General features: G+C 36.7%; 3 protein-coding genes and 2 long non-coding RNA genes across 9 annotated transcripts; 3 read left to right on the forward strand and 2 right to left on the reverse strand.

The window, feature by feature from the left end:
- Positions 1-1,001: 1,001 nt before the first annotated feature.
- On the forward strand, positions 1,002-1,927 carry LOC140038151 (uncharacterized). The gene is made up of 3 exons (XR_011841971.1): positions 1,002-1,077; positions 1,423-1,453; positions 1,777-1,927. It is a non-coding gene; the product is annotated as an uncharacterized lncRNA (long non-coding RNA).
- A 12,389-nt stretch (positions 1,928-14,316) lies between these two features.
- LOC140037742 (uncharacterized) lies at positions 14,317-15,547 on the forward strand. The gene is made up of 3 exons (XR_011841744.1): positions 14,317-14,978; positions 15,111-15,291; positions 15,410-15,547. It is a non-coding gene; the product is annotated as an uncharacterized lncRNA (long non-coding RNA).
- An 11,598-nt stretch (positions 15,548-27,145) lies between these two features.
- LOC113735100 (disease resistance RPP13-like protein 4) lies at positions 27,146-33,692 on the reverse strand. 5 transcript variants are annotated; one of them, XM_027262046.2, is made up of 4 exons: positions 33,466-33,692; positions 31,489-33,199; positions 31,268-31,401; positions 27,146-27,602 (listed from the first exon to the last, which is right to left on the reverse strand). In XM_027262046.2, exons 2-3 carry the CDS (start codon positions 33,191-33,193, stop codon positions 31,268-31,270), a joined length of 1,839 nt encoding a protein of 612 aa, XP_027117847.1. In that variant the 5' UTR covers positions 33,194-33,199; positions 33,466-33,692; the 3' UTR covers positions 27,146-27,602. The 5 variants fall into 5 exon arrangements, with proteins under 5 accessions (XP_027117847.1, XP_027117845.1, XP_071938866.1 ...); XM_027262044.2 differs by having other exon boundaries at positions 31,268-33,194; XM_072082765.1 differs by having other exon boundaries at positions 27,146-27,424; positions 31,268-33,199.
- A 24,090-nt stretch (positions 33,693-57,782) lies between these two features.
- LOC113735957 (uncharacterized) lies at positions 57,783-58,187 on the reverse strand. Its single transcript, XM_027262916.1, has 2 exons — positions 57,977-58,187; positions 57,783-57,913 (listed from the first exon to the last, which is right to left on the reverse strand). The coding sequence occupies exons 1-2, from the start codon at positions 58,185-58,187 to the stop codon at positions 57,783-57,785; spliced, it is 342 nt and encodes a 113-aa protein (XP_027118717.1).
- Positions 58,188-70,057: 11,870 nt separating this feature from the next.
- On the forward strand, positions 70,058-70,624 carry LOC113735959 (uncharacterized). The gene is made up of 2 exons (XM_027262917.1): positions 70,058-70,430; positions 70,494-70,624. The coding sequence occupies exons 1-2, from the start codon at positions 70,058-70,060 to the stop codon at positions 70,622-70,624; spliced, it is 504 nt and encodes a 167-aa protein (XP_027118718.1).
- The last annotated feature ends 1,465 nt before the right edge of the window (positions 70,625-72,089 follow it).

Consider the following 72,089-nt stretch of genomic DNA (forward strand, 5'->3'; position numbering starts at 1 on the left):
TTAATTTATTGATAACCAAGGTACGACCATTGATTACCCCTAACTAGAAAATACTCCTAGGTACGACCGTAGGAATTAATTCCCCAATTGCATTAAGAAATAGAAAAACATAACCTTAATCAATAACACGCTACGAGGGTTATTTAAATCAGATCGCACGTTCCCCTAGGGTATAAAAATGCTAGTTGCCACTAATATTAATCAATTTAAACAATTACGGGTTTAATTGACTAACTTGGCAGGAGATTAATAACTCGCATTGAATATCGGGCCCTTGACATTCAATTAACAAAATAATCCCGTAGAAATTCAAATAGACAACGTGCAAATATTAACAAATTAAGGAACACATGAAAATTAATTCGATCTCACAGATATTCGGGACTGCGTCATCGCGTTAATCCTTGACTAGATGGAAAGTTTAACCACGCCGCATAAATAAATCTCCACGCAAATTAATTGATTGCAAAGGCATCACGTTTTTCACTAGAAAGTAAGAAGTCAAAGCTGTTTTCCAAAAGGGAATATCGTCGAGCAGTTCGTACGCATGAAAAGGGAACAGGAAAGAAAACTAAAACTATCGCTAAAACCAAGACCCAAGCCCCTGTACGTTTGCTTCTAAAACAAATTGACTAATTCTCCAGTGGTCCTCGCCAAAATTGAAAGTAAAAGGAAGTACAAGAGGTGCGGCTCTGTCGAAGTCCTTGTTTTTAGTTTCCTCTTCATAGGAAAACTCCTAGTAGCAACTTTTCTAATCAGCAAAGGAAATGCAATCCGTCTGTAGCACCATGTGGGCCAGGGTCCATGAAGCTTTTAGGAGTCTCCCACGTGTGGAGCAATTTTCTCCAACAGGTCCCCCTTTTTAGCACTTTTCAGTCATCTTCCTGTAGATCGGTCCAAATATCAAATATAAATATATATATTAACACTTCAAAACAATATTTGGTAAGGATAAATGGGAGAAATTAACAATAAAATTGTTAACAATTAACACCCTATCAGGTCCAAAGTTTCTCACATTCAATACCTAGACATAACCGATTAATAATCACTCATCTTCAGATCAAATTCAATCATGTAAGATTGCCTCTTACCAACTTTCTTAATTTGCTTTACAATCAATCTCCCCTTCTCTTCACCTCCCCCTCTAATTAACCTTCTCGTGAGAAAACCTAAAAAGTCCCAATGTTTATTCTTCACAATTTTCTCTTCTCCCTTTTTATCGTCCCATTTATTATCTTTCAAAGTTACAGCATTAGCATTTCTTATCAGGTCCAAAACATTGTTGCTCCTCATTTACTCCTTACAACAAAACACTCTTGTAACTATCAATTAGAATGACTTCAAGCACCTATCCCATTTCGTGCTTTCATGTTTTACTGTATCTCTGTTCATATTCTGTTCTACGCTTTGTTTTTGTAGGATTGATAGAAGAATAGCTTCACGAACAGAGGTTAGAATTTTGAAGCTTCTTCACACCATAACTTTTGGCCTGTATTTCCTACAAATGACCTATCAACGTTTAGAACAGCTAGCAGTAATTGCTCATTCAATTGCAAACCCAGTATCTTGGACAGAAATGTTTATGATGGCCCTTTTTTCTTTCATATTGCTGCCTCAAATGGCCAAATATCCTTATTGTCGAAGCTTGCACACTATCAATCCGCCATTTCAGTCACGAGGTCTAGCAATAAGAATTTACCTGCTATGTTACTACAAATTTTCTCTTTTTTTCCTGACTTCTTGTCCTTGAAACTAGTTGTTACCTAATTGCAGAAAGTTTTCAGTCTATGTTTTTGATTGCTCAAGACTGTCAGCTGGCCTGTACGAGCTGCTCGGAAAAAATTCATTGCCCTAGCTTATTGGATGTTTTTGAATAATTATCATCACCAGGACTTTTTGATGAAGATTTGCCTTCATGAAGATTCTTGAGGTAGTAATTGGTTGCTACTCTCTAGGAATTCGCTTCATGAAGATTCTTGAGCTGTCTCTGCTTGTCATGTTTTTTGGTTGTAACAATTTTTTTTAAATTACTCAACCGGTCATTTTTTGGACTTTTTGGGCACAAATTGGAACAATTTGCATGACAATACTTGGTTCTTGTAGACTGACCAGAAAGATTTTGTATCTGCTTACTAATTTAGGTTTGATATCAATGACAAAATCTCTCGCTCTCTTTCTCTCTCTCTCTAACTTTCTGTAAGATTTGTTGAACAGAAATGTCCTGCAATTACCCGGATTTTCTAGTTAGCTTTATGATTTTCTATACACTGTCTTGAGTTTTGAGTATTCTATTTTGCAATGGTGTTATGCTCAGAGCTCACGGGAGACCTCAATGGCTTAATTACTGCCATACGTATCAATATCCCATTATTCCTTCTTCAACCACATCATTTTCAAATTGGAGACAAACATATAGAATGACACTCTCTTTCACTTCTAAGTGACTGAGATGGCCAAAGCCTGAGATCTACGGTGATGCCTTCAACCTGTTGGCCATGACATGAGGTAGTAATTCATCAATTATGGACCTCATTTGCTATTCTGTCTCATACTGCTTGCCTCTCAAATTAGCTGCAATTTAGTTGCAGAAAATTGTTAGTCTGTCTTTATGACTGCTTATTGTCTGTTAGTTGACCTCTGCAAGCTACTCACCACCCTTCTTGAAGTTGTATCTTAGCTCCTTTAGATACAACATGATTTTATGAGCTTGCCTGTTCTCTTTTTGCAGTTAAAAATCGTATGTCTAGAATGATGCTCTTACTTTAAGATTCATAGTTATTCCAAAATTACTGGGTCTATATGATGTTGATTAAATCTTATGTTGGTAGTCGCTTGACCAAAAAGAAGAATTGCATGAAGTTGTTCTTTTCAATTTTGTCTGGCGTCTTTCTTAGGTTTCTGTATCTTGATTGAAAGTTATAGGTACTTCATAAACATTACCATAAATAGGTGATGCTTACATGTCTTCAATGGAAGCTTGACTTAATATCTTGTTTGTGCCTGAATAACCAAAGGCACAAGATTTTCTTGGGTGACCAAAGCAAGTTCTGCATAAAAGAGTGATAGGTTGCAATTTTATTATTTATTTTATTATTAATTTCCCCTATTACCTGATCTGATGTGGATTAATTGTTACATTCTACTCACTTTTGAAAATTTACATTTATTACAGGGAGTAGAACGAAAATACCATAACAAGTGCCAATTTGGCAGTCCTCAGGGAAGAGTTCAAGTAACAGGCGTCCAGGGGCATTTTTGGAATATGAAGACGCGACCCTTTTTGGTAATTTGCAGAAGATAGCATTGAAAAAAGAATGAAAGGCTGAAGTTTTTCTCTCCACGGGAGCCGCCGCACAGTAGTAGTTGACTACTTAGATAGGAAATAGAAATAGTAGAGGAGAAGCACTACCCTGGAGTTTTTTAAGCTTTGACTTTTCTTTTTGATTCTTGGTAGCTCTTTGCTCAGCACGAATGTCAGGGGCACTGGAAGAATTGAATGATTCCCTATAGTTTTCCTCTTTTGACTTTTGCCTTTCATCCTTAGTAGTTTTCTTCTCGTATGTCTAGACAACTAGAAAGAATTGGATCAATTGCTGTAGCTTGCCTTTCCCATTGATTGAAATGAATTGAATTCTCCCAATTTCGGAGACAATGGCCGCTACTCTCTCTTCAATTTTGTGTGGGTGTTCCTCACTAGGGATGAACTAAATCCCTTTTTCTAGTCAAGGAACAACGGAGGTTTTGGTGCGCCTAAAAATTGTAAGATCGATTTAATTTTATCATTTTCTTTTATTTATTGGTATTCTCATATTCCCTAATCGCAGTGCTTATAGTTATTTAATTGATTGATTGTCTTAGATCCGGATAATTAGTTAATTTGGTAATCTATTGTCAATTAGGGCATTAAATCTGTAATTGTTTAATTGCCCTGAAATAGTGACAACTGGCACGATTAGATTTGTGTTACAGGGATACGCGAGCTAATCTGAAATAACCCTGGTAGTGTGTTATTTGATTAGAATAGGGCTTCTCTAATACGTAAGGCAATTGGGGAATTAAATCTTAACGGGCGTACCTAGGATTATTTCTCAATTAGAGCAGTGATTAACGGGCGTACCTTAATCACCGACACCGTAAGGAGGAGTTGACTGTCATCGCTTGTTTGGCAGTTATAATCTTTTTATTAATAAACAATTGGAATTGCCTTTGCATCGATGATCAATTGGGTAAACCATTACTGAAGTTATTTTTTGGCTAGACCTTTAATTATCATTACTCTAATTTTAGTGAATTGTCATTTAATTTTTTGTTGGCTATTTTATTTTTAGTTAAATTGTTTTAATTGTCATTCTTTATGCAAAAACACCCCGTGTGTTACTTTGGATTTCTAAAGAGACAAATATCCCCAATCCTTGAGGATACGACCCTACTTGTCCTATTTACAAATTAATAATTATTTGTGAAAAAATCATCCCATTCGGGTATATCAGATCAAGCAAACTATTCGGGAATAGGGTGAATCAAGTAACTCATTGCACACCTAGAGTCCCTGCTTCAGTACTTGGAATCAGATTTTGGTTACTTTAATTGGCAATTAGATTTAATTTTATTATTGCACAGGTTTCGACAACCAGTCAATTTTTGATTCCCCCCACACCTAAACCATACTTGTTCTCAAGTATAAGAACAACAGACAAACACCAATATTTGACAATGGCTATTGCTCTTTCTACCATATTGCCAAGATATCAAGAAAAATATATATCAAGCATCAGTGATCAAAATTCGAGAAATATTACCCCGGTTAGCTTCTAGACCACAAACTCCTTCAATTCCAGGTTAACTAATCTAAGAAAAAGGAATGGCGCACAACATTTATCAGCAAATGGTCCACTATTAACCAAAATCTCAACATGAAATCCATAAATCGGCAAACTGACTTATATCACACACTAACTCAACCTTCACTTTTTTTTCACGCTGTTTATATATATATATATTTTTTCAATAGCACAAAAGACTTAGTCTCTAGCCATTGGAGCCTTTTGACCGAGTTCTAACATTTGTCAGATGAAAGAACCCGGTTACTCAGCTCCTATTGCCACGCGACCACGTACTCATAGTAATTACTACTTTTTGACGCGAGAATCGACATTTTTGGTGAAGATCCCCGGTTACTCAGTAGTAACAGCTAGAGGAGTACAGTCAACTCTTATTTATATCCCAACAACACAATAACTCGAAATAACACAGCATAAACAAACAAAAACAGCAGCCGCTAGCCTCATTTCTTCAAAAATGGAGAACTAAAGTTAATATTGGACCAATTCACATGAAAATGCCAATAATCATTCCCTATGCCAACAATCATTCTTCAATATGGTAGAAGTGAAACCAATTAACTAATCAAGTAACAATGTAAAAGATTATTTCTAAGATTAGCTCTGTTTATTTTTACTATTTTATTTTTAGTTGAATTGCTTTAATTGTCACCCCCTGATACGAAAACACATCCCGTGTTACTTTGGATTTCAAAAGAGACAAATATCCCCAGTCCCTGAGAATATGACTCTACTTGCCCTATTTATAAATTAAGAATTATTTGTGAAAAAGCCATCCCATTCGAGTATATCGGATCAAGCAAACTCTTTGGGAACAGAGTGAATCAAGTAACCCATTGCACACCAAGTGTCTCTGCTCCAGTACTTGGGATCGGATTTTGGTTATTTAAATTGGCAATTAGATTTGTTTTTATTATTGTACAGGCATTGACAACCTGTCAATTTTTGGCACCTCTACCCCTACCTAGATACACTTTACTGGGTCTATATGATGTTGAGTAAATCTCATGTTGGTAGTCGCTTGACCAAAAATGAAGAATTGCATGAAGTTGTTCTTTTCAATTTTGTCTGGCGTCTTTCTTAGGTTTCTGTATCTTGATTGAAAGTTATAGGTACTCCATAAACATTACCATAAATAGGTGATGGTTACATGTCTTCAATGGAAGCTTGACTTAATATCTTGTTTGTGCATGAATAACCAAAGGCACAAGATTTTCTTGGGTGACCAAAGCAAGTTCTGCATAAAAGAGAAGTGAAACCAATTAACTAATCAAGTAACAATGTAAAAGATTATTTCTAAGATTAGCTCTCGCTTTAAACTCACGATTTGCATCAGGATGAAATGAGTTCTCTGCACTTTTGTCCGTGGAAAATGCATTTGCATTTTATATTCATAGCATACGCAGAAAATTTGTGAAACATTTTCTATATGTCTTTAGATCAGCAATGCTGATGACACTCCTATCTTTAAAACTTTCCAAGCTGATTTTTGTGGTCTCTTGCTTAGACAAACAGAGGTTAGAATTTTGAAGCTTCTTCAGTAACATCTATATGGATGGAACTCAATAACTTTTGGCCCGCATTTCCTACAAATATCCTATTAATGTTTAAAACAACTAGCAGTCTAGTTTTGTTTTTTTTAAATGTCTGTTTCTATGGATTTTAATTTATTATTGCTAAAGTCAGCTCACTCTATTTAAAATTGTGATTCTAAGGGGATGAAATGGTTTCTCTGAACTTTGACCTCTTGATAATGAACTTGCAAACTTATCTGAACTAATTGATTAGTAATTGCTCTATCAGAGTCATATATGACGGTTGTCTGACTCGCTTTTCCTTCATTTGGACTTTTGAGCCATGAAGACAATGGTCAATTGAGGAGTTTTCGTAGCTGTTAGTCATCACTTTCATGTTTTGGTTCAAAAATTCTGGTAATTTTAGATATGCTTCTCTTCTTTCACTACTCCATTTTGACTTTTAACCACTTTAATATGTAATATATCACATATAAAACAAAAGAAATCTTGCACAAAACTTGGTGGAGTATCTTCCAAGATTCTTGTCTAAGTGGAATATTTTGAAGCATTTTGGTACTTTCAGCTCTTAATGAATCCACCTTGATAAAGGCTCTTAAGCTCTCTCTGCTTTTATGATTGTTGGTTGCTTCTTTTTTTTTATGGTAAGTTTCTCCTTTTGGGGCTTCAGTTACAATGATAGAAAACCTGCAATTATCTGAAAATTTCCATTAGCTTTATTCTGTCCTGAAAGTCGTCTTGAGTTTGAGTTTTTGTGCTTTGCTGTGATTTTAGCACAAAGCTTAACAGGGAACCTAATCGATGGCTCTTACTGTCTTTACTTTTTGAAAGTCCTGCAATTCCTTGCTGAACAAGATCCTGCTTCAGTTGAATAGTGACATCTAGGATGGCATTCGCTTTCGCTCTGTGCCTCAGATGGCCTAAGTCTAAGATATCCATTGGGGTAGGTTCTTTTAAACTGTCCAAACGATTCAGTGATATTTAGTCATGATAATGAGGGGCTGATGTACATGTTTTAGGATTCAAATTGTCATCTGTGGCATACTGCTCACATTTAGAAGTTAGAACTAACTGGTGTTTTGGTAGCAGTTAAATATGGATCCCCATAGCTCTACTGTTCCTCAGCGGCCCATAGCTCTACTGTTCCTCAATGCCTCAATGTAAAGTGCAAATTGCCTATCATTATTTTCAAGCTTATGATTGTGCTTACTTGCTTTGTGGTTGGAACCAAACCACTATAATTGTAAATACGACTCAGTACTTGCTTATCCATTTAGTTTCATAACAAACAAGACATATTTTAGCCTTCTGTAAGAATGACAGAACAAAACTATTGTCAAATTTTCTGAACTTTCTGATTAGCTTTCTTGTTCACATATTGTCTGAACATGTTGTCTGATTAGCTTTCTTGTTCACATATTCTCTGCAATGATCTCAGGCTTAAATGTCAACAGAAATCTACAATTGCACTTACTTACTGATTGAATTACACAGCTTGTAACTTTTGAAAACTTTGTTGAATCAAATCCTGTTTCAATTGGACAGAAATGATTAGGATGGCACGCTACAGGCACACTTTTCTTTCTTCCTAGTGCCTAAAACCTGATAAAATGCTCTATCTTTGTCAGCTGGCCTCTACAAATTGCTTCTTTCCCCAACTTATGTAATGTCTTTCAAGATCAGGAGCCATCATTACTGTTAATGTGGCATTGTCCCACATCGGCTTTTGTATGAGGGAACTCTTCCCTTAGTTGCCTATAAATATAGTAGGCCTGTGATGGGGTTAAGGGCACCAAAACCAAGAGAGCATTAGTGGGCTATTTGAGCCTTTGGGTCATTAAGCCTTTTATTTAGTTAAATACTTTTGGGCTCTCTTGTGTTTTAGTATTAGGTGTTTTAGGCCTAGAAACACTTTCCTAAGGCATCTTTTGTACTCTTTTCTTCATAGTAAAATATTGCTCCTCCTCCGCCCGTGGACGTAGGTCAATTTGACCTAACCACGTAAATTCTTGTGTTCCTATTTTACTTATTTCTGCTTTGTTATTTGTCTTTTGGGATTACCAAAAATCCTTTCGTCAATTTTCTGGGGTCAGACCTAACAAATTGGTATCAGAGCTTCTTCGGAGGCTTTGAATTTTGTGGCAACAATGACAATAACAAAGACTGTCGTCGAGAAATTCGACAGGAATGTCAACTTCGGGATGTGGCAACTCAAGATGGAGGCCATTTTGGTTCAAGATGGAGTTAATCTAGCGATACACGGAATTGAGAAAAAATCAGAGAGTATGACAGAAGCAAATTTTGCTGAAATGGATAAGAAGACAAGGTCCAGTATTATCTTAAATCTCTCTGATGAGGTTTTGCGGGAGGTAGCCACTGAGACTTTGGCAAAGGCCATGTGGGACAAACTTAAGGTCTTGTACATGAAGAAGACAATTGAGAATCGGATTTATTTAAAGCAAAGTTTGTATATGTTTCGCATGACTGAAGGTACATCTATATTCTCACATCTTGATAAATTTGATTCCATTATTATGAATTTAGGGAACATAGATTCAAAAATTGATGATGAGGATCAGGCCTTGTTACTTTTGTGTTCCCTTCCCCAATCTTTTAAACATTTTCGCGATACTATGATTTATGGAAAAGAAATAATTTCGTATCGGGAAATTAAATCTGCATTAAAATCTAAGGAGCAGATATACAGGGATATTACTGAGAAATTTAGTGGAGGCCATGCAGAAGGTCTGGTTATTAGGGGCAGAACTGAGAGAAGAGAATTTGATAAAAGTAGATCTAAATCTAGATCTAAATCCAGACATAGGAATGTGGAGTGCAATTATTGTCATAAAATGGGGCACATTAAGGTAGATTGTTTCAAATTGAAAAATAGATTGAAACAAAAGGGAAAACCTGGTGAGAAAAATATTGAAACTGCCGAAACTGGTGTTGCAGCTGATGAGAATGAAGGAAGTATTTTCTTTGTGACTGATGACAGGACAAGGTCTAAAAATGAATGGATTTTAGATTCGAGGTGCTCTTATCACATGTGTCCCAATAAGAATTTATTTTTCACTTATGAATCTTATAATGGTGGAATTGTTTTGATGGGCAATAATGCCACTTGCAATGTTGTTGGTAAGGGTACAATTCGAATTAAATGCATGATGGTATTGTAAGGATGCTCACTAATGTTAGACATGTTCCTGATTTAAAAAAGAATCTTATCTCTTTGGGCACCCTAGAGGTTCTTGGGTGCAAATACACAGCTGAAAATGGCGTTCTGAAGGTTTCTAAAGGTGCTCTCGTTGTAATGAAAGCTTGCAGGGTTGGTAGTTTATATGTTTTGCAGGAATCTACTGTCACAGGTTCGGTTGCAGTTTCGTCATCATCATCTTTATCTGATTCTGACATCACTAAATTGTGGCATATACGTTTGAGACATATGAGCGAGAAAGACTTGGGCATACTAAGCAAAAGGGGATTTCTTTGCGGTCAGAGTACTGGGTCACTGGAATTCTGTGAATATTGTATCTTTGGGAAGCAAAAAAGAGTTAGCTTCAGTTCTTCAGCAATTCATAAGATGAAATGTACTCTTGATTATATTCATTCAGATTTATGGGATCCATCTCGTGTTCCGTCTAAGGGTGGTGCCAGGTATATGTTGACTTTCATTGATGATTATTCAAGAAAAGTTTGGGTGTATTTTCTTAAACATAAGAATGATGTTTACCTCACTTTCAAGCAATAGAAAGTTTTGATTGAGAAATAGACAGGTAAACAGATCAAGCGGCTTAGAACAGATAATGGCATGAAATTTTGTGAAAAAGAATTTCATGAATTTTGCAAGAATGAAGAAATTGTTCGGCATCACACTATCAGGATGACACCTCAACAAAACAGTGTGGCTGAACGTATGAACAGAACATTTTTGGAGAGAGCGAGATACATGATCTCTAATGCAGGGTTGGTAAAGGATTTTTGGGATGAGACAATTTCTATGGCCTGTTATATTGTCAACCGTGCTCCTTCTGCTACTCTTAATTTCAAAACTCCTGAAGAAGTTTGGTCAGATACTCCTGCTGATTATTCTGATTTTAAAATTTTTGAGTGTCTAGCATACATACATGTAAATGATGGAAAATTGGAATCTCGAATTAAAAAGTGTATTTTCCTTGAGTATGCTTCTGGGGTGAAAGATACAGATTATGGTGTCTTGATCCTAAATTTCCAAAATTTATAATCAGTAGAGACGTTACTTTTGATGAATTCTCTATGTTATCTTCCAAGAAAGAGTCTTCTAGTTCTTGTCACACAGATGATAGTATGCAGAATCAGGTGGAGCTTGAGATTGGTAGTTCTGGTCCTTCTATTCAACAAGTGCCAGTAGATGCATCTGAATCTACTAATAAAAATAATTCAGAAAAGGAAGAATATTCCATTGCCAGAGATAGACCAAGGAGGAATATTCGACCACCACAAAGATATGCAAATTTGGTTGCATATACTTTGTCTATCGCAGAAGAAACTGATGTAGTTGATGAGCCTACTACTTATTCAGATGCGATTTTTTGTGATGATTTTGCTAAGTGGTTGTTTGCGATGAATGAAGAAATTGAGTCTCTCCATCGAAATGAAACTTGGGTTCTTGTGAAATCGCCTCCAGATAAGAAAATTATTGGATGCAAATGGGTTTTCAAGAAAAAAGAAGGTATTCTAGAGGTTGATGATGCAAGGTACAAAGCACGTTTGGTTGCAAAGGGCTCTAGTCAGGTACAAGGTGTTGATTTCAATGAAGTATTTTCACCTGTTGTTAAGCATAACTCTATTCGTGTTTTGCTTGCTTTAGTTGCCATGTATGTTTGGAGTTGGAGCAGTTTGATGTTAAGACAGCTTTCTTACATGGTGAACTCGAAGAAAAAATTTATATGAAACAATCTCAGGGATTTGAAATTGAAGGAAAGGAAGACCATGTTTGTTTATTAAAGAAATTCTTATATGAATTGAAACAGTCTCCAAGACAGTGGTATAAGAGGTTTGACACTTTTATGTTGAGTCGTGGTTATTCAAGGAGCATGTATGATAGTTGCATTTACTTCCGAAAGTTAGATTATGGTTCTTTTATTTATTTGCTGCTTTATGTTGATGACATGCTCATTGCTGTCAAAAATTTGTTAGAAATTCATACTTTGAAGTTGCAGTTAAGTAGTGAATTTGACATGAAACATTTGGGAGCAGTTAAGAAAATTCTTGGCATGGAGATCAAAAGAGACCGAGGAGCTAAAAAATTATTCTTGACTCAAGAAAATTATCTTGAGAAGGTCTTGGAGAAGTTTGGCATGAAAGATGCTAAACCTGTGACTACTCCCCTTACTAGTCATGTTCGACTATCTGCTGTTCAGTCACCACAGTCAGTTGAAGAGAAAGAGTATATGGCACGGGTTCCTTATTCCAACGCAGTTGACAGCATTATGTATGCAATGGTTTGTACTCGTCCAGATATTGCACAAGCAGTCAGTGTGGTTAGCAGGTATATGTCATGTCCTGGAAAAGCACATTGGCAGGCTGTGAAGTGGATTCTCAGATACTTTCGAGGGACTTCAAATTGTAGTTTGGAGTTTGGAAGAAATAATGACACTTTGATTGGTTTTGTAGACTCTGACTATGCTGGAGATCTTGACAAGAGAAGATCATTTTCAGGTTACGTATTTTGCATTGGTGGTTGTGCAGTTAATTGGAAAGCTACTTTACAACCCGTTGTAGTTTTATCTACTACGGAGGCAGAATATATGGCCATGACGGAGGCAGAATATATGGCCATGATTGAGGCAATCAAAGAAGCCTTGCGGTTGAAGAATATGTTTGGCGAACTTAGTCTGCATAAAGGTGTTACTACTATTTATTATGATAGTCAAAGTGCCATTCATTTGACTAAAGATCAGATGTATCATGAGAGAACGAAACACATTGATGTGAAATTTCATTTCATTCGAGATACTATTGCTGAGGGAAAAGTTCTTGTTCAGAAAATCAGTACCAAGGAGAATCCTGCTGACATGTTTACAAAACCTCTTCCAGTTTACAAGTTCAAGCAATGCTTGAATTGGGTTGGTATTCGTTGTTGGTGATTTAGACCCATTGGGGCTTATGTGGAGAACGTGGAGCAGTTTTGCTATTGTTGATGTTGGGGACACGCCAAGGTGAAGATTTGTTAATGTGGCATTGTCCCACATCGGCTTTTGTATGAGGGAACTCTTCCCTTAGTTGCCTATAAATATAGTGGGCCTGTGATGGGGTAAAGTACACCAAAACCAAGAGAGCATTAGTAGGCTATTTGGGCATTTGGGTCATTAAACCTTTTGTTTAGTTAAATACTTTTGGGCTATCTTGTGTTTTAGTATTAGGTGTTTTAGGTCTAGGAACACTTTCCTAAGGCATCTTTTGTACTCTCTTCTTCATAGTAAAATATTGCTCCTCCTCCGTCCGTGGATATAGGTCAATTTGACTGAACCACGTAAATTCCTGTGTTCCTATTTTACTTATTTCTGCTTTGTTATTTGTCTTTTGGGATTGCCAAAAATCCTTTCGTCAATTTCCTGGGGCCAGACCTAACAATTACCGTGAATTTCTGCTGATGATCATGGGGGTTTGGTTGGCGGTAGAGCTTGTATTAGAGAAACAGATTGACAATGAGAAGCTTGCAAATTTTCAAGAAGTATTGTAACGTTAGGGAATTTGTTTTAAATGGATTAGTAGATGTACTTAGTATCAAGCCTTATTTCCTGCTCATCAGTTTTAGATCAAAGGCAACAAAAAGAAACCCTTTCTCTCTGTAAGATTCCTAGCTCAAAAATGACATGAAATTTGCTCTTCTATCTTTATTGTAATGCAGGCAAACATGCCTTCCTGAGATTTTTAATCTAAAAGCTCCTCAGCCAACTAAGTACTCTAAAAGTTCATTTGGTTATCAATTCGCTAGAAAAGAATGATAATGCATTTACATTCATGAAATAGATTGTCAAAATCAAAGTTTGATGGAACACAGAAAATTATAGAGAGGCAATGATGGACAAAGATTTTAGGAGTCAATTTCTAATTTTTTGTTTCTTCAGGACAACATACTCCAGTAAAATCATTACTAAATTCTTTTAAATCTATCCAATATCAGGTGATAAATATTGTATGGTAAGATGATTTTGTTGCAAAATATCTGAAGTTTTAAAACGTCTGTTTCCAAGATGTTGTCTAGTAATGTAACAGTAAGGACTGAAGAATTATTATTTTGCAAGTTGATTGCAGGTTGCAATTAGAGATCTCAATCATTAATTGTACTACCTTATAAGCTGTGAATTTTGGAAGTAAATTGGCAATTTTAGAACTTTAGTTTGTCAAAGCTGAAAACTCAATAGATGTTCAAGAGCAAGTTATTTGATGTGGAGTGTGGACAGTTTAACACGATGACAGTTTAACACTGTACAAAATTCTTTTTTTTTTTAAATAAAAACTAACAGTTTACTTTTGCTCATCTCATATGTCTGCTACTTCCAGTTTACTTTTGTATTTCCATCATGTCTGCTATTTCTCTTTAAACTTGAGATTCTACCGGGATGGAAATGCTTGCTCTGATCTCTTTTAAATATATATATCATCTTGCTCCAAATTATGTGATAATTGGTATTCTTATTATGTCTCTTAAATGATGGGATTCGACATAATTGCTCCAATATATTTATCATCTTTCTTTAGCTTTGATCTCTTGACCTAAATCCGATGGTCAATCGAGTTACTCTCACTGCCTTTGGTTGTGAATTGGTGGTCTGATAATTTATAATATCAACAATCTTCTTCCATTACTTAATGTTGGGTTAAGCAGTTTAATAACCAATGCATTAACTATAACCTTCAAAAATTGTCATGTTAAGATGTTTTTCATCCTCTACTGAAGTTGTCATATGAGATTTTAAGAGTAAAATAGTTGTAATTAGCTCTGCCTGTTGCATCTTGCAGTCTCAAAGAGATAGCCTTCATGGCAATTCTGAGGCTCTCTTCCTTTCATGCTTGTGGTGCCACTCATTGTCATTATTGTTATAGAACTCCTCCTTTTTCAGTGTTTTGAACAAAAACTAATATAGTTTCTATGATACTTCTGGTACTTGTAGACTGACCAGAAAGATTTGATATCTTCTTGCTGATTTAGGTTAGAAAAGAACAACAAAAACAAATATTGATTTAGCTTTCTGAATAATTGACTAAACATGAATGTCATGCAATTTCCATTTTTCTGTTTTGAAGTGACTAGGAGTTTTGTTTTGTTGATTTTATATATCTGCTTTTGTGGATGTAAGATGTGATTGCTAAAGTGATCAGCTCTCTAGCTTATGATTCTAGAGGGAGTAAATAGTGGCTCCAAAGTTTAATGGCCCCTTGAAGGCACATTTATCAAGCTTCTTGAACCATTTGATTAGTGATTTGTTCGATAAGTCTTGTAAATGATGGGTTTCTGTCTCACTTTTCGTTGGTTGTGATTTTCTAGCCCGAAAGATTTCAGGAGTTTCCAGAGCTGTTGGTCATCAAATTGGGTTTTGGTTCTAAGAGTCCAGTAAGTTCAGATATACTACTCTTCTTTTACTACTCAATTTTGACTTTTAAATACTTTGATTCTGAATATATTACAACTAAAACTTGAGAAATCTTCTCGTAATGGAAGATGTTTTTGGAGCAGCCATGGAAGATGTTTTTTCAGAGCATCTTCTAACACAATCAAGTCTAAGCTGCAAGTTTTGAAGCATATCGCTGTGGTTAGTCGAGACTGCCAAGCATGCTTGTTGGCTGCAATTATTTAATCCGCTCTGATGATGGCTATTAAGCTCATTCTACCACCTATACTTGTTGATATTGCTCATCTCTTCATGGTAAGTTCTTATTTTAGTGTTTCAAATACAACAAAAATGTCATGCAACTATGTGCTGGCTTTATTCTTGACTACATGCTGTCTTGAGTTTCTTAAGTTTGATTTTTTGTGTTTTACAGTGATTTTACACTCGAAGATCAACATTAACCTTGATAGCTCGCTCTTACTATCGTTTGTAATGAAGTCCTGTGATCCCTTGTTGAACCAGATCCTGATTCAGTCAGATCAGATGAAAACATCCGGGATGGAATTCCCTTTTGCTCTCTGCCTCGGATGGCCAAAGCCTGCGATCTTCCTTGTCGGCTGGTGATTTTAAACTGTCCAACCGATTCAGCAATTTGTAGACAGGTTAATGAGGTGTTCTTTTACTTCTTTTGGAACTCAATTTGCTATATCTTCCGTGCTGCTTGTAGTTCAAAGTAGCCAATATTTTGCAGCAGAAAGATGTGGATTAGCTGAACCCTGCTAGATAACTTTCATCCTTCTTGAAAGTTGTATCTTAGCTGAAAATTAATAGAAAAGAAAATAAACATATTTGACATTTAAAATTTCAAATCAATATTACCTTCACCACCATAAATCCAGCATATTTCCTTTCCAAAAATCAAGAATATTAAATTTCTTATCTCTTAGAAGTAATTTCTCCTCCAAGTAAATACCTAATTGGGACTTGGAAATAGATGCCTCATGTTGGCTATTATAGGAATGAAACTCCAAATCTAACTCATCTCTTATTTCACCATCATTTTCAGCATTAGCAATCCTATCTTGGGATTCTAAACAAGCAAGAGACTGGCCTTGTAAATATACCTCAAGCAATGCTTCTAACTTGTCTTTAAGATTTTTAACCTTTTCCTCAGCAGTCAAAGGATCAAGCTTTTCAAAACAAAATTGCAAGTAGCGTAATTTATACCTCGGGTCCAAAATGAAAGCCAAAGATAGAATGACACTGTAGCAGTCCCAATACTTTTTAAACTTCTCATTCATAAACTCAGCCATACCATGTATAAAATCATCAGAACTATGAAGATTTTTTCGAATCAACAATTCTATTCTCCACACCTTGAGAAAATACAAATTTGCAGTAGGATAATATGACCCAGAAAACAGTAATGTCATTTCATAAAAAGGTTGTAAAAATTCAGCAACCTTCTTAATCTTCATCCACTCATAATCTGATGGGCAGTGTTCGTACAGTCCATCTACTCTCTGCAAACGATGAAATGCTGCTCGATAAGGTAACGCACTATCCAACATCAAATAAGTGGAATTCCACCTTGTTGGCACATCTTGTTGTAATTTCTTGCTAGCATCCAAGGAAACATATTTCACACATTCAGCAAATTTCATGCCTCTCATCTCCGAACCTCTAACAAATTTGACACACTCTCTAATCTTGACCACAGAAGAATCAATAGCTTTAAGACCATGCTGAACTATCAAATTTAAAATATGTGCACCACAACGCACATGAAGATGGTCACCATTACATATTAAAGAATCTATCACCAAAAAATGATCCTTTAGTGCTTCTATTATCCCACTTTGGTAACTTGCATTATCTAATGTAACACTAAAATTTTTTCGCTCAATACCCCATTCCTTCAAAAACTGAATCAACGGATCACCTAAAAATGGACCATTATGTGGGGGAGGTAAGTGGCGAAAAATCAATACTTTTTTTCTCAAAGTCCAACTCTCATCAATATAGTGTCCTGTCACAGCCATGTAGCCATCTGTAGTTAACGAACTCCATAAATCTGAAGTTAAACAAATCCTACCAGGAATCATCTCTAATTCCTTTTTTAATTTTTCCTTTTCCCTATTGTATAATTTTAATATATCAGACTTGGCTGTATTTCTTGAGAGAGTTTGGACAGTTGGATTCAAAAATTTGTGCAAGTCTCTTATACCTTGATGTTCTACAAAGCTAAAAGGATAGTTATGCCGTGCTATTGCCAAAGATATATGCTCTCGATACACGTCATGGTCAACCATCAAGTATTGTGTTGCTTGTTCTTTGCTATTCGAACATCCTCTAGATATGTGATGGTTCATTCTTGACGTACCTGATATGCCGTCTGCCAGTAATACAGCACCACATAACATACATTCAGCTCTTTGTCTTCCATCAGGATCAACCTCCTTTTTTTTTGAAAACATCCCAAACTTTAGAATATCTTCCTCGCTTAGAAGAACTTGCATGGCTTGCTTGACTATAGTCATCTTCAGGTTCTAAACTACCTTGTTGATCCATTGGAACCTATTAAATAGCATGAACACAACCCAAAAAATTACAACCACCTAGAGCAATACGATTAGAATCAGAAAATTATGTTGCATCAGCTCATAAAGAGAGAGGAATCTGTCTGGAATCAATGTTCCATTTTATCATCATGATATTTATGTCATAGACATATAACAAGAGCTATTCGTGTCATTTTAAGTAAAGGTAGCGAACATGTTCTATATATCTACATGTCCAGTATACTAATTGCGGTCTCATTTTGTTGTAAAGTACATAAGAATCAACATTGCAATTTACACCATAATATTCAGTGTAATAAAGTCAAGTCTATTCACCTAATAGAAATCACGATAATCACATAAAATCAATGGCATAATAAACTAAATGATTTGTAAAATGGAACTTGAATAAAAACAAGGAATCCAAATGGACCCACAGGAATTTCTCATCAAGAGGGGCTATGCATCTTGGATAAATAAATGTGCAGATTATTTGATTTACACCAATCTTTAATATAAAAATACAACACTAATTTAGGAGAAAGCTTTTAGAGTTTTTATCATTAAAGTTTATAGTTGAAAGGGTTCAAACCGTCACTGTCCTTTTCCTCTGCTTTTCCCTTGCAGCAGAACAAGGTCGGCTTGTAACCCTTTTCACTGGTTTGAAAGGAGAATCCAGCAAACAAAAGGAAAGTGCTGGCAAACCTGTAGTATTACAACACGTACAAGTCATACCTCCCTTTATGCAATTCCAAAGATATTTTAATGTAACAAAGGGGATTCAGAGCCATTGAAAAATGTTACTCTGGGGAAACCAAAGGAAGAAATATCATAGCAATTGAAAAGATTGAAAATGGTCTTGCCTCAAGATTGGGAACAGAGCCTGAAGGCCGCAGAATGGAGTTGTAATCCAGCAAATCAGCCTCTACAAAAAATTTACAGCAATGCCCACATCATCAAATAGCGAAGCAGACAATTCACAGCAGGTACTTTTCTATATTTCCTCAATTAAACATATTTCTTATCCTTCACAACACATTTACAGCAATTCCCACTACATCAAATAGGAAAATACCCAAATATAAACAAGAAAACCGAGTAAATTAGGAAGGAAGGGATATGAGGATGAAATAACTACCGGGAGAGCGGAGGTCGGAGTAGCCGTGGAGAGCAGAGGAAGAGGTGGAGGAATCGTTGAGGGCTGCGGAGGAAGAAAGGAGAGGAGTTTCGAAATATATTTTTTGGGAAGATATTTGGGCCCGTGGGTACCCAAGGATTTCCCATCCTTTCCCGTTCATTAATGGGTATAGTTGGGATGTGTCCCAACTTAAACCCAACACCAAATTATAATACCCATCCCGCCCAAAGTCCCTTTGGGCATGGGTAGCCCATTGGGACTTGGGACAAATTGCCAGCTCTAGTTACTGTGTAAAGTAAGTGTCATACTTTCACGGTTTTAAATAAATTATTGGCTCATATCGATACTTATCCAATCTAACAATTTCTATGTTGCTTAATTAAATTCTGAGTAGCCTACCTTGTATTGGCTAATATTCTCTAAGTGATCTTCAATATTAAGTTCTAAACAATATTTGTAAAAAGCATGAAAGTTTTCAATTCCAAATAATTTTCATGCAAATCTTGACTCTATTTGATTGCAAATGTTTTATATTCTAATTATTCATATACACAAAAGCCAAGATAATAAAATTAGGAGTTAGAGTTTTTGGTGTTAGAAACACTCTTAGCAGAAACACAAATTTGGTGATTTTAGAATATCTTTGTGTTTTAAAAAAAATAAAACATTAAATTTAAGGGGTAATATCAGAAACCTCCCTTGAGATTTCTCTTAATGTCACGTAGCACCCCTAAATTTTTAAAAATATCACTTACCTCTCTTATTTTTGTTATTTGTGTAAAAAAATTTTAAAAACCCTAAACTACCCTTTTGCTCGCTAAATAAAAATACTCCTAAGCCTTTTTTTTATTTCAAAAAAACCATCACCTAAAAAATAATCTCTAGTAGTACTACCACGTTACAATGCTATAGTCCATAAAAATATAAATTATAAATTTAGAAAAATAAAAAAGATATTTGTAAAGAAATACACTAGCACCAATTTAACTTAGTATGTTCAAAATCGATTTTTTATGAATCTAATATTTTTTTCCCAACTTCTTCTCAATCTGTGTCCAAAATTTTAAATCTTACTGATCATTATGCAAATCAACTCAACATAAACAAAGAAACCATACCATATTCTATTACAATCACAAAAAGCAAAAGATAGATAAAATTCAATTTACTATATAATTTACAAATAAAAAATTGTATAGTTAACCAAAAAAAAAAGAGTAAGAGAGAATGCTGAAAAAAGGAGAGAGAACAAAGTGACTTTTGTTTCTTTTCTATATTCCATTTATTTGATATTCGAATTATGTATCAAATAAGGGTTAATATAGTCTTTTTACAATTACTAGGGGCGATAAATGATATTTTTCAAAATGTCAGGGGTGCCAAGTGATATTAAGAGAAACCTCAATGGAGGTTTCTGATATTATCCCTAAATTTAATCTTTTTATCTCATATTATGAACTAAATAAAGAGATAAATACAATTATAAATTATAAATTATTCATTATCCAATATAATAAGTACTTGTTGAACTATGTATTCAAATAATATACTTAAAAGCACTTGAGCATTTAATAAGTGCTTTCATTAAAAGTTCTATACCGCAGCTCCAAATAGATCCTAAGACAGATAATAAATTGAGCTCATTGAGCAAAATATCAATCTTAAGGCCTTGGATTCTAAGAAAAACTACACAATCTTTTTTTTCTTTTTTTCCCATTATTTAGTTCTTCGATCCATTGTAATTGTACGTTTTGATAAAACTAAAACTAAATAAATCTGTATGTTCGATGGAAAGCAATGGGAATGGTGGGAAAAATGGTCAATTTCGTCCCTGAACTTTTTCATTAGTACCGATGTAGTTCCTAACTTTTACTCTAAGCCAATTTAATACATGAACTTATAAGATCGGTTCCAACTAAGGACTTTTGTGGCGGTGCCACTACCTAAAATCGATCTATCTCCTAATTGACCAAATAAATAGGATATTTTGGGAATGTCACTTTCGGGACTATAATAAATCAAGTAAGTCTTGTAAAAAGTCACAAGATTAAACTTTAAAATAGTTTTTATGTGGTGAATTTTTATATGATTTAAATGTTTTATCTAGTAATTTTTTTACATGATTTACTTGTTTTATTACAATCTTATGAGTGACATTCTCATAATACCCCTGTTTAATTGGTCAATTAGAAGCCAAAATTGTTTTAGGTAATGGTACCACCACAGAGGTCCTTAATTGAAACTGCAACATAAGTTTAAGTATTAAATGGGTTAAAAATAAAAATTAGTGACTAAATCGAAACCAGTGAAAAAATTTAGGGACAAAATTGGCTATTTATTCAAAAGCTATGGCATATGGTAGTCGGCCCATGAGACGGATCATGCGAGAAGAAAGGAAAAGGGAAAATTTTTAAGGTTTGCCCACAAATTCTTGTAGCATTTTACTTTCTCCCTAAAACTAAAGTGCTGGCCAATTCAAAGTCACGCAAGAGTTTACAGGGCAAATAGGTAATTCTAGATTTATGACTTTTTGGTGTTGGCGATCACAAATAATAGAAAAGTGGGATAATTACATTTATCTTCCCTGAGGTTTGGCCAAACTACAAGTCAGACCCTCAAGATAAGTCAAACTACGAAAAGATCCCTAAATCTCACAACTTAATAACAAACACACCCTTGCCATTAGTTGACCGGTGTTGGCCAAGCAACTGTGTTACCCTATTGACACAAAAATATTAGGACAAAAAATCTCAGCGGCCATTAAGCTATAGCAGGATCATGTTTTGGCCATCGAACTGTTTTTTTGTCAATAATTAACCACTAAATAATTTAATTCGTAAATTTGTGACCATTTCATCGTTAATTGCTCTTAAGTTCTGAAATTCACATTACACGTGGCAACGTCCGAGGGCAATTTTGTTTAGTAATTTACTGACCCTGCAACCCAACTCCTCTGTTTCCTCCCCTTCTGAGACAGGGTACCCACTAGAGAATTGACCGTCTCTGAACTGATAGCCGACACAGGATCCCCCAGCATATATCAACATAAAAACATGTCTTCTTCCTTCCAATAATTTCCCCATAGATTGAGAATCTAAAGTCAGAAAAACCTACATAACAACAACTCTGAAATTGCAAAAAGCAATGCATAATTAAAGAACCAAAGAGAAGGAGGGAGCGGGGAACATACTGGAGCATAAGGAAGCAAGAAGAGCCACAAATGTAGACTCCCTCAGCAACCCATAAGACAGCTTGCAGTAATTTCCTTATATTGTCATCCAACTCTGTAACTGAACCGTCGCCACCGACGCCGGCGGTTGTTGTAATGGGACTGGAATTCCGGCGACGGCGAGCCCCATTGGAAAGATAAAGTTCAGTACTAGCAATTCCAAATTTAAACCACCCCTTATTCTCCTTGGTCTTGAATTTATCAAAATTAGTATAACTCTGCCTTTTCTTGGTGTTAGCAGCTGCGACGTGGTCAACGCTGCTAGGCGCCCATGAAGGCGGTCTTGAGTTGAGGGGCTTGCATAGAAAGGTTCCCGTTGTCAGTATTTTCAGATTTCACCGCCGGTCGCCGGTGAAATTCTCTCCGGTGACTCAATCCCAGTTAGAAAGAAAGAGAGGAGGTGCACATGTCTAGTGCAGGATGGTGGAAGTTCAGTAGCTATTTCAGCAGGACTTGGCAACAGTGGGACTTAGGATGGGGCTACGGCTACGTGGCGTAGCATTATTCAAGTACTTTTTCACAGACTACGGTTCCACGCCTTCTAGTAAGGTCAATAAATTGCTGGACAAAATTGCCCTCAAATATGGTCATGTGTAATGCTAATTTCAGAACTTAAGAGTAATTAACGATGAAATGATCACGGGTTTACGGATTAAATTGTTTAGTGATCAATTATTGACAAAAAATAGTTCGATGGCCAAAACATGATCTCGCTAATAGTTTAATGGCCGCTGAGATTTTTTGCCCAAAATATTATGAGGTACGAAAGGATAGCTATTCAAAGCATCTCGGCCGAGTAAATTCCCAAAAAGTGTGACTTTTTAAACTAACTTCCCAAAGGGTGGTGTTTTTTTAGTATCTTCCCAAAGGATGAAAAACGCATCCAGGGAATGCGTTTTTATAAATAAAAATGCAATTGTCAAATGCGTTATTTTATTTTTCATCAATTTATTTTAATATGAAAAAATTGGTCAAATAACGCATTATTAGAATGCGTTTTTTGATCTCACCATAAAACGCATTTCGGAAATGCGTTATTTTATAATAAAACGCATTAGATGAATGCGTTGTTTGTTTACAATATGTACCACTTTTTTTCATTTCTTCATTCTGGACTTCGATTATGTAAGGTTTTTGTTTTAAATATTATCTTATTATTTTATCGAAGTTATTATTAATTTAGCTCACTAATGGAAGTCAAGATCCAAAAAAATTGTTATTTCATAGTTGTTATTAATTTAGTTGGTAGAGATTTCATTTCAGGTTTGCAAAAGGCTTAAAGGTTTTGAACTTTGGATTTTACATATGTATACACTAATTTTGTATCTCAAATGTTGGTAGTAAAATTCAAAAAGTATTATAATAATATTATTACGAAAGGAAAACTAGTAGGTTTTGTATTTAATATAAATTAAATACGTGAAAGTAAAAAAAAGAAATTACCCACTTTTTACCAACTCTTTATGGGTTTCTTCGATTAGTTGAATAAAGTACTAGCTATGGGGGCAGGCATTTTACTATGAATCATATAAATTATGTTAAATATATAAATGTTTGTAAGTAAAATTTAAAAAGTGTTATACTAATATTTTTATGAAAGGAAAACTAGTATGTTTTGTATTTAACATAAATTAAATATTTGAAAGTTAAAACAAAATTAAATTGCCCATGACATACCAGTTCTTTATGAAAAACTTGTAGGTTTTATATTTAACGTAAATTAATTGCGCGAAAGTAACACTCGTAGGTAATTTAATTAGTTTAATCAGTTACTTAATTTGTTGACAAGAAACAAGTTTCTTTTGCAAAATTTGGCCATTAGGTTTCTCCAAATAATTAGGGTATAAAGGTAAATTTTCACAATCTTTTCTATAGTAGTCTCTTATTTCTTTTCATTTTGACATGACCACACATTAATTTAGATTAATATCTATAGTGCCAACATTCATATTCGCCAATAACCAGTAAAGAATAAGAAAATATTTCAAGAACGACCTAACAATAACTGAAAGAGAGTAGACATACATGTATCAAAAGTGTTGAATGTAATATGCTGCTACGTTTTGTATCTAAACTCTTGCATGTATCTAAGTCTTGAGAATTTAAAAAAAGCACACAAGAACGCACACAACACATGCAGTGGGTGGCTCAGAAGGCAAGTTGTTGGACTGATTAACAAAATCCCCTGCTCCTCTTCTAACAAAATCATGGTTCAGACCAGTTAAATTGACATTAAGTACATTCTTACAAGTAAACTGAGAGAAAGTTAGATATCTTCAAATAAATTAACTGAATGCTAACTACACTGACATGTAAAAAAAAAAAAGAAAATTCGAAAACAAGGTGAAAAATATATCTCCTGCTTCAGTTTTGAAGTAATCTCCAGCAAAGTGTACAAGGTGTGGAGTCTAATTTAGCATCTTGACATAATCATCTCATATTATGGTCTGTTGGGGATATCTTTTCCCAAATCTTTTACTTTTTGTCTGCTGGGGTTTGCTGGATTGCTTAATTCCTTTGTATTCTATAATTCATTATTGTGCAAGAGATTATGGATCAATACATTTTTGAATCTAAGTGATGCATTACTGGGTGATGTAAAAAATTTATGAATTCAAGTAGTAATAGATCCGGATTTTAGAAGTTTAATTCATGATGCATTAGTTGATGGCACGTACTTTGTCTTTTTCTATAAATGTACGGGATGCATATTGCTCTATACTATTTTGATTGCTTCACCCTTCTTATTGGTTTCAAGAACAACAGGAAGCAAAAATTCCAACCTTGGAAGCTCAACATATAAAAGTATACTAGTAGAAGAAATGTCATAAACACACGGAAGCCATTTATATTTCAACCAAAAATAGTGTATGAAAAAAAAAGAAAAAGAAATTCAGCACTCACTTTGAAGAGAATGAATACTCTGGCAACAATTTATCCTTTGAATCTGCAAAAAAATAAACTTACTTTAAGTTTGAGGGAAAAAAAAAATTTCAGCACTTACTTGAGAGGGAAAAAGAAAGAAAGAAAGAAACCTGAGAGTAGATGATCTGTAGAATTTGAGAAAATTCCAGAATCTCTTTGTCTAATACTCTCGCCCTTTGTAGGGTATCTTCCTCTGTCAATAAACCCCAAAGAATCATCTCAGGTTTGCTTTTTGCTCTTTAAAATAATTAAATGCATCCATTACATAAACCCTAAATTTGGGATTTTAAGTATTACCTGATAATATGCCTAATTAGCTCAGCAGTCTCCCAATCACCACCCTTGCTCTTACGTTGGCTGCGAATGTGGGATAAGATGTAAGAAAAAATTGAATGGGTGGTGCGTTTTGTTTGGCGCCTGAAGAAGTTAGGGTAGAAAAAGAGAGGGATTGAGGGGAAATTAGTTTTTAGACCCCTTATGAAGTACCGGGGAGTAGAACAGGCTTCTTAGATATGCTAAACAACTCATTTAGCAAATGCGTTTTTTTATTAATAAACGTATTTCAGAAATGGGTTTTAAGGACCAAAAACGCATTCATCCTATGAGACTTTTTAAAATAAGGCATTCTAATAATGCGTTATTTAACCAATTTTTTTATATTAAAATAAATTGATGAAAATTGAAATAACGCATTTGACAATTGCGATTTTATTTATAAAAACGCATTTCCTGGATGCGTTTTTCATCCTTTGGGAAGATACTAAAAAATCACCACCCTTTGGGAAGTTAGTTTAAAAAGTCACACTTTTTGGGAATTTACTCCATCTCGGCCTGGCTAGAGATGGAATAGTAAGGGTGGGGTTATTAAAAGGGCTGTTGATTAACATATTGGTCATCCCTAAAATGCCCGCCAAAACCTGACGTTCTTCTTCCATCCCAACACCAGTTCTAAGCCTTTTCCGATAGCAAACCAGTAACTATTGGAATTGCCAATTCCAATCTATTTGTCTCTCTCAAATCTTTTTTTTTTTTTTTTTTTGAAAATTAGCTTCAAAATCACGCCAATCCAGCAAAACATGTGTTTATATTCAAGCCAAATTCTCTACAACAAGGAAATTGTCAAGCTCCACGTTTAATAAATGAGCACTCAGATTCAAAGGCAACGCCACAGCTGAGATTCAACCAAACATGGATTAAGCACAGATAAGAATAAAAAACAAGCAAGATTTGGTTATGGACAAAAAACCATATTCAAGTCCCCAGAGAAAATTTTATTAAAGTTTCCTCAATTAACAGATCCATTATATTCCATTATATTAAAATCGTGCAAAGTTTGCCGTCAATCAGGTTTTCTAAGCCGAGCTTTAAAAAGTTGAATTTTTATAAGTTTAAACTCGACTCATAAATTATATAGAGTTATTAGATTTCGTACTTTCAGATGTCGGATTCAAATCAAAATATTCAAACTTAGCTCACACTTTTGTATGAGTTCGGAGTTCAAATTGAACTAAACCCAAACTTATAATAAAACACATACTTATATAGAACATATATTCAATAATTATGAATTACTATAGTACATATTTAACAATTTTATATACACATACATACATGCATGCATATATACAGATACAAACGAGTCGAACCTTAATCGGACCTGAGGCTTGCAAGACCCAAACTCAAGTCACGGTTAATTTGGGTGTAATATTTGAATCTAAACTTTGTCCGACCTAATTAAAGATTAGATTTAACAGATCTTTTCAGATTGAACGAATCGAGTTCAAGTTGACCTAACCTCGTCAAGAGCACTATGTTTCAGTACCTAATAGGCCCAACCCAACTAGTAGGACGGAGTTGGAACCTCCCTTGTACTCAAAAGATGGAACATCCTGGGAGCATAGGCATTCTCTAAACAAAGCAGAATATTATCCGCATCTACAAGCAAGGAACTTCTCTAGGGGAAGAATGCTGTGACATGACTTCATAAACTAGAAGATGACATCCAATCTCCATCATCAATTGGAGTAATAAATCCTTTGTTTCATGGACAAAGGGGACGGATTATAGATCTCAATCGAAATTATGCAATTGCGCATATCATAAGTTATGTCATTATCCCTTTAATTTCTCTGAAAGAGTGTCTAACAAATCGACCCTTAGTTTCCTCATATCAGAATCTCTACTCTTAATATATAATTAGCATAACTCTTATGTTAATAACTTCTAAATAACAAAAAGTACTCTATATAGACTAATTCTTTAGTTTTCTTGCATTAAATACTATACAAATAGTAGGAAGCAAAAAGACAAACAAAGGAAATTCAATCGACAACTTTATTTATACCAGACGCTAACCACGTAAGTGCCTCTGCCGTCTAGATATCAGAGTATCAGACAAAGTCACCAAAAGTTTGTGATGCAAGTCTGACCAAGATGATTGATGAATGTCAAATTCCTCATTATCTGAGGCAAATAATGCAAATATACAGATACATCAGGCCTCATACTTTTTAGTAAATACCCTATTCCAAACTACAAGGCAGGTTAGGCAGCTGCAATTGCATTCACTTCCAGGATTGGTTAACTTCCAGGGGCCTGCAACAGTAAAGGAATTATAATGCAAAAGGAAAATTGAAAAGCCCGGAAAATGGATCCATAAAACATAAAGCTTTTTCCCCTGATCTGAGTCACCCATGGGAGCAACCCATGAACAAGATCAATCCCTACACCATGCAAATACTTGGCGCATGGAGAGACTGGAGCAGTTTGAGGCCTGCAACATAGGCAAACGTTCACTCACTCACACACAAAATGGGGAATCATTGACAGCAAAAAGCCAAAGCATTAGATAAGAGTCAACAGATGCTAAAAGGAAGCTATAAAAGCTAGCTTTTGTTTTGTATATTTAGTGTACCAACATTCCCCACCGAATCAGCTATCCTTTTATGCACAGATATTCCATTTCCAGAGGTCAAGTTTAGTGAGTCCCAAGCCCCCTTGCTCGTGGGCGAGAAATTATAATCCAAAGGTCAAGTTTATTCAGTCTCAGGCTACATTGCTCACTGGTTAACAGATGTCAGACCAAGTTTAGCTCCATAGTACTTTCTTTCCTCACCAGACCAAAAAAGTTGCTGATAAACTATCTAATTTCTTAAATACTTACTTTGGAAGTACAAACACAATAGTCCAATACACATGAATATTTAGAACACATTTAACGAGCTGAAGTCTGTCCACATGATCAGCATCTTGACAGACCAACTCTATTATCTTATTTTGCTATCATAACCTTCCAATCAGTACAAGACAGCCTGAAGAGGTTATTGAAAGTCCTAGATAAGTCACAAACAACTGTCCAAGATTCATACAAACACTATCACACAGCTGCATACTTCTCCCGAAAGCACTGCAAATTAGGACACAGATCAGACAATCCCCATATTCAAAAGCTTTATCAGAGGTAGCACATAGAACAAGGAAATAGTACGAACGTGCAGTATGTGACAATTTCATATCAGCATGCTTAGGATGGTAATCAAATTATTAATTATCAATATTCCATTGGAACAATTGAACTGATGATTTATAGTTATTCTACAGACATCTCAGAGGCTTATTTAGACATATCAGAGTTCCCAAAATCATTTAATGCACTTTATATTGCACTTTCTTTTTCTTCTTAGTCAACTATCAAATCTTCATTTTCTATTCAACGTGATGCTGGACAGAGGTCTGCCAATGCAGCATTGGACCCTATGCAATCTTGAGAGGAAGTAAATCCATGATATTGCTAATTTACATTGCAAGGTTTCAATGTTTGCTCACTTATACTACTGTAATTACTCAAATAAGTTGTGCATAAGATATTTAATAAGAAAGGTGAAACACTTGATGAATGATGACTTCTGTTGAAGGTGAAACACTTGCAAGGTGTAACCGTTTGCTCACTCATTGTTTTTTGTCTCTATTTATTCTCCCTCCCTTGTTGTCAAATGTCATTGCAGGCAGACTTTTACAATTGTATAAGAAATTTTTGTTAGAAAATTAGCTTAATTTCTTTTAGGTAGGTTTCTTGTTTTGTGTGGAAGTAACTAGCTTCATAATTGATTTTAGTTGAAATAGTAGCCAAAGAATTTCCCATTTTGTTTAGAATTAGAAGTTATTTTCTATTCTGTATAAGTTTAAAAATTAGAATTGCCTTCCTGTTGTTATTTGAGTTTTCGACTCAATAATATTCCCTATAAATAGGTGGGTTGGAATACTACAAGGGACACACAAAAGGGCACACAAGAGGCAACCTGTAGCCTTATACATGGATGGTGAAAAAGGGTCACTGAGAGATGAGAGATGGTATACAAGAGTTGAGCTTGAATTCAAATTGTATTCTCCTTTCATAATAAAGAACGAATTTCTCTCCGTGGACGTAGGCTCAATGGTGGAGTTGAACCACGTTAAATATTGTGTATCATTTATCTTTCATGCTTGTGACTTGTTCCTCATTAAATTGTTGTATACTTGATATGTCAATAGTTATTTATTCAGCTTTTGGATCCTAACAAGAAAATTTGTTAGATTCATGAGTAAAGGGTTATGTCCTACATTGGTCCGAGAAATGGAGAAAGAACGATTAATGTATAAATAAGGGTCTGAGACCTAATGACTTAAGCTTTTGGGTGAGAGTTGGATTTCTGACTTACATATTGGACTTTTTGGTGGACTTTCTCGAGATGTTTCTCCCTATCAATTTTCTTTCTGGCTGAACCTGGATTTTGACATGTCAGATGGTTGGCCTATTATGTATGTCATGTCTATCAACAAACCTAATCCAATCCTACATCTTGTGACAGGAGAGGCTCAATAGTCTTATAAACAATTGCAAATTCACAATTCTCTTTTTCTACTTGTTCTTCACGCTTAGGTAGTGGAACTGTTACAACTGTAATAAAGTCGGCTCTTTTCCCATCTCTGTATTAAGTACACAGTGATAATAATAGCTTTTCAAGAGAGACATTATTATTTAATGCCAGAGTTTACTTACCAGGTACTCCAACTGATTTAATGCATAGAATTGATAAAGATGCCTGCATATGGCTCTATAAGATTATTGGTCCTCTAGTAATTTCCTTTTTAATTTTCACAAAGTTGTGGCACTCAATAAAAATAAAATAAACAGCATTGTAATGTAGTGAAGAAAAAACTGCATATGTTTTAGACACTCGAGCAAATAATTACAGCCAAAATCTCTTTGATCTAAGTAGCCAAAGAAATTCACAGGCTAGGCAGCACTCTGAAGAATATAGCTCAGGTTTCTGAGGCCTGATTCATGATAATTGTTGAAGATGACTGACTAGCTTCATTGGGAATTTGGCCATTGACCCCTTTATGCGACCAAACAAAGATGCAATTGCTGTTACTTCAATTAAGACTTTTAGTTCAGTTTCCTAATTAATCTAATCAAGAGGAGAGAAGGTCAATCAGTTGGCTATCATGAGAGGAATGGAAACTGAAAAAGGTCTAGAATATGCTGTAAATTATACTCAATAGTATAGTTTGGGGCAAGTGAGTGTAAGAAAAGGATGGAAATGCCCATCATAAGCTGGAAGGCACCATTGGAGAGCTTATCTCATGATATTGCATCTATAAAATGTAAAGACATGGACGTGCAGCATTATGTTGATTTATGGACGAGAAAAACTATCCTTAAATACAAAAGACAATAATCCAATTTTCCCACAACAAGAAAAATATTTCAATCGCAAATATGAGCACCAAATGATTCATTGGTTCTTTGTTTCACTCTACTTCATCCTGTTTTTACTTTCAACCTGCACTCAAGATTGCTTGGATCAAAGAGGCATGCTGAAACCTCATGAATATCCTTTTTTCACATTTCAAATTTAAAGCAGGAGTTATCCAAGCAGCACTTAACTCCTAGCAGCACTTTCTCTTTCTCCTACTCCTGGGACCATGCAGGTTAGATTAACTTTGTCTTGCCAAAATAAGAGTAAAAGTAATTTCATATATGTTTTTCCTCAGATAATGTCTTTCCACTATTCATCAGTTTTGAGGGTAGGCTACTTAAAAATTGAAACAAGTACCTTGCTCTGACAGGTGGAGTTAGGAGGAGAAATTTTAATTGAGACTAAAAACATGAGATTTCAGCACTAACAAGAAAATTTCAGTTATTTCTTCTGGCAATAATAATCTCAAAATATTAACAACAAAAAATCTTACAAGGATTGTAGGGAAAATAAAAAGAGATACACATATTACCAACTGACACTAGAACACTCAATCATGGTCCGAAACAGCATAAGCAATTGATTCTCAGAATTTGAGTGATATAACTTGCTTTAAAAAGGGGAACTGAAGGAATATAGGAGAAATCAGGAGCAATTAACAATGAATAGTAAATGAAACAGTAGCAGCAAAACTCACTCAAGTATTTGCTGATTTCTCATGCAGCGCCTTGTTCCATATGATATCTGGATCATATAAACCTTCATATTTCTTGTTCTTGTTGCATTTTATTTTCTCCAAGTACACCGCCACAGGAAAAATACGACGTAATTCTGACAGATCAACTTCCAAATGCTTCAGATACTTCAAACATAAAATTTTAACTTTCCAGGTTTGTGCACCTTGGTTCGTTTGTTCACCTTGGTTCGTATGATGACCTTGGTTCGTTTGTTCACCTTGGTTCGTTTGTTCACCTTGGTTCGTATGTTGACCCTGGTTCGTTTGTTCACCTTGGTTCGTTTGTTCACCTTGGTTCTTTAAGCTTTTGAGTTCACCTCCCCTGATGTATAATTTTTCCAAATTTTGTAATGCACCAGGCTCTAGCCAATCAGGCATATGTGGCAAAGGGATGCACCAGAGGTCCAATTTCTTAAGTTTCCGTGGGACTGAGATGGTCTTTAGAACATCTTTTGTAGCTTCTGTAACTGCTCCACATGATATTACCAGAATTTCCAGGGCTTCAAAGTTCTCCAAGTTTGAAAACTCCCCTTCTCCTACAGCTTCATTCCCAATTCGTATACTCAATTTCCTTAACCTTTTTAACTGAGCAAGTTGACTTAGCTTGCACGGATTTCTTCCAACACTTCCTATCACAAAACCCTTTAGTACTTGGAGAGCAGAGAGCTTATGAATACCGTCTGGCATCCTTTCGAGCAGGTAGCACTCTGACACGTCCAAGTGAGTAAGATTTCTCAGTGCTGATATATCAGAAGGCAGTTTCTCTAGACTGTGACATGCACGTAAATCAAGAATCTCAAGGCTTATTAGTTTAAGCACAGAACGAGGTAGGTTAGTCAATCTAGAAATGCCTCTGAGGCTTAGATATCTTAGGGATGTCTGACTTCCCAAATCATTCAAACAGTCTTCATATTCCACTTCAATATGATGTTCGACAGAGTTTTGCCACCGGCCCAACTGAAGAACCTCAACCCTATTCAACCTCGAGAGCCAGTCAAGTTCAAATCTAAGATATTGACAATTCACATTGAAAACCGTAAGAATACCATCAGGCATCTCACTGGCTGAAGCATCAAGACCCGCAAATAAGAATGCATGACGATGATCATTGCTAGGCATCCCTGTGGGATTAAATTCAAAAAAGTGAAGTCCTTTTGCAACCGAGATCAGCATTCTTCGAATCCAAGGGTGCACGATAAAACTGTTTATATTGGGAGAATGATTCTCAACTATGGGGATTATGAAGCTTTCATTTATCAATTGTCCAAAGACATCTTCTCCAACCTTCTCTGCAGTCTTTTCTGAGGTTTTAGTGACCATACCTTCTCCTATCCACCAGTAAATAAGGGGTCTCTTCTTTATGATGCTATTCTCTGGGAAAATTGAAAGGCACAAGGAGCATACTTTCAGTTGATTGCTCTCCAGACAGTCAAAACTTTTCCGAAAATCTGATATTGCTTTGCTAACATAAATTTTTTCCTCCACACCAAGCCTCGACCACTCTTTAGGCATTGTCTGATCCTTCCCTACAGCCTGATCTTCAGAACGTGTTATTTCTGTCACCTGACTTTCTTTTGCCGGAAAGAGCTGTTTTACAGATGCAACACTGTTTCTGATGAGCTCCAGACCATTAAGAATATCATCAGCGTTGCCATGCTTCAATCTATCAAACCAAACATCAATATCGATGTATTGCACCAAAGTTCTGAACCGTTTTATGAGTTCCCCTTCCCAATCTTTCATCTTTTCAAGTTCAGTCTCAATTTCTTCAAATCCCGAAACTATTTTCTCATCTTTCTCATTGATGGGTCCTAATGCATCCCTAACTTGTTTCAGACGATCCAGTAGTGTTGGGACAATTTCCTCAGGTTTTCTTTGAGCTGGCATTCTTAACTACAGAAACAATACTTCCTATTAGCTAAGAAAACATTAGCAATCAAATCTTCAAAGATAAAACTTTTATATACTGTTGATTAATGGAATCCCAAATTGCAAATCAAGATTTACTTCAAGGTTAAAGAACAATTGCGCACAAAACTTTATCATTTCAAAAAAAGTCAGCTTTTTTACCCCCTATACTTATCGTCACAATTAATAAATGTCTGAGCAATCAATGAATCAAGAAGAAATTTAAACTGGTTGGGAGAATATTAAAGTACCTGGGAGCCTGCAGTTTGTGAACTTTTTAGAGGGCTTCTTCTTCCTCCTCCTCAGTTGGGGATCTTCAAATGTGATGTCAATAGGCAGACTAGATGGGGAGTAAAGAATATGTACATTTACCGTACAGACTACGCCATTACTTTGGTTGGATTGGATCTGGACAAAGACATGGAATATTCTCTATTTTCTAAGGACAAAACCAGTTCCTGTAGTTTTGGACTTCTTACACTGTTTCGTAAAATCTGATTATGAAGGGTGATTATAGAGATTAATCAAAACCAGTAAAAAGTACTTTTTGTAAATTATAAAATTTATCTTTTTGTTTACTTAAAAATTTATAATCTAAATACAAAACTAAAGAACATAAGAAAAGAAAAAAATGATCAGAATGTATAATCAGTCAAAATAATTAACAGAAAATAAGCCTAAAATATCTTCTAATTTTTAGTAATTTGTCCCTTGCGTAATTACAAGTTATTTGAAATCTTAACATGAGTACCGGTGCAACATAATCCACATATGACCCTTTATGTTACAGGGAGCTATTACAAGTAACTTTAAGGTATTACTTCATAACAACGCTATTATTATTTACCCTCATAATTATATATGTTGAGGTTAATGCTACCACAGCGATAGAGTACACCTCAAAACAACTAATTTTGACTTTTTTCCAATTCATTATTGTTGAAACATAAACAAAAATTGTAATTAATTAATTTTACAAATAGATTGTAAGCTCAAAAATTTTATTAGTATTTACCTTTAGGTACACAAAGATTGAGATCAATACTACTACAAATTTAGAGTACACCACACAACAATTGCCGATTTGAAATTTTTGAATTCATTATTAGTCAAACTTAAACAAAAATTATAATTAATCAACTTTACAAATTGGCTGTAAGCTCGACAAGATATCTAATTGATATAAATTTTATACATAAAAAAGATTTTAAGATTTAACTCGAACTTCAATTGATGACACTAGTTAAATGAACTTTTTTTCTTTTTTCTTTTTAAAGTTTGCTATGGTTCAAAACCACATCTTATACAACATTTGATTCATATTCTCTTGCACGAAATACTACCAATATCTTACAGAAAATTAATTTCTGTTAGGTTCTTTTGCACTGGATCAAGGAGCTCCACAATTGTCAATGGCAATTATATTTACAAATATTAGTATAACTAATATAAATATTAGAATACTAACTTGTTTTGATGCCTGTATGTTGCAATTACAAATTGACAATTGTACATGCCCTTAATCTTTTGATACCCCAACCACTACAAGATAACCGTGAGAAAAATGTTTTTCTCCTTTTGGTATGGGTTAATAAACTGACAAAGTTAATGACAAAAATAAATTCCCAAGAAATTTTTTGTGGGGTTCCACCGATCAGAAGAGGAAATTCCATCTAGATGGGTGGGACACTGTGACTAAAGCTAAAGACCAAGGAAGGTTCGGTATAAGAAATGCTGATGACACGAATAAAGCAGCCGTGGCTGGTTCATGCTTGAGAGTCAAAAGAACCAATCTCAACTTTGAGTAAAAAATCTGAAAATCAAAAACTTCAGTAAAGCTGGTTCTATCCAGGGGAGGGAGATGGTTGGGTCTATTAATAAAAAAAAGTCTAAAATTGGGGGTGGATTCTCTTAACAAAGATACAGGCTGGATTACAAGGAATGTTAATGTGGAGGACAATTTGTCTAGATAACTAGACTAGACTAGTCTAGTAGACCCCTGAGACACAAAATCCAAGGGCCACTTAGATCTCTAGAGAAGAAGATTTACTAGACAATCATCCTTTTGGCGAGACGGGTTCCTGGAATTTAGAGAGGTTATCTTTTGTCTTTTGCTTCCCCGATTGTTCAAAAGATTCAAGTAATTCCCGAACATCATCAATTTAATTCTCAGGATTTTTATAGGTGGAAGGGTCATTATGATGTGCTTCTCCATGATGCAATTACCCCTTGGGGGTAGGTCAGATGAGGCAGCTGCCAGCGGGAAACTCAAAACTCTCATTGGGTATAGATCGAGAGATAAAATTCCCCGACTTGTATTATTATTCAGACTTTTTTGCAAATTTCACCAACAAGTACATAGTCATTCGTCTGATTCGGTGACGATTCAGTCTCCTCTACATTTTGCATTGACTCCTTTGAGTCCACCTCTTACCCTTGGTATCGAGTAAGAATAAGTGTAGAATAAAAATTATCATGTTGATAAAAAAAAAATGATGCAATTACCCCATATTATATTTGACAATCATCCATGTGTTAATCCCTCTTAGATGTGGAAGCTGCAAGCAAAATAGAAGAGTTAGGAATTTCCTATGGCTTGCTTCTCAAAGTAGACTTGCTTCTAAACAAACTCTTCATAGAAGAAATATCAGTCAAGAGAGCACATGTCACGGCTGCCCAGGGACAACATATTTTATGTTTCTACCCCTTTGTCACGTGTATCTGGCAATAGTTGGCCAGTCCCAATTGTCCTTCTTTTGAATAGGATTTATTTTGATAAGGGTTTATTGTGCGATTATTTTTGAGATGTTTCATGTTGCTTTTGAGTCAAATTGTGAAATGCTATGGTCTAAAGTGCTTATTTTGCCTTGAATTTACGCATTGAGTTGATAGTAGAAGTGTTTGTGATTGTGCCATTTTATTTGCAAATTCTTTACGTATTTGTAGGGTTGAATGATCAAGCCTCAATTTGGAGCTAAATGAGAGAATATTAAAGAGTGGAAAGAAGCTTGAAGCACGTTTGAAGTCACAAATGTTATTGGAGGAAGATGCCCGACACATGGAAAAATTGCACTTGAATAACCAACTTGAAGATGAATGGAATGGCAATGAGCTGCCTCTTGATTAGAGTTACAGGTCTGGTTTCGAGGAGTGCGTATGAATCTCTTTCTTGGTATTGACTCAGAGTATTGCTTGAAAATTTTGTTTGGTCGAGAACTAGGTAAAACTCAGTGGTCACCAAACGGGGACTAAGTCCCTCTTTGGACAATAGATCGAGGGTTCAAATTCCATCTGCAGTAAAAAAAAATTCAAAAAAAGGTGTCAGAACACCTCTTTGGTCAAGTCAAATTTTTATACCGCTCGTAAGTAATTGTAGATGTCATCGCCGTGGGATTATTTTTAGCACAAATTTTGTGATGCAGATTGCAGAAGGCAAAAGGACTTAAAGTAGGCACTTCTTGGTAAACTAATCTACATGTCTTCAACATCACTAGCAAAGCTTTACTGAACAATGTAAATAGCAAAAATTGCTGATGCCTTGACTTACCCTATTAAATAGCAAATGGTGGTGTAGTAAATTTGAAATTGACAGGTCATACTTGTATCATTGTCTGGCAAGAGCCATACTTCTGGCTAATTAATTATTGGTCGTACTGAGATTAAAACTGTGAAACTTTATTAATCAGGTTTGATCTGTTCTAGATTTTGCTTGTAACGGGTTGATTTGTGTTGTAGTAGACAGAGATATTTTTTGGTGGAATCCATCAGTTTGAAAGTCCAAAAAATTACCTAATTGGAACATCCTGACACAAATCTTGTATTGGGTTTGGGTAATGATGAACCCAAGGATGATCATTAAGTGCTCCAAATTCGTCATTATGCTAACATCATGAAGGGGCAAACTAGGCTTGATGTTTACAGTAGAAACACGAGTTCTTGGAAGACTATTGAGGATTCTTGGAGCAGCCGTCCTGTTGGGGAGATTTATTATGTTAATTGGAAACTCCATAGCAAAAAATGGGAAATATTTCTTATAATGGGAAAGATTGCTAGCCTTGACTTGATGAATGAAATCTATGGGGAGGTGGAACAGCCAAAAAAATGGCGAGGTGTTATGAAACAATTAAAAGTGTGGATATCCATTTGTATTCTCAAGAAGATTAACTCATAATTCATTAATCCCAAGGGGATTAATTTATAATTCATTACTACATTACGTAAAAGAATTACAATGGATCAATCCATAAACCCATTCAGATATTGGAAGAACCGTTTCATAGACTATTCATGTTCTTGTAGTAATGAGTGTGTAATAGAATTGATATATCTTTAATTTTGTAGTACCTATATATAGAGGTACCTTGGCATCTCTTGGGATTACTTTTTGTATTAGTTGGAATAATAAGAAAATCATTCTCCATTGCTCTACTCATTTCCCTAATATTTCAATTCCTATTATAGTATTTCATTTTATTAGTTTTATAACATATTATTAGCACTAGTCTCTACTTTTGAGCAAAAGGTGAAACACGAGATTCTGTCGAAATTTTGCCTGTGTTTTTCTGGCAACTTCTGTCTACTTATAAAGGTAAATTTCTAACTAACAAACTTATTTTAATCTCTTATGGCCAACATTACAAAACAAGAGTTCGTACCTCTTGATATTTTTGGAAAAAATTATTTATCATGGGTATTGGATGTTGAAATTCATCTTGAGACAATGGGTCTTAGTAATACTATTATTGAAAAAAATGAATCTTCAAACCAAGGCCATGCTAAAGTTATGATTTTCTTTCGTCATCATTTAGATGAAAGATTAAAGATAGAGTATCTTACTGTCAAAAATCCTCTTATCCTTTGAAGAGATTTGAAAGAAAGGTTCGACTACCTGAAATTGATCGTTCTTCCAAAAGCTCGATATGATTGGCTTTACTTACAACTACAAGATTTTAAATCTGTCAACGAATTAATTCAGTCATGTTCAAAATTACTTCTCAATTATCATTATGTGGTGAAAAAGTTACTGATGAAGATATGTTAGAGAAAAATATTTTATATTTTTTATATCTTTAACATGTTCCTTCAACAGCAATATTGAGAGAAGGGATTTAAAAAATATTCTGAACGTATTGCATGTCTTCTCTTGACTGAACAAAATAATGAATTATTGCTAAAAAATCATTAGTCCCGATCAACTGGTGCAAGTCCATTTCCTGAAGTGAATGTGACTCAATTTCAAAATTTGGTCGAGATCGTGGCCGTAGAGGTGACCGTGGACGTGAACGTAGTAGATTTGTGCCCCGTGAAAATTATAATCGTGGCAAATAACAAAGTATTCCCCAAAAGAGGGATAATAACTACGATCAGAAAAATATAGAAAGAAAGTTTATGAAGAAAAATGCTACCGATATGGTATGGAAGGCCATTGGTGCCGTACCTGTCATACGATTGATCATCTTGTTGACTTTTATCAAACGTCATTGAAAAAGAAAGACAAAAGTATTGAGACAAATTTCATTGATCAAAAGAATGATTATGATGATGGTGATGATGCTGATATGACATACCTCGATGTAGTTAATTTCTTTGAGCATTCTGAAGATGTCAACAAATATCCCATGATTGTTTAAATATTAATGATACTTTTATATCTTTCATGTAATTTTTTTCTATTTAATATTTATTTTCGCATCTTTATTAATATTTATTTTTGTTTGAAATTTTCTTCCTGAAAAAGAAATGGATGTCAAATATTTGAAATTAAATAATGGTGATGATGATATTTGTCTCATTAATAGTGCTACTACGCACACTATATTAAAAAATAAAAAATATTTTTTTAATTTAAAAATGGAAGAGACAATGTTAATACCATCAGTGATAATGCAAAATTGATTGAAAACTCCGAAAGAGCCACTCTATTTCTCCTTGAAGGGGCTAAAATTTTCGTAAATAATGCACTACTCTCTCTCAAGTCTCGAAGAAATTTATTGAGTTTTAAAGATATTCGTGAAAATGAATATCATATTGAGACAATGACTGAGACAAATGGAGAATTTTTATTAATCACAAGTATCATTTCTAAGCAGAAATGCGTAGTAAAAAAATTACCTTCTTTTTCTTCTGATTTATATTATGCACAAATTAGTGCAGTTGAAATTTATCACCTAATAGACCAGAAGTCTACTCATTCCAATGATTTTATGATTTGGCATAATCATCTTGGACATCCTAGATGTATAACGATGAGATGAATAATCGAGAATTCACATGATCACTAATTGAAAAATCAAAAAATATTAAAACCAAATGAATTCTCCTGTGTTATTTGTTCCCAAGGAAAATTAACTATTAGACCATCATCAATTAAAGTTGGGACTGAATCTCCTACATTTCTATAACGAATTCATGGTGATATATGTGGAGCTGTAGATCCACCATATGGACCGTTTCAATATTTTACGGTGTTAATTGATGCATCAACTAGATGGTTATATGTATGTTTATTTTCTACTCACAACCTAGCATTTGCGAGATTGCTTGCTCAAATAATTAAATTGCGAGTACAATTTCTAAATTATCCAATAAAGAAAATTCGTCTAGATAATACTGGTGAATATTTGTCACATGCCTTTGAAAATTATTGTATGTCCATTAGAATAACTGTTGAACATCCTGTAACTTATATTCACTCACAAAATGGTCTAGACGAATCATATATTAAACGGCTACAATTAATTGCTAGACCGTTGTTAATGAAGTCTAAACTTTCTTCATCTGCTTGGGGACATGCTGTATTATATGCAGCAACACTTGTGAGAATTAGACCGACAAGTTATCATACTTACTCGCTCCTACAATTAACTTTTGGTTATGAGCCCAATATTTCTCATTTACGAATATTTGGTTGTGTGATTTATGTTCTTATTGCACTGCCCCAACGTCGTAAATTGGGTCCCCAAAGAAGATTAGGGATATATGTCCGGTATGAATCGCCTTCAATTATTAAGTATATAGAACCATTGACAAGTGATTTATTTACTGTGAGATTTGCAGATTGTCATTTTGATGAATCATATTTTTCGACATTAGGGGAGAGATAAAAATCGACCGAAAAAGGAAATCATTTGGAAAATATCAATGAATTTCCTTGATTCTCGTACTAAAGAATCATACCGTCGCACCCCATTTTTTGAAGAAAAATAAAATTACGAGTTTATAAAAATGAATTTTGATTTATTTTGATTGAAAATGAGTTTTTGATTTTTAGAGAATAAATAAACAAAGGGCCTAAAATGTAACTTAAAAAATGCGACGATTTTGGTCCAAAATAATAGTTTAAAAAGGATTTTTAAGAAAAAAAATAGGAATCGCCACTTGGTATTGAGTTAAAGTGTACCAAACCACGTAAAAATGAATTTTAAATAAAAAGTAGAAAAAAAATCCTTTTTAAACGACTCCAAGTTTTCTAAAATCAAGAGAAATAGGCTAGAGAGTCACGATTGAAGAAAGGGAAGGCGAGAATGAAATCCAAGGTACCCTTTCAACCTAGTCAAGACTAGTTGCGTGATTTAGTCGAAAATTTTTTCTTAATTTAACCTAAAAAAAACTTATCACATTTAGATGTTGCTAAATGAATGCAAATCTAGACCTTAATGGATATCAGGGGGTCGAAATATCTCTTCAAAATTTGATTGGTGCAAAATCACATTAATTGTGATGCCCAAAAGTGATTCTTACAAGAGGTCACGAATATGCAAAGAGTAGGACGTGAAGAAAAGATAAATTATAATACGTGACAAAAAAAGAGGAATGCAATATAACGGGTACGGGGAACTAAGATTCGTGACTCAATTTTCCTTTTGTCCATTAAGCTCGAATTTCCATGAAAGTTGTGTAAAAAACCGACAAGAGGAAAGACTAGAGTTACCTGAGAATACTGGAACCGTTAAATGCACATAAGATGCCCCAAGAAATGCTTGTCGTTCGCTGGAACGAAGCCCAGAAATTTTGCTGCAGAAATTTCCAGCAGTGACAAGCTCGTCACTTTGAGCCGCAATTTGAGAGGGTTAGAGACGTTTTTTCCGGATGATTTCTTAACAAGAATTGTTCATGGGTATTCAGAGATGGTGTAGAAAAATAGATCTCACTTCACGAACTGGAGATTTGATCAAAATTTGACTATGAACATGGCTACTCCGCCAGCCTGATACCAGCTTTTTCTATATTTTTTCTCTCAATTTTCCCCCTCTTTCCTCTGTGTTTCTTGTTTGCCGCTGCCTTCCCCCTTGTTCCCTCCTTGTTCCTCCCGGTTTTCCTTTTCTTTCTTCCCCTTTTCTTCTACTTTTTTCCTCCCTTTTCTCTCTTGCCTAGCCCGAAACCCTCTTCTCTTTCTTTCTTTTCCTATTTCTCTCCTGTTTTCTTTGTCTCTCTGTCGTTTCTCCCTTTCTTGCTCTTCCCGCAGTCTCCTTTTCTTTTTCTTTCTCCCCCACAGATCCTCTTCTTCCTCTTCCTTCCTTGTTTCTTTTTTTTTTTCCTCTCTTTCTCTCTTTCTTTCTTTCTTTTCTTCCTCGCAACTCCCTTTTTCTCTCTGCCCGAAGCCTCTGGTTTCTCCTCCTGTTTCTTTCTTTTTGCTGTTTTTTCTTCTTCCTTCCTCAGCCACCTCCCTCTCTCCCTTTCTTTCTCCCTCCCTTTCTTGCTCTCTACAATCCTTTCTTGCTCTCTTTTTCTCCTTGCCTTCTTGCCCGAAGCCCTCTTTCTTTTTTCATCCAATGCTCTCGCATCTTTCTTTTCTTTTTTTGTTTCCAGATTTTTCCTCCAACCCTCACATGTCCTTGCCACCTAGCCCCTAAATGTTGTGGTGTGCAAAAAGCCAAAATCATATGGCTCATTTGCATGCATTTCACCTAACTATCTTACATGCATTCCACATATTTTTGTTTTTTCTTTTTATTTTGTCTTTCAAAACAAATTTAGGGTAAACAAAATATTAAACTTCTATTTGAAATTGCCTTGCAAATTTTTATTTATTTTCAAGAAATTAAATATGAAAAGATTAATAACAAATTTTTGTGAGACTTTTCTTTTTTCAAAAATTATTTAAAAAGAAAATGAACCATAATTCAATGAAAAAAAAAGCTAACTATCGTTTGCAAACTTTGATTAACTAAAAAATAAAATAAAATAAAATAAAATAAAATTAAAATTAAAATGAAATTAAATAGAATTGAAATTTTTGTGTCTACACATACATTTGCAAAAAATTACAAATCAATTATCGATGCATTTAATGACTCTAGAAGAGTTACTAAATCGCATATTCCTATTGAAAATGTACTGATTAAAATTAATGTTCCTGAAGGACAAATTATAAGTGCTAATAAGTCTAAAAAGCACTTGGAAATCTCTTGGTTCTAAAAATAAAAATTTTCGAAAGAAAAGAGGAGTAGATGAATCAGTAATTAATGACAAAGTTCAATCTCCTGAAGAGGTCGCTCCTAAAGATTTAACTCTTAAAGAGAATGAAATTATAGAAAATTCAATAAATTTTGTTGCTACAGGAAAAGGTTGGAACTGACAAAAAATAATTATTGATAATATTTTTGCATATAATGTAGCACTTGATATTATGGTAGAGGACGAGAATCATGAGTCTAGATCGATTGATGAATGTTGACCTAGAAATGATTGGCCAAAGTGAAATGATGTGATCCAATTTGAATTGGACTCACTGGTTAAAAAAAAAAGTTTTTGGACCTGTAACCCAAACACCCAAAGGTGTAAAGCCAATAGGATATAAATGGGTATTTGTGAGAAAAATAAATGACAAAAATGAAATTGTGAGGTATGAAGCATGACTTGTAGCTCAAGAATTTTCACAAAGGCCTAAATTTGATTATGATGAAATGTATTCACCTGTAGTAGGTGCTATCACATTTAGATATCTTGTGAATTTTGCAGTACATGAAAAATTAGATATGTGTCTAATGGACGTCGTTACTGCATATTTATATAGAAATTTTGAAAATGATATTTATATAAGAATTTTCAAAAAATTCAACATGCCTGAAGCATCCAAATCAAATCCTAAAGGTATTTATTCTATTAAATTACAAAGGTCTTTGTATGGGTTCAAACAATCTGGACGTATGTGGTATAACCGTTTCAATGAATGTTTAACTAAAGAAAGTTATACAAATGATCCAATATGTCCATGTGTTTTTATCAAGAAAGATGGATCAAATTTTGTGATAATGCTGTATATATTGATTATCTAAATCTGATTGGAACTTTTGAAGAGATTCAAAATAGTGTTGAATATTTGAAGAAGGAATTTGAGATCAAAGATTTTGGAAAAACAAAATTCTGCCTTGATTTAAAAATTGAGCATTTGAAAAGTGAAATTTTTGTCCACCGAACTGCTTATACCCGGAAGGTGTTAAAGCAATTTTATATGGATAAGACATATACATTACGTACCCCAATGGTCGTCAGATCATTAGATTCTAATAAGGATCCTTTTAGACCGCTAGAGGAAGATGAAGAGATAGTTGGTCCTGAAGTACCATATCTCAGTGGCATTGGTACACTAATGTATCTTGCTAATTGTACAAGACATAATATATCATTTATAGTGAATTTATTAGCAAGATTTAGTTCCTCGCCCACAAGACGACATTGGAATGGTATTAAACATATATTTCGTTATCTTCAAAGAACAATTGATCTTGGCTTATTTTATTCAAATAAATCTAAACCTGAATTGCTTGGTTATGCTGATGCTGGATATTTATATGACCCGCATAAAGCAAGATCTCAAACTGGTTATCTATTTACATATGAAGGTACAGCCATTTTTTGGTGATCTACAAAGCAATAAGTAGCTGCCACTTCATCGAATCATGCTGAAATAATAGCAATTCATGAGGCCAGTGGAAAATGTGTTTAGTTAAGATCAATGACCCACTACATCCGAAAGAATTGTGGGTTATCCTCCGAAAAAGAAAATCTTTCAACTATATTATATGAAGATAATGCAGCTTATATAGATCAATTGAAAGGAGAATATATTAAAGGAGATTGGATGAAATACATTTCACCAAAATTCTTTTTACTCATGATTTGCAAAAAAATGGTGAAATTGATGTGCAACAAATCCAATCAGATAATAATTTGACAGATTTATTTACCAAGACATTGCCGACTATAACATTTGAGAAATTGGTGAACAATATTGGAATGCGACAATTAAAAGATCTCAAATGATGTTTGCATTAGAGGAAGAAATTAATACATAGGAATAATGTACTCTTTTTCCTTCACTAAAATTTTTGTCCCGATGAATTTTTCCCTAGTAAGGTTTTAACGAGATATATTCTTTGTGTAATGGACATCCAAGGGAGAGTGTTATGAAACAATTAAAAGTGTGGATGTCCATTTGTATTCTCAAGAGGACTAATTCATAATTCATTAATCCCAAGGGGATTAATTCATAATTCATTGCTACATTATGTAAAAGAATTACAATGTATGAATGGTTTCAATCCATAAACCCATTCATGTATTGGAAGAACCGTTTCATAGATTATTTATGTTCTTGTAGTAATAAGTGTTTAATAGAATTGATATACCTTTAATTTTGTCTATATATAGAGGTACTTTGTCACCTCTTGGGATTACTTTTTGTATTAGTTGGAATAATAAGAAAATCATTCTCCATTTCTCTACTCATTTTTCTAATATTTCAATTCCTATTATAGTGTTTCATTTTATTAGTTTTATAACACGAGGGTTGTTATGACTGGACATTATTGGTTATAGAAGGATGTCTTTCTGTGTTTTGTCACTATACACAACTTTGGACTATGAAGGAATATGTGGAAGGAACTTGGACAAAAGTGATATTAGTTACTGGATTGTCTTGTGATCATGCATCACACTACAAACCATTATTTGAAGGGCAAATTACACTTTACCCCTTGTAGTTTAGTGTTTTTAATCCATCAATGGTTTCAAAAACTATACATAATCCCTCATGATTTGAATTAAAATGTCAAAGTAATGAAATTTGCAACCCATAATGGAGTCACATAAAATGTCAAAAATACTCCTATGTAAAATTGAAAATTATTTATTAATCGCAGAGGGGTTATGTGTATATTTTAAAAATTATAAGAGAGTTATATGGTAAAATATTAAACTATAAGGGGGTTATATGGTAAAATATAAAATCATACGATATTAGTGCGTCATGTATTGACAGGTGCCGATCATGTGTAATAATAATAAATAAAACCTAACTACCACCTGAAGTAGTCAATAATCAATTCTAGTACTAGAGCAGGGACCCTAGATGTGCAATGGGTTACTTGATTCACCCTGTTTCCGAAGGGTTTGTTTAATCTGATATACCTGAATTAATTATTTAACTGAATTCACTAACTCGTAGACAGTGGCAAGTAGGGTCGTCTCCTCAGGGATTGGGGAGAAATTTGTTTTCTTTCGAGTCAAGACTAATGGGGGTTTTCACGATTAAATGCTAATTCAATAAATTAACTGTAGAAAATAATTAATTAAAAGAAATATTTGAAAGAACTCTAGCCAAGAGTACGCTTCAGAAATGGTTCGTGCACTGATCATCGATTCACAGATAATTCTACATTTATTAATAGATTGGTTATAGTTGTCATACACGCGATTAACAACCAACCTTTCCTTAATTTCTCAATAGATAAGGTACAACCGTTAACTATTTTCCTAACCCAAAAACAACCCTAGGTACGACCGTAAGATTTAATTTCTAGATTGCATTAATAATTAGAAAGGCCCAATCCTAACTAACAAACACGCTACAAGGGTTTGTTTAAATTAGATTGTATGTTTTCCTGACATAAACCCAATTACGCTAGTTGCTACTGAAATAGAGATAACGAGCAATTACGGATTCAATTACCCCTATTTAGCAATATAGCCTATATGAATAATTAATTATTACGCACTAATTAATCATACACAAGGGTTATAACAATTAAAAGCAGGAAACATATAAATACCAATAAATGAAGAAAATAATTAAAAACAGTTTAGATATCACAGTAATTGCTGAACCAATTCGTCAGTTGCCCTGTTGACTAGAATTAGGAGTTTAGTTCTCCATAATTAGAGAACAAGCCATGCGGAAAAAGTTGAAAAGAGCCGCCAGTTCCTTTTTTCCCAAAATTGGTCAACCGAAAAAGGAGCAATTGATGTCAATTGCTGTCAATTGTCCTCAAAGCCCATTGTACAGAGAGTAGTCTACTGCCCTTTTCCAATTTTTCGATCAAACAAGAATGAAAAGCAATTTCAATGGTCCACAATTGCGGCTCTTGTTGGTTTCTCACAAAGCATACGAGAAAGTGCTTGGCTTGTTCTTCATTTCGGTCAACAATAAAGAAAAACCATTCACCAGGTCAACAATCGTGGCCTTTTCTTTTTCTCCTGATTGCTTACAAAGCATAGCAAAACCAAAGGAAAAAAAACCAAGTTTAAAACCAAAACGAAAATCTCCCAATATCCCCGCCAAGCAGACCTCCTGGGAGTCTAGTACTTCCTCCCTTCTTTTTTGGTAACCCCCGAAATTCAAGGAAGGGATTTCCTTTTATCGGAAGTTGGTATTCCCAAAGAAACAAAACTCCCTCCATAAAATAAAATTTAATCTATTACAATTTAATCTCTTCAACTTCTCAAGCGGATCCCACTGCTTGAAGTGTGTGAGAACCCTAGAATTTTCATATTTCCGTAATCGATTGTTTCTTCTCATTTTCTCCTCTTAAGTGCAAATTTGTTAACTAATTGTTGGAAACAAAGGAAGGCCTAGTTGTTATGCGTGTTTATGTGTGAGATATGTGTATATGTGTATGTGTTGGAAGTACGGTGGAGCACGGCAATCGAATTCGGGAAAAGAGGAAAAAATTTTGTAAACAGTGGAAGGGCCGAATCAGGCAGGAAATCCGGCCAGTTCTTGGCCGGATTGCTGGCCGGATTGTTGGGGGTTTTTGAAAAAAAACAAGTTAGCTACTGCCTCGAATCCGGCCAGGAATCCGGCCGGAAATCCGGCCAGAAACCGGCCGGATTCTGACGTGGCAGAGTCGGTCATGAGCTTTGACCGACTGTTTCCTTCTCTTTTTATACTATTTTGCTACCAAAATATCTGCATTTTTCCTCCTACTCAACCGTGAGCTTTGAGAGGAAAAGAAAGAAAGCTCTTCAAATTTCTAGTTTCAATTTTCTCTTTGATCTTGAGTTTTCACCGTTTGATTTTAAATCCGTTCCGTACAAGTGATCTTTGAGAAGGGGTAAAGCTCTTGGTGGTGTTGTTTTAAAAGGGGAAGCCATAAGTTCCAACCTTTGCTTGAGTTCTAAGGTGAGTTGTTAAGTTAAGATTTCTCTTTTGGTTCTCCTCTTGGTTTGTTAGTGATTTATAAAGGCTAGAGGTGTTATATTGTGAATGATTTCATGAGATTAGTGGATTATGGTGAAGTTTTCTAATTAATTATGATTTTTCTGTTTTCATATGGTAATTGCTATGTGGCCATGTATGATGAATGGAAATGTTATAGAATGAGGCTAGTTAATGTAAATGATGGTTAATTGCAAGCAATTTTTGTTTTGGAAGAGAATTTGGACAATTAGGGTTTCATACCCTTCAATTCTGTCCGGTTTTATATCTCATGGTTAGGGGCCGAATTAGCCTTGGCTCAAAACATGAAAGTTGTAGGGAATGATATTTTGAAGGTGCCTATAAAATTTCAGGTCAATCGGAGTAGTGTGGAGTGAGAAAAGTCGAACATACCCCTGCTGCTCTGGTTTCATCCGAACTTGGGACTTGTTTCTGTAATTAGCTAATTTGGCTAGGAATACTTCTGAAATGGTTGTTGAGGTCTTCTGATGAAATGTAGCCTGATGTCCTAGCTATCATATGGCTTTGGAATCAATAGATTTGGACTTAAGTAGGCTGAGTTATACTATTTACAGCACGATGCGGTTTGTGAACTTGTAGTTGCGGTTCTGGTCTAGTATCTCGTATTTTTGACCTAGTTGTACTCGAAACTGGATTAAGTGACCTTCTACAATATTGTAGCCCTATCTGTTAGCTTCGAAACGGTGTATCTTACACCTTTATCCGATAATCGTAATGCCTTTGGTGCCAAAACCGCAAAATGATGTCAAAACTGTTTTTACCCGAAAATGTTTCTAGCTTGACTTTCGTATTTATTTTTGTAATTATATGAATTTAAGCCTAGTGAACGGCTTTTGGACATGAGATTATTCTATATGAGATGTTGGGACTGATTTGAGGAAAATAATGAAGCCATTAATGGCTGGAAAATAGGTAAACACAAGGGAAATGCCGTCCATTTATTTTCTTGTAACTTGATTAAGTTAAAGTGGTTTTGGAAATGTATTTTGTATCAAATTGAACGTATTTCCTTGGAAGTGTCATCGGGTCTTTTAATAAAGGTTCGAAGGCTAAGTTGCTATTCGAACTTGTATGTTTTTGTTTGGCAAATTAGGTGACCGTTTTACCCTTTTAAAACATGACACATCTTCCGTTTGAAACTTCACATGTTTCTTATGTTTTGTTTAACATATAATGGTATGAGATAGGGTTTTAACGGCCACAAGTGAATTGCTTTTAAGCAAGGTTTTAAGGGTGGAAGTTAAAGTATTTTGTTTCCTTTTCACATGATTTTCATCAAGGCTTCGGTCATTTATTGGCCACTTGGATATATGCTATTGAGCCATACAAACAATTCCGAAAGAATATTGCCTTAGCTTATTCCCTGGAAAATTTGAATTGTTTTGAGTTAAGTGGTTCCGTTAGAACTTTATAACCCTTTTGGTTTGGGATGCATTCGGGTTACGAAACCCTAGTTATTTCGGTCCACAGGGTCCAAATGTCTTCTTTTCACTTTGAATCCAACTTATGGGTTTTTCGATTTGATTCGATAGTGTTACTAGATAAATGATAATATCTTTTCTCTTGTTTAATATTAGGTTTCATAGGTGACTGAGGGGAATACCCGGTGGGATATTTTGCACGTTGTTTTGCATATAACTAGGTGAGTGTTCCTTGTTTGCTATATGTTCTTAACTTCATGCCTGGTACTATTGGTTGATAATGTGTTAAGTGCTTGCAATGATTGTCAAAATGAGTTTTCTAGGCGAGTGTGTACTTTATCGCACTCGACCTAAATAAATGTGACATTTTCAACGATTAAATGATTAAATGCTAGTTGCGCATGTATGTAAGCCTTTTGGGCTGAACTGGCCACTGCCCTTGTTACCGGTCGTCTCGAGCCAGAAGCGGACTCGGTCGGGCGACTAGGGACCTGGGTGAACGATCCGGTATACTCGAGTATTACCTTGAAGTCTGGTGGAGCCTGGCCAAAAACCAGGGACGGGGTGAATGAAATGAATGAATGGAAGAACGAACGGGGGTTTTACTTACAAAAATGAAATCTTTAAATGAATGAAGGAATAAGGGGGAAATGTCAGGAGAACGAGCGAACGAACGAATTTATGGCTCCCAGTGAGCACGTATCCTTTTAATGAATGTGTTTATCGCTTTATCCGCTATTTGTGTTTTGAATTATTGGTACTTCGTAATGAATGCATTTATTTTCTTGTTGTTTATGTGTTCGGAACCTCACTGAGCTTCTAGCTCATTCCGTTAGTTTTGTTTTCCTTAACAGGGGATGCGAGCAAGGACGAGAGCTCTGTATAGACTAGCCAGTCTAGTTCTTTTGGTTCTTTTGTAACGGTTCTCGCCCTAGTGCTTGGCACAGGCTGGACGTATGAAGGATTGAGAACCTTTGTATATTCAATGGTTGTAATTCCTTTTGAGATAGCAATGTATATAAGTTTTCTTAAGTTTTGGATTTTGTTTTGTTGCCTATGGTTGTATTCCGGTTTTGATCGAAGTGAACGATTGAGTCCCGGCGAGAGCTGGGCAGGCGGTCCGCCGAACCCTCTGGTTCGCCTTAGGGGGAAGTGGGGCCGTTACAAAGTGCCCCACGTACGACGAATCTTCTAAATTTTAATTTTAAGCACTTTTAGCATCAGTTCCTGCAATTAACACCAAAATCATATCTGAGTAGAATCCACCCAATTAATACAATATTTAGTTAGACAATTGTGCAAAATTACCCAGAATATCCCACTAAAATGCACCCTATCAATCTCTCCCACACCTAAACTATGCTTGCCCTCAAGCATAATTAACTCAGAAGTACAACCAAGATACCAAACAATTCACAGCAGTTCATACCAAAAATGGCATTCCAAATTCCCCAATAACCTCATCGAAATCAGAATATACCAAATCAACAATTCTCGCAGTTTAAAGTGCACTCATTCACCCCAAAGTGTATAGGATATGTATATAAGATGGCTCTCAAATCAACACAATAGAATGACACTACCATAAACTTGCTCATATATCATATCGCCACCACTTATGAATTTAAATGCAACAATCAAGGGACTTTGCAAGGTTGTAATGGAGCCGGGGTGACAAGATAGGACAAAAAGGATTCAAATGGTGTAAAAATGTAAAGAAAATGCTCAGAAAGTCATTGCGCAGATTCTTGCACATTTGAAACTTCAAGGCACCTCAACAGTCCAACAAGTGAAGTAAAAGTTGGCACTCGTCACAACCTTCGGCTTTTTTTTTTCTTTCTTTCTCCTCTTTTCATTCATCTATTTCTCCTCTCTTTTCCCTTTTTTTTTTCTTTTCTTTCTTCTTTTTTTTTCAATAAGTACCAACACCATAAAAATCAACTCCACTTGTTGATTACTTGCACTTTTTCTCCCTTTTTTTTCGTTTTCTTCTTTCTTTTTTTCTTTTTTCTCTTTTCATATTTACATATGTAATGCCTCCCAAATTGTGACAGCCCCACCTCCCCCTAAGGCGAACCAGAGGGTTCGGCGAACCGCTTGCCCAGTTCTCGCCGGGACTCAGTCGATCTTTTCAAGCAACCATCGAAATAACCATAAGAATAACACAATAACGATCCGATTTAAACAAAACTTATATACATAGCTATCTCAAAAGGAGGTACAACCGTCAAATATACAGAGGTTCTCAATTCACCATACAACCAACCCGTGCCAAAACCAAGGGCTAGACCCAGCTAGTCTATACAAGTTCTCGTCCTTGCTCGCCTTCCCCTGTTAAGGAAAACAAAACTAAAGGGGTGAACTAAAAGCTCAGGGAGGTTCCGAACACATAGGCAACAAGAAGTTCAATGCATTCATTACATATTACCAATAATTCAAAATACAAATACAAAAGAAAGTGATAAATACATTCATTAAAAGGATACGGGCTCACAAGGAGCCATAAATTCGTTCGTTCGTTTGTTCTCCTGACATGTCCCCTTATTCCTCCATTCTTGAAAATGCATTTTATAATTAAAACCCTCGTTCGTTCTTTTATTTCATTCACCCCCTCCTGGACGTTGACCAGGTTCCACCAACCTACAAGGTAATATTCGAGTATACCAAATTCACCCAGGGTCACCATATCGCCCGACCGAGTCCGCTTCTGGCTCGAGTTGATCGGTAACGAAGGGCAGGGCCCAATTCAGCCAAAAGGCTTACATCATGCGCAACTAACGTTTCAATCATTAAATCGTGGAAAATTTTACATTTATTTAGGTCGAGTGCGATAAAGTACACACTCGCCTAGAAAACTCGTTTTAGAAATCATTGAAAGCACTTAACACGTTATCAAACAATAGTACAAGTCATGAAGTCAAGAAGATATAGCAAACAAGGAACACTCACCTAGTTATGCAAAATAACGTCCAAAATATCCTACCGGATATTACCCCCAGTCACCGAGAAATCCTAAGATTCAACGAGAAAGAATATTACAATTCATCTAGCAAAACAAGTAAGTGAATTGAAGAAAATCCGACAAATAACAAGGAAACTGTATAAAGATGACTTCTAGTGAAAACAGGGTATTTGGTTTGGAGGACGGAAATAACTAGGGTTTCATAAACCAAGTGCAAAACCAAACTCAAAAAGGTTATAAAATTTTCCTAACGGAAAAACACTTGAATCAAAGTTCAGTCGGAATTCAACTAGATAGGCTAAGAAATATTGCTTTCGGAAGCGTTTATATGGTTAAAAATCAATAGACTATCTGCCTTGATAAAAATCATGAAAAGGTGGCAAAACTACCTCACTTTCACCCTTAAAACTTCACTTAAAAGTTATTCACTTGTGGGAGAGAACCCTAGGTCAACCTCTATATTTTGGTAAACAGTAAGTAAACGTTTGGAGTTTCAAACCAAAGAGGTATTAGGTTTTAGAATGGTAAAATGATCACTTTATTTGCCAAGCGGAAATATACAGGTTCAAATAGAAATTTAGCCCTCGGCCACCTTTTGAAAGAGCCGATAACATTTTCAATAAAATACGTCCTATTCGACACAAAACACATTCGCAAAAATCACTTTAACTCGCTCATATTACAAGAAGATAAATGGACGGCATGTCCCCATAAATTATGCATTTTCACCTTACAATCAAACCCCAACCTTACAAGAATTAACCACAATCACAAATTCTGTTTATAAACAATAAAACATGTTCAATTGGGTCACAATATCCCTCAATTAACAACAATTAGAAGCTCCAAAGCCAACTATAAGAAAACCCCCAAATTAAAACCCTAGAACCAGAAATTCACACCACAAGCGGAAATTTTCCGCAAACTACCGCAATTCACGTATAAAGGTTCCATTTAATACCATTGTAAACCACTAATCCAAGTCCAATCCATGACTTTCATATAAACTCAGAAAAATCCCCAATAAATGAGAAAATGGTCCAACTTGACCTAAAATCATGAAATCAACCATAATATAGCATGGTTAACCTTTACAAACCCCTAATTAACCAATATTGGCACCAAAAGAGAATTTCCTTAACAACTCACCTTATGATTTCAACAAAGGTAGAAACATAGGGCTTCCCTTCCAAAAATAACTCCACCAAGACCTCTAGTCCACCCTACCTAGCACTTGTACGGAGTAAATCAAAATTCTATCGGTGAAATCTCAAGTTATAAGTGAAAATTGAAACTAGAAATTGAAGAGTTTTCTTTCTTCTCTCAAAGCCTCGGTTGAACATGAAGCAAAATGAAGATATTTTGGTAGCAAAACAGTATAAAAAGAGGAGAAAACAGGCGGTCAAAGTTGGTGGCCGCCTGTGCCACGTCACAATCCGGCCAGAATCTGGTATTCAAGGCAGTAGCTAAGCAAAATTTTTTTTTCAAAACCTCTCAACAATCCGGCCAATAACTGGCCGGATTTGGCCCTTTTCAATTTTCAGAAAATGTTTTCATTCCAAACGCGAATGTAACGCTCATCCGTTCTTCCAACAAGGATATATACATAGATACATATAACCTCACACAACTACACGTAATACACATAATCACATGTTCATATATACGCAATGAAACCCTCCTTAGAGATGGATAGTGAATGGTTTTCTTTCCAATTAAAAGGAAAAATGAAAATACACAAAATGCTGAGAAAATGTGAAACTTTTAGGGTTCTCACACTCTCCCTCCTTAAAGAAATTTCGTCCTCGAAATTTTCTATGAGCGGAATCTATCAAATCTCAAGTAACCAGTAGCCTGTACCTTCTACGTCCTCAGAAGAAACGAGACTCTTTATTCCAGTCCCTTCTCTAGTTGACGGTCCAGGGTCGGTCTGGGTTGGCTGCTGGGTTCCTTTCTTTTCGTGCAATGAACCCGGGCAATTAGCAATCCGATGCTCGGCGCTCCCACAGCGCAGACATCTCCTCCCCTTTCTCCAACAATCCACTTCAATATGATTGGATTTCCTACAATAACCACAAATTGTCACACCACCCGCTCCACGACCCTTCTTAGCAAATGGCCTACCTCGCTTATCCTGTTCCGGCCTTTGACTCTCAAGAGATGCGCTCATTTTCTTTGCATGGAAGGTCTTCACTTGTGGCCTTGCAATTTCTGTCCTTTGAGTTTTCTCTGGAACCCCCATAGAAGTAATGCTTTGCCATTGTTAAGGCCTCCTCGGAAATCCCTTCGTATTTCCTCTTTAGCTCTAAATTCTTGTGTAAGAGCTCAATTTTCTCTGAATACTTGTGCTTCCATCGCCCTTCCCAGTATTCGACTAGTTTCTTTTGGACTTCTATTTTATCTCGAAGAACCGCGATTTCCTTATACATATCAACCCAATGTGTCATTTCACAGAGTTGCTGGAACTTAGATGATAGCCTGTCGGGTAAAACAATGGATTATAATAAATTCCTAGATACAAGTAGCACTTTCGGTCCTCGTTTTCGTTCAGCTGTTGTTTTCCTTTCTTCTTTTGGCTCTTAGTCTCGCTTAATTCCACGACCACGACCATGCCCACAGCTACATCTTCCTTCCATATTATATTTATTTTTTTTCTCTCTCTTTTCTTTTCTTTTCCCCCCAAAAGGTATTTTAATGAACAAATGTAGTAAGGTGATAAAAGTAATCAAATTCTAGCATACCAAATATACAAATAAATATATACACACATAACACACCATATATCAAGAAGACAATTGGTCAAATACACACATACATATCAAATTAGACAGATAAGAATATGCACAAATACTCAAACAAAGGTCATGTCTTAATAATATAAGGGCAAATCAAAAGAAAAGGCGATATCGTCCCGGTCTCAGTTAAATAACCCCGTCCGGTCTCTCACGTCACTTATCATCCAAACTAGATGTCCATTGATCTCTTGTACTCATTCTAGCCAGACCAAGCCTGTTCATGTTCCCAAATGCAAGTCTCACATACTTAACATCGCTTCAACTCTGGAGTACACGGGTACGAGAATTCGAAATAAGATAATTCACCTCTCGAGCTGGCCAGTCCCAAGAGTAAACCATCTACAATCAGAATTCCTCCCAGACGTACCTATCTATGGTCCTCAGATACTACAAGGAAATTTAAGACCTATAACATTCACAGTTCAAAACTTATGCTCGAACGAGCACTTAATCCTTCATACCTATTCATCACTCAGTACAGGCTCACTCCGCGTAGAGACCACGCGAAGCAGGCTCTGATACCAACTGTGACAGCCCCACCTCCCCCTAAGGCGAACTAGAGGATTCGACGGACCGCCAGCCCAACTCTCGCCGGGACTCAGTCGATATTTTCAAGCAACCATCGAAATAACCATAAGAATAACACAATATCGATCTGATTTAAACAAAACTTATATACATAGCTATCTCAAAAGGAAGTACAACCGTCAAATATACAGAAGTTCTCAATTCACCATACAACCAGCCCGTGCCAAAACCAAGGGCTAGACCCAGCTAGTCTATACAAGCTCTCGTCCTTGCTCGCCTTCCCCTGTTAAGGAAAACAAAACTAAAGGGGAGAGCTAAAAGTTCAGTGAGGTTCCGAATACATAGGCAACAAGAAGTTCAATGCATTCATTACATATTACCAATAATTCAAAATACAAATGCAAAAGAAAGTGATAAATACATTCATTAAAAGGACACGGGCTCACAAGGAGCCATAAATTCGTTCGTTCGTTCGTTCTCCTGACATGTCCCCTTATTCCTCCATTCTTGAAAATGCATTTTATAATTAAAACTCTCGTTCGTTCTTTCATTTCATTCACCCCCTCCTGGACGTTGACTAGACTCCACCAACCTACAAGGTAATACTCGAGTATACCAAATTCACCCAGGGTCACCATATCGCCCGACCGAGTCCGCTTCTGGCTCGAGTCGATCGGTAACGAAAGGCAGGGCTCAATTCAGCCAAAAGGCTTACATCATGCGCAACTAACGTTTCAATCATTAAATCATGAAAAATTTCACATTTATTTAGGTCGAGTGCGATAAATTACACACTCGCCTAGAAAACTCGTTTTGAAAATCATTGAAAGCACTTAACACGTTATCAAACAATAGTACAAGTCATGAAGTCAAGAAGATATAGCAAACAAGGAACACTCACCTAGTTATGCAAAATAACGTCCAAAATGTCCTACCGGATATTACCCCCGGTCACCGAGAAATCCTAAGATTCAACGAGAAAGAATATTACAGTTCATCTAGCAAAACAAGTAAGTGAATTGAAGAAAATCCGACAAATAACAAGGAAAATGTATAAAGACGACTTCTAGTGAAAATAGGGTATTTGGTTCGGAGGACGGAAATAAGTAGGGTTTCATAAACCAAGTGCAAAACCAAACTCAAAAGGGTTATAAAATTTCCCTAACGGAAAAACACTTAAATCAAAGTTCAGTCGGAATTCAACTAGATAGGCTAAGAAATATTGTTTTCGGAAGCGTTTATGTGGTTAAAAATCAATAGACTATCTGCCTTGATAAAAATCATGAAAAGGTGGCAAAACTACCTCACTTTCACCCTTAAAACTTCACTTAAAAGTTATTCACTTGTGGGAGAGAACCCTAGGTCAACCTCTATATTTTGGTAAACAGTAAGTAAACGTTTGGAGTTTCAAACCAAAGAGGTATTAGGTTTTAGAATGGTAAAATGATCACTTTATTTGCCAAGCGGAAATATACAGGTTCAAATAGAAATTTAGCCCTCGGCCACCTTTTGAAAGAGCCGATAACATTTTCAATAAAATACGTCCTATTCGACACAAAATACATTGGCAAAAATCACTTTAACTCGCTCATATTACAAGAAGATAAATGGACGGCATGTCCCCATAAATTATGCATTTTCACCTTACAATCAAACCCCAACCTTACAGGCGTGCGCTGTGCAGCCGCTGCTGATGAGCGCCTGTGGACGCGCAGGCGCGATGGGCTCGCACCACTGGCGTGCAAAGAGCGGGCTTAGGTGGGCAGCTGCGCGCGAACTGCAGGATGGTGGAGGACGAAGTGGGGTTGGGGGGAGGGGGCGGCGAGGTACGGTGGCGATCTAGGAAAAAGAAGGGGAAGAAGAAAAAGAAAGAAAAAGAAAAGAAGGAAGAAAAAGAAAAAGTAGGGCTTCGGGTCCTTGAAAAAAACTATTTTTTTTAGTAAGGGCAATTTCATCTTTTCACCCTTTTTTTTTTGAAGATAAAACGACCAAGGGACCCCTGCATTAGGCGTGGGCACGCCTAATTGCTTACTAGTCTTCTGACCATCCGTCGAAAATTTTTGATCCTTAAGCGTGATCACCTGGCGTGGGCACGCCTAACTACCGTAGAGTCTTCTGACCGTTGACGCAATTTCCTTCCCTTAAGCGTGACCACCTGGCGTGAGCACGCCTAACTACTGTAGAGTCTTCTGACCGTCGCCTTCAAACTTCCTTCCTTAGGCGTGACTACTTGGCGTGGGCATGCCTAACTGCCATCTTCCTGTCACGAAACAACAAACTACTAAATGACACCAATACTTAACAAAAACTCCAAAAACATACGAAAACTAAAACAAATAGCCTTGGATTGCCTCCCAAGTAGCGTTTTTCTTTAACGTCTTTGGCTAGACGTGGTTGGAACCCGTCAAACAAGATAAATCAGATCCTTGAGGTGTATGACTTCAACTTTCTTAACAGAGAATCCTTCATAATAAGGCTTGAGACGATGGCCATTCACCACGAACTTTTTTTCCATCTTTAAATTCTGGATCTCCACTGCACCATAATGAAACATATTAGAAACAACAAATTGACCAATCCAACGAGAACGCAACTTACCGGGAAAGAGTTTAAGTCTCGAATGATACAAGATGACTTTTTCCCCCACTACAAACGCTTTTCTTGAGACTTGCTGATCATGGAAGATTTTGCTCTTGTCCTTGTAAATTGTGGCATTCTCGTGTGCCTCATTTCTAATTTCTTCCAATTCTTGTAGCTGCAATTTCCTCTTGACCCCCTCTTCTTCAAGGTTCAAGTTGCACTGCTTCATTACCTAGAACGCCTTGTGTTCGAACTCCACAGGAAGATGGCAAGCCTTACCGAAAACTAGTTTATACGGAAACATCCCAATCGGCATCTTATACGCGGTGCGGTACGCCAATAGTGCATCTTCTAATTCAAGCTCCAATCCTTTCTATCGGGGTGCACCATCTTCTCCAATATTGATTTGATCTCCCTGTTCGACACTTCGGCTTGACCATTTGTCTGCGAGTGATACAGTGCGGATACCTTGTGGAGTACGCCGTATTTTTGGAACAGGGCAATAATAGTCTTATTACAAAGTGTGTCCCCCTATCACTTACCATAACTCTCGGCATCCCAAAACGGACAAATACGTTAGACCTTAGAAACTCTGTAACTACTCTAGAATCGTTAGTACGGGTGGCTTTTGTTTCCACCCACGTGGAGACATAGTCAACAGCAAGTAAGATGTATAGGAAACTAAAAGACGAAGGAAAAGAGCCCATAAAATCTATCCCCCAAACATAAAAAATTTCAATAAAACAACATAGGGGTTTGAAGCATTTGGTCCCTACGGAAAATATTTCCCACCTTTGGACACTTATCACAAGATTTATAAAATAAATAGGAATCTTTAAAAATGGTGGGTCAATAAAAGCCACTTTCCAACACCTTACGAGCTGTTCACTTTGGTCCAAAATGCCCTCCACATGCAAACGAATGACAGAAATTTAAAATAGAGTGGAATTCACCTGCACTTACACACCTTCTTAGTACTTGATCCGAACATTGTCTCCAAAGGTAGGAGTCGTCCCAAATGTAGTGTTTGACATCACTCTTTATCTTGTCTCTCCTAATTTTTGGCCAACCGGCAGGCAATTGATTAGTCACTAAGAAATTTACTATATCAGCATACCAAGGTGCAGACGAATCAACGGTAAATAGTTGCTCCTCTGGAAATGTCTCTCTCAATGGTTGTTCTTCCTTATGTGCAAGCAAGCAGCTCAAATGATCTGCCACCAAGTTCTCTGCCCCACTTTTATCTTTAATCTCCAAGTTGAACTCTTGAAGGAGCAGGATCCATCTAATGAGCCTTGGTTTCGCATCCTTTTTTGTCATCAAGTACCTTAAGGCTGTATGATTAGAGAAAACCGTTACTTTTATACCCAATAAATAAGACCTAAACTTCTCTAATGCAAAAACAATAGTTAGTAATTCTTTCTCCGTTGTAGAGTAGTTAAGTTGAGCTCCGTTCAACGCCTTCGATGCATAGTAGATCACATGTGCTGTCATGCCAATTCTTTGCCCTAACACCGTTCCTACTGCGTAGTCACTCGCGTCACACATTATTTTGAATGGGAGGCTCCAGTCTGGAGGTTGAATAACGGGTAGTGAGGTTAACGATTTCTTTAATTTGTCAAATGCCATCTTGCACTCCTCGGTAAAGCCAAATGCTACATCCTTTTGCAACAGCTTGAACAGGGGCGCTCGAATTTTGAAAAAATCTTTGATGAATCTCCTGTAAAACCCTGCATGACCCAAAAAGGAACGCACTTTTCGTACACTTATGCGGTAAGGTAAAGCAGAAAAATATCGCCTTTTGTTTTATCTACCTCTATACCCATAGCCGACACTACATGTCCTAAAACAATACCATACTTCACCATGAAGTGACATTTTTTCCAATTAAGAACTAAATTTGTCTATATACACCGTTTCAAAATTAAAACTAAATTATCAAGGCATTCTTCAAAACTATCTCCATATACACTAAAATCGTGCATAAATACCTCGGTAATCTTTTCTACATATTCAGAGAAGATACTTACCATACACCTCTGAAAAGTTGGCGAAGTATTGCAGAGGTCAAAAGGCATCCTCCGGTAGGCAAACGTACCAAATGGGCAGGTGAATGCAATTTTCTCCTGATTCTCCGATGCTATTGCGATTTGAAAATATCCTGAAAAATCATCAAGAAAACAGTAATAGACACAACCAACCAATCTCTCTATCATCTGATCAATAAAAGGGAGAGAAAAGTGGTCCTTCTTCGTCACAGCATTCAGACGCCGGTAGTCAATGCACTGACGCCATCCTGTGGATTTTCTCATTAGGACCATCTCGCCCTCCTAGTTCTCTTCAACGGTTATCCCCTCCTTTTTCGGGATTACTTGAATTGGGCTCACTCAAAGACTGTCTGAGATGGCGAAAATAATTCCTACTTCCAGAAGTTTTAGTATCTCCTTTTTAACTACCTCCATCATTAGTGGGTTCAATTTTCGCTGCGCCTGTCTTACCGACTTTGCATCATCCTCAAACCGTATCCGGTGCATGCATAAGGATGGACTAATTCCTTTGATGTCTACTATGCTCCACCCAATCGGCTCCTTATGAGATTGAAGAAGACGAATCAGGTTGTCTTCTTGACTCGAAGACAGGTGTGTAGAAATTATCACCGGTAGTGTCTCCTTGTCCCCAAAAAATGCATACTTCAAGTGTTTTGGGAAGGGTTTAAACTCCAGCTCGGGTGCTTGCACAACAGAAGGCAACAATTTTGTCTGAATTTCAGGTACAAATACAGAAGGGATCTTATACCTTGAGAAATTGGTGGAAGTGAGTGTAGTGCTTCAACAGCCCGATGCAACTCATCACTTATTTCTACACTGAGAGTTGCTCCCAACTCAAGGTGCTTCACCAAAGCCACTTCCAATGCATCCTCCCCATCCAGTTTTAATGTTTCATGTACAAGGTGTACAATAACACTCAAAGTAAAAACAGAGTTAGATTCCTCTGGGTATTTCATCGCATCTACAATTTTTTTATCAAACTCCATTGATAAAGTACCCTCATTTACATCTATTTTTGTCCTATTAGTGCTTAAAATTGGTCTACCTAATAGAATAGGTGACGGATTTAATGACCTTTCATCCCCTATATCTAGGATATAAAAATCTGCTGAGAAGACTAATTCATTGACCTGTACCAAAATATTTTTAACTAACTCTTCTGGATAAGTATTGGTACGGTATGCAAGTTGGATTATATGCTTGTGCCTTTTAATGGGTCAAGATTAAGAGACGCATAAATAGTCTTAAGTATTACATTAATCGACGTCTCCAAATCCAACGTCACTTTTCTAATTGGGGTACTTCCTATTTTACATGGAATTATGAACATACCTAAGTCCCCACACTTTGGTGGGAGTTTTTTTTGGAATATAGTCGACACGTTTTCTTCCACCGCCACTCTTTCGTCACCCCTTAGGTTCCTTTTGTGGGTGTACAAGTTCTTAAAAAATTTAGCATACTTCGGTATCTGTTTGATTGCATTCAACAGGGGGATGTTAATCTCCACTTTCCGGAACACATCCAATAGCTCTTTCTTCTTCTCTACCTTTTTTGTCTTTTCCAACCTGCAAGGAAAAGGAGGTAAGTTAGATTTAATATGGGGTGAAGAAGTGAGTGTTACCTTAAGATTATCACGAATGCGTCCTTCCTCTTCAATCTCCTTTTCTATCTCCTCCACTTTTGCTTTTCGGATTTCCCACTTTAGGTCCCTCCACTTCCTTGCCACTCCTTAGTATCATGGCACTTACATTTTGGGATTTGCCTTGGGTTGCGATGACAATTTACCATAAACGTGGAACTCCAGGCGATTAATGGCAGTTGTTATTTGGTTCATTCGAGTCTCTATATCTTTCATGCCTGCTTTGGTGTCTTGCTGGAACTGAGTAGTGCTCATGGCCAAACTATTGACAATTTTCTCCAAAGAACTTCCCGAGTTTGAGGATGAAAATTGAGACCTTGGTTGCCATGGTTGCTGAAACCCTGGTGGACGATTTGGAAAAGAATTTTGTGGCCTATTCCTATAGGTGAAATTGGGATAGTCTCTCTAACCGGGATTGTACATGTTGGAGTACGGGTCATACTGCCTCCAGGGCGCGGGCACGCTTCTGGCCATGTTTACCTGTTCCGCCCTATCCTCTTGCAAAAAGGGACATGTATCCGTGCAGTGGTCCATGCTTGTACAGATTTCACATACCTTCGCTCGCGGCGTGTTCCCCATGGCTAATTGCCTAATAGCAGACGTCAATTCTGACAGTTGCTGCTGAATGGATGACGTCTCTACCTCATTAACCTTACGAGTCGGATTACTCTCACGGTAGCCAAACTGCTGAGAGTTCTCTGCCATGGCTCAATAAGCTCCCACGGTTCCTTCGGTGTATTATTTGCCAGTGCTTCTCCACTCGTAGCGTCAATGATCCTCCTGTCAGTTGACTGGAGCTCTTCATAGAAGTACTGGATCAACAGTTGCTCACTAATTTGATACTGCGGGTATCTAGTGTACAACTTGTTGAACCTTTCCCAATAGTCATACAAGAACTCCCTGGGATACTGTTTAATGCTGCATATCTCCTTCCCGGGATGCAGGGAAGAATTTTTTTAAAAATTTCTTTTTCAACCGTGCCCATGTGGTGATACTACCTGCGGGTAGGTAGTATAGCCAATCTGTAGCTGCATCTTTGAGTGAGAAAGTTAAGACTCTTAATCTAATTTGCTCCTCAGTGACATCAGGAGGTTTCATGTTAGAGAAAATCATTTCGAATTTCTTGACGTGTTTGTGAGGTTCTTCACCAGAGAGACCATGGAACGAGGGTAGGAGGTGAATCAACCCCGATTTCAACTCGAAAGAGATATTCTCAGCCAGAGTTGGGAACGTAATGCATAAGGGCTGGTGAGTCAATTCCGGGGTAGCCAGTTCCCTTAATGTTTGGGTGTTGACCATGTCAAATTCGTCTTCTACTGACTCGTTTGCAGTAGATAATTGCCCTTCTTTTCATCTCTTGGTCTTTTGTCTTCGTCTACGCGCTGTCTTCTTAACTTCAGGGTCGTATATCAATTTACCTATGCGAGAAGAACGGGGCATAAACTAACAAAAATACCAAGAAGAAACTGAATTAAAAAAGAAACAAATAATTCAAATGCCAGTCCCCCGCAACGGTGCCAAAAATTGACAAGTGTCGAACCTGTATAATAATAATAAATAAAACCTAACTACCACTTGAAGCAGTCAATAATCAATTCTAGTACTGGAGGAGGGACCCTAAATGCGCAATGGGTTACTTGATTCACCCTGTTTTCGAAGGGTATTAAAGCGATTTTATATGGATAAGGCACATACATTAAGTACCCCAATGGTCGTCAGATCATTAGATTCTAATAAGGATCCTTTTAGACCGCTAGAGGAAAATGAAGAGATAGTTGGTCCTGAAGTATCATATCTCAGTGCAATTGGTACACTAATGTATTTTGCTAATTATACAAGACCTAATATATCATCAACAGTGAATTTCTTAGCAAGATTTAGTTTCTCGCCCACAAGACGACATTGGAATGGTATTAAACATATATTTCGTTATCTTCAAGGAATAATTGATCTTGACTTATTTTATTCAAATAAATCTAAACCTGAATTGCTTGGTTATGCTGATGTTGGATATTTATCTGACCCGCATAAAGTAAGTGATAGGGCATTATTTGTTAGTAATTTTATTATTAATTTCCCCTTTTATCCCTGCCAAATATTGTGTTAATTGTTGATATCTACTTATATTTGGTATCTAGATTTAATTTCAGGGATGAAACAGAAATCTACCAAAAAGGAGGGACTTTATGGAGAAAATGGAGACTTCTAAGGGTTTCAACCCTTGAACCCTTTAATTGGTGGGGACCACAAGCTAGTGAAAGACATTTAGTCATTTGGGCTTCAAAGAAAGCAACGTAGAGAGACTTGGAACAAGAAATAATTTGGAGGTTTGGTCCACATGTGTGGGGACCACCTAGATAGCTTTTAGTCATCTTTCTTTTGTTGCTTTAAAAGGGACAACGTACAGAAGCAAAGTACCACCTTTTAGTTTTAGTTTTTAGTTTAGTTTTAGTTTTCTTTCTTTTGACTGGCCTCTGACACACGCCAGGTGTTCGATAATATTCCCCAACGGGAAAAACATCTTTTGTTCCTTGCTTTCTAGTAAAAACGCAATGCCTTTGCAATCCATTGATTCGTGTGGTGATTTAATTATGCGGCGTGGCTAAGCCTTCCATCTAGTCAAGGGTCAACTCGACGGCGCAGTCCCGAAAATCTGTGAGATCTAATTAGTTTTCACGTGTTCCTTTATTTATTAATATTTGCATGTTGTCTGCTTGAATTTTCATGGAATTATTTTATTAATTGGATGTCAAGGGCCCGATGTTCAATGTGATTTATTAATCTCGTGCCAATTTGATCAATTAAATCCGTAATTGTTTGATTGATTAATATTAGTGGCAACTGGTGTGTTTACACATTAGGGGAACGTGCAATCTAATTTAAATAACCCTCGTAGCGTGTTATTGATTAGGGCTAGGTTTTTCTGGTTATTAATGCAATTGAAAAATTAATTCCTATGGTCGTACCTAGGAGTACTTTTCTGGTTAGGGGTGATTAATGGTCGTATCTTGGTCATCTATAAATTAAGGGAAAATTGGTCATTAGAGTTCATCGATGGCTATAACTAGCCTATTAATAAATTAAGTGAACCTCTCTTGCATCAATGATCGGATAAATGGACTGTGCCTGAGTAGTTGCATCCTTGGCTAGAATTTATTTATTCTTGATTTAATTCCTACTATATTTGTGCTAGTTGATTATTCATTTTTTTTGTTAAATTGTTTAAGTGTTGCTAATTTCATTCCGGCGAAATCCCCCCTTACCAATTGGAATTTAAAGGAAGCAAATATCTCCAGTCCCTGAGGCGATGACCCTACTTGCCACTGTCTACTATTTAGTAATTTTTGTCAACTAATTAATTTTGGTATATCGGATTCAACAAATTTTTCGAGAACAGGATGAATCAAGTAACCCATTACACACCTAGAGTCCCTGCTCCAGTACCTAGGATTAATTATTGACTGCTTTTAGTGGTAGTTAGGTTCTATTTTTATTATTACACAGGTTCGACGCCCTGTCAATTTTTGGTACCGTTGCCGGGGACTGGCGTTATTAATTATTTCTTTTTAAATTCATTTTTTTTGTTCTGATTTTCTGATATTTTTTTTCTAGTGTATGCCTCGATCTTCTCGTACAGGTGATTTGATTTTTGATCCTGAAGTAGAGAAGATCGCGCGTAGAACGAGAAAGGAAACCAGACAGTTCAGAGAGGAGCACTCCAGTGCTGCATCTCAGGGATCTGAGCCCGAAGTTGAACCAGCAGATTTGTTTGGTGACACTTCAAGTGATCCGTACCAAGAGAACGTCGCCATGGCAAACACACAAACATTAAGGGAGTTGGCTGCTTCAAACTTGACCCAACAACCTCTTTGCATAACTTTTCCTCGCCTTAGTGAGAATGCAGCTTTTGAATTAAAACCTGATTTAATACATTTGTTGCCTACTTTTCATGGTCTGCCAGGAGAGAAACCCCACAAACACATGCAGAAATTTGATGTGGTGTGTTCGAGTATGAAGCTTTTGGGAGTAACTAATGAACAAATTAAATTAAGGGCCTTCCCTTTCTCTCTCACGGATTCGGCAAAGGACTGGTTATACTGTCTACCTGCAGGCATTATCACCACGTGGCCAGAGATGTAGAAAAATTTTTAAAAAAAATATTACCCTGCATCCAGAGCTGCTAGTTTGCGAAAGGAAATACGTGGCATCAAACAATTTCACGGAAAATTCTTGTATGAATATTGGGAGAGGTTCACCAAGCTGCGTACCCGATGCCCTTATCACCAAATAAGTGATCAACTGCTGATTCAGTACTTCTACGAGGGGCTACTGATGAACGATAGAAATATCATTGATGCAGCAAGTGGTGGTGCACTGGTGAATAAGACTACCCAAGAGGCATGGGAACTAATCGAGCGAATGGCAGAGAACTGCCAGCAGTTTTGTACGAGAGCAGATGTTCCTACGAGAAAGGTCGACGAGGTAAGTTCATCTTCCATTCAACAGCAGTTATCTGAATTAACCTCATTTGTTCGACAGATAGCTGCAGGAAATGTACAGCAGACCAAAGTGTGTGGGATTTGTACGAATATTGGTCATACCACTGACTCGTGCCCACAGTTACAAGAGGAGGGAACTGAGCAAGTAAACATGGCTGGTAACATGCCCATGCCACGTAGACAGTATGACCCCTATTCCAACTCATACAATCCGGTTTGGAGGGATCATCCAAATCTGAGTTATAGGGGAAATAAGCAATAAAATTTCATCCCTAATAGACAGCAGGGCTTCCAGCAACAATATCAAACAAGGAATCAACCCTCTCTGCCTCAGGTATGTCCCTAGAAGACATGGTTAAAACCATAGTCTCTAATACTATGAAATTTCAGCAGGACACTGAGGCCAGCAGTCAAGAGATGAAAGAGCGTATGCAAAATTTGGAAAATCAGATGAGTCAATTAGCCTCAATTGTCAACCGACTGGACTCCCAGGGAAAGGGAAACCTTCCATCCCAACCTGAGGTGAATCCTAAGAATATAAGTGCAATGACCCTCAGGAGTGGGATGGAAGTTGACGGACCAGCACCAGTGGCTCCGAAGGACAAGAATGAGAACCGCATTGAGAAGGAGCTTGAGAACGAAGGAACGCCCGGCACAAATAAAGAGGTAATACGTAACCCAGTGGTTCCAGTTAAGTCTAACCCACCACCTTTTCCGAGCAGGTTGGAAAGGCCTAAAAAGCAAGACAAGGAAAAGAAAATTCTGGAGATGTTTAGAAAGGTGGAGATAAATATCCCTTTACTTGACGCAATTAAGCAAGTACCCCGGTATGCCAAATTTTTGAAGGACCTATGCATCAATAGGAAGAAATTGATGGGAGATGAAAGGATAATTGTGGGAGAGAACGTATCCGCAGTGCTTCAAAGAAAACTTCCGCCCAAGTGTGGAGATCCAGGTATTTTCACTATCCCTTGTAAAATCGGGAACACTAGCATTAGGAATGCCATGTTAGATCTAGGAGTCTCTATAAATGTGATACCCAAGGCTATTTATGCTTCTCTAAATTTGGGTCCCTTAAAGGAAACTGGCATTATAATTCAATTGGCTGATAGGACTAATGTTTATCCCGATGGGATGATAGAAGATGTGTTAGTGCAAGTGAACAATTTAGTATTCCCAGCTGATTTTTATATTCTTGATATGGGTGATGAACGTTCTCCAAATCCATCACCAATTTTGTTGGGGAGACCCTTCTTGAGCACGGCTCGTACAAATATTGATGTCAGTGAGGGCACCCTAACGATGGAATTTGATGGAGAAATAGTTCATTTTAATATATTTGAGGGCATGAAATATCCGTGTCATTCTAATGCTATTTTTGCTGTGAGTGTAATTGACCCTTTGGTGTAAGAAGTATTTGAGATTAATGGCAAGGATGAATTGGAGATAGCAATCACCAAACATTTGGAGCTGGAAGCAACCTGTGAAATGGAGTTAGGCGTCAGTTTGCAAAGAATGGTTGGAGCTTTGCATTCATTGGGCCAAAGTTCTCTAAGGTATGATGTCGCTCCTATATTCGTGCCTGAACCACACCTAAAGCTATTACCTTCTATCGTGCAGGCACCTGAAGTGGAGTTGAAATCCCTGCCCCAGGGATAATCTCATCCAAATTATCACCCAGGGAGGAGGATAAGCTGCTACGGGTTTTAAGGGAGCATAAGGAAGCTATAGGTTGGACAATTACGGACATAAAGGGTATAAGCCCGTCCGTGTGCATGCATCGAATTCGCCTGGAAGAGGATGTTAGGCCGATAAGACAACCACAAAGGAGATTGAACCCCATCATGATGGAAGTGGTCAAGAAAGAGGTAATCAAGATTCTGGACGTAGGAATTATTTTTTCTATCTCAGATAGCCCATGGGTGAGTCCGGTCCAAGTGGTGCCAAAGAAAGCAGGGGTAACTGCGGAAGAAAATCATGAAGGGGACCTCGTTCCAATTCGAAAGCCTACGGGTTGGCGCCAGTGCATCGATTACCGCAAATTGAACGCGGTGACCAAGAAGGATCATTTTCCTCTTCCATTCATCGATCAAATGGTTGAAAGGTTAGCTTGTCGTGCCTATTATTATTTTTTAGATGGTTTCTCTAGTTATTTTCAGATAGCCATTGCACCAGAGGATCAAGAGAAAACAACTTTTACTTGCCCCTTTGGCACTTTTACCTATCGGAGGATGCCATTTGGATTGTGCAATGCCCCTGCAACATTCCAGAGGTGCATGATTAGCATTTTTTCTGAGTATGTGGAGAGAATAATTGAGGTATTCATGGATGACTTCAGTGTCTATGGTGATAGTTTTGACGATTGCTTAGATAACCTAACATTGATTTTAAAAAGATGCGTTGAGACTAACCTAGTGCTCAATTGGGAAAAATGTCATTTTATGGTTGAGCGCGGGATAGTTCTAGGACATGTAGTGTCGTCTAGAGGAATTGGGGTTGATAAAGCTAAAATAGATGTGATATCTGCTTTACCTTACCCCGTAACTGTACGGGAAGTTCATTCTTTTCTAGGACATGCAGGTTTCTATCGCAGATTTATCAAGGATTTCTCAAAGATCGGGGCACCACTTTTCAGGCTTTTGCAAAAGGATGTCAGTTTTGAATTCAACGAGGAGTGCAAAGAAGCGTTCGAGAAGTTAAAAAAATTACTCACTACTCCACCTGTCATCCAACCCCCTGACTGGAATCTCCTGTTTGAAATTATGTGTGATGCCAGTGACCACTCCGTGGGAGCAGTTTTGGAACAAAGGGTGGAGAAAGCGGCGCACATAATATATTACACCTCTAGAGTTTTAAATGGCGCCCAACTCAATTACTCCATTACGGGGAAAGAACTCTTAGCTGTTGTTTTTGCTTTAGAAAAGTTTAGACCTTATTTGTTAGGTGCTAAAGTAATTGTGTATTCTGACCATACAGCTTTGAGGTATCTGGTGACCAAGAAGGTCGCTGAACCCCGTTTGATAAGATGGATATTGCTCCTGCAGGAATTTGACTTGGAAATCAGAGATAAAAAAGGAGCAGAGAATCTGGTAGCTGACCACCTCAGTCGAATACTGGTAGCGGAGGAGGAATTACCATTAAGGGAGTCTTTTCCTGAAGAGCATTTACTTTCTATTAATTCATCTCCTCCTTGGTTTGCAGATATTGTGAATTATTTGGTTACTGACAAATAGCCCGCAGGTTGGCCCAAGGTGAAAAGGGACAAGCTAAAAAACGATGCAAAGTACTATGTCTGGGATGATCCCTATCTTTGGAAACAAGGTGCTGACCAAGGCGATGTGTAAGTGAAAGTGAATTCCAATCTATATTGACTTTCTGTCACTCTTTTGCATGTGGGGGTCATTTTGGACCTAAACGGACTGCGAGGAAAGTGTTGGAAAGTGGATTTTATTGGCCTACCTTATTTAAGGATGCCTACTTGTTTTGTAAGACATGTGATAAATGTCAGAGGGTAGGCAATTTATCCCGAAAGGATCAACTGCCACAAGTGCCCATGCTTTTCATTGAAATTTTTGATACTTGGGGTATAGATTTCATGGGTCCCTTTCCTAATTCTATTGGATTTTTATATATTTTACTAGCAGTGGATTATGTCTCTAAGTGGGTGGAAGCAAAAGCCACCCGCACTAATGATTCTAAGGTGGTAGCAGGTTTCATAAAGTCTAACATTTTCGTGCGATTTGGAATGCCACGGGCAGTTGTGAGTGATAGGGGGACGCATTTTTGCAACAAGACAATTGCTGCTTTATTCAGGAAATATGGTGTACTTCATAAGGTTTCCACTTCCTACCATCCACAGACCAATGGCTAGGCTAAAGTCTCGAATAGGGAAATAAAGTCCATTTTGGAAAAGATGGTCCGCCCTGATAGGAAGGACTGGAGTTCAAGATTGGAAGATACTTTATGGGCATACAGGACCGCTTACAAGACACCTATAGGGATGTCTCCCTATAGGTTGATATTTGGTAAGCCTTGTCATCTTCCCGTGGAGTTCGAGCATAAAGCATTTTGGGCGGTTAAGCAATGCAATATGGATATTGAGGAGGGCGAAATTCAAAGGAAGTTACAGTTACAGGAGTTGGAGGAGATTCGCAATGAAGCCTATGAGAATGCGGTAATTTATAAGGAGAAAAATAAGATTTTTCATGACCAACAGATCTCTAGGAAGACGTTTGAATGTGGGCAAAAAGTTCTACTGTACCACTCGAAGTTGAAGTTATTTCCAGGTAAGTTACGTTCTCGTTGGATCGGTCCCTTTGTTGTAACTAATGTTTTTGATTATGGTGCAGTGGAGATCCAGAGTCTAAGGACGGAGAAAAAATTTGTGGTGAATGGTCATCGTCTCAAGCCATATTATGATGGGGCTCCAGTTGAGCGGGTGGAGACGATGCATTTGGAGAACCCAATTTGTTTGGGTTAAGTAAATTATGGGCTATGTCTAGCCAAAGACACTAAAGAAAGACGCTTTTTTGGGAGGCAACCCAAATATTGATTTTATTATTTTTAGTTGTTCATTTCTTGCATTTTGTCGCTCCCTCGTTGGGTAGCATCAATATTAATATTTCCTTCACTATGCCCAGGAAGTGCAATCTTGGCGTGCCCACGCGGTGTTGGTGTCTTCTGAGATCAGAGGACGAAGACCAATCTTGGCGTGCCCGCGCGGTGTTGGTGTCTCCTGAGATCAGAGGACAAAGACCAATCTTAGCGTGCCCATGCGGTGTTTGTGTCTCCTGAGGTCAGTGGATGTTTTGTAATCTTGGCGTGCCCACGTGGTATTTGACGACGCAAACCATGAGTAAAAAAATAAATAAATAAACAAATAAATTTTTTTTATTATTGTTATTATTATTATTATTATTATTATTCTTTTTGTTATTATTATTCCTCTCATATAAAAAAAAGGGGGGGAAGATTATTTTCTTTTTAAACCCTCAAACCAAAAAAAAAAAAACTCTTTCTTTTCTTTTCTTCTTTCTTTCCTTTTTTTTTCTTCTTTCTTTCTTTCTTTCTTTCTTCCTTCTTCCCCGCTGCCCCTGCTTTCCATTTTCCTTCTTTTCCTTCGTCCGAAGCCCCGCCGCCGCTGCTAGCGCCTCCTCCTCAGCTCAGTCCGCTGCCAACAGTCTCCATCAGCTCGCGACCGCCGCGGCATCGCCACCCTCCACAAGGACTGCAACCTCGCGGCCAGGAGCTGCCGCGAGCCCGACAGCGCGCTGCCAGCTTGCAGCTCAAGCCGCGCCATCTCATCGCCATCACGCGACCTTCCCCTTGCGCGAGCTCCACCTGCACGCACCACTGCCAGCCGCGCGCCACCTCTCCAGCGTACGACCTCGCACGACGCCAGGACGTACGCCGCCCCCTCAACACGCCTCTCTTCCTCCTCCATTGCCGCCCATCACCACCTGTTTAAATTGATAGGTAGAGGTATTGTGATTTCTTTCCCGATTGGCATTAATTGTTGGATTTTGTGTGTGGGTTTCTTGTTGGATAAACACAAGTGTTGATTTGGGGTAATTTCTAGGGCCAATTTTTGACCAATGTGGGTTTAATTGCTGCCATAGGTGGGGAATTTTCCGATATTTATTGAAGTGTTGGACTGTTTAGTTTAATTTCTCCGTGTTTACGCCAGTGGTACTGGTGGTAGCACTTGGCCTGGCATTTATTCATCTTGTGGGTGCACCAGTGGTACTGGTTGCGATTTTGCCAAACTTTTTACTATTTTCTCGAATTCCATTCGGCGGTTGATGGAATTGCCTGTTGCTTGGCTCAGTTGCTAATTTGGTAAATTGTATTGGGTCATTGACTGTCCATTTAGAGACAGTGGTTCCGGTTTTTGGTCCACTTGTGTCTAATTCATATAATTGGTGTCAAATTGTGGGTAATATTGC

Source organism: Coffea arabica, chromosome 3c, assembly GCF_036785885.1.
Source record: "Coffea arabica cultivar ET-39 chromosome 3c, Coffea Arabica ET-39 HiFi, whole genome shotgun sequence".
Classification (NCBI taxonomy): Eukaryota; Viridiplantae; Streptophyta; class Magnoliopsida; order Gentianales; family Rubiaceae; genus Coffea; species Coffea arabica.

What these genes read in the sequence shown, in the direction of transcription:
- LOC113735100 (XM_027262044.2), bottom strand. Translation starts at nt 33,193, where the DNA reads ATGCCAGCTCAAAGAAAACCTGAGGAAATTGTCCCAACACTACTGGAT.
- LOC113735957 (XM_027262916.1), bottom strand. Translation starts at nt 58,187, where the DNA reads ATGAAGCAGTGCAACTTGAACCTTGAAGAAGAGGGGGTCAAGAGGAAA. An exon ending in GAGACTTAAACTCTTTCCCG is followed by an intron (nt 57,914 to 57,976) that starts GTAAGTTGCGTT and finishes ATTATGGTGCAG; the next exon opens with TGGAGATCCAGAATTTAAAG.
- LOC113735959 (XM_027262917.1), top strand. Translation starts at nt 70,058, where the DNA reads ATGGTCCGCCCTGATAGGAAGGACTGGAGTTCAAGATTGGAAGATACT. An exon ending in GAAGTTGAAGTTATTTCCAG is followed by an intron (nt 70,431 to 70,493) that starts GTAAGTTACGTT and finishes ATTATGGTGCAG; the next exon opens with TGGAGATCCAGAGTCTAAGG.